Source organism: Lynx canadensis, chromosome B1 (assembly GCF_007474595.2).
Source record: "Lynx canadensis isolate LIC74 chromosome B1, mLynCan4.pri.v2, whole genome shotgun sequence".
NCBI classification, from domain to species: Eukaryota; Metazoa; Chordata; class Mammalia; order Carnivora; family Felidae; genus Lynx; species Lynx canadensis.
The window spans coordinates 144,507,629-144,566,392 of record NC_044306.2 but is presented as its reverse complement, the minus strand read 5'-3'; the positions used below and the strand labels follow the sequence as shown (position 1 = coordinate 144,566,392).

General features: G+C 40.9%; 2 protein-coding genes across 3 annotated transcripts; both read right to left on the bottom strand.

Moving 5' to 3' along the window:
- Positions 1 to 1,090: 1,090 nt before the first annotated feature.
- Positions 1,091 to 25,049, bottom strand: NAAA (N-acylethanolamine acid amidase). Of its 2 annotated transcripts, none has more exons than XM_030313658.1 (11): positions 24,806 to 25,049; positions 23,955 to 24,119; positions 21,621 to 21,747; positions 16,671 to 16,761; positions 13,333 to 13,409; positions 8,570 to 8,742; positions 8,365 to 8,427; positions 7,077 to 7,143; positions 6,158 to 6,186; positions 2,365 to 2,442; positions 1,091 to 1,764 (listed from the first exon to the last, which is right to left on the bottom strand). In XM_030313658.1, exons 1-10 carry the CDS (start codon positions 25,006 to 25,008, stop codon positions 2,367 to 2,369), a joined length of 1,071 nt encoding a protein of 356 aa, XP_030169518.1. In that variant the 5' UTR covers positions 25,009 to 25,049; the 3' UTR covers positions 1,091 to 1,764; positions 2,365 to 2,366. The 2 variants fall into 2 exon arrangements, with proteins under 2 accessions (XP_030169518.1, XP_030169519.1); XM_030313659.1 differs by lacking the exon at positions 24,806 to 25,049 and adding an exon at positions 24,478 to 24,619.
- A 7,057-nt stretch (positions 25,050 to 32,106) lies between these two features.
- On the bottom strand, positions 32,107 to 58,281 carry SDAD1 (SDA1 domain containing 1). The gene is made up of 22 exons (XM_030313652.1): positions 58,040 to 58,281; positions 56,262 to 56,366; positions 55,434 to 55,532; positions 52,665 to 52,775; positions 50,995 to 51,066; positions 50,815 to 50,915; positions 48,857 to 48,914; positions 48,182 to 48,256; positions 46,471 to 46,572; positions 45,846 to 45,915; positions 45,121 to 45,224; positions 43,067 to 43,124; positions 41,926 to 41,984; positions 41,251 to 41,327; positions 40,983 to 41,080; positions 40,592 to 40,668; positions 39,993 to 40,119; positions 38,624 to 38,718; positions 38,298 to 38,488; positions 38,104 to 38,188; positions 37,111 to 37,272; positions 32,107 to 33,254 (listed from the first exon to the last, which is right to left on the bottom strand). The coding sequence occupies exons 1-22, from the start codon at positions 58,127 to 58,129 to the stop codon at positions 33,207 to 33,209; spliced, it is 2,064 nt and encodes a 687-aa protein (XP_030169512.1). The 5' UTR covers positions 58,130 to 58,281; the 3' UTR covers positions 32,107 to 33,206.
- Positions 58,282 to 58,764: the final 483 nt, after the last annotated feature.

Below are 58,764 nucleotides of genomic sequence, written 5' to 3'. Positions count from 1 at the left end.
CTCTTGATCTCGGGGTTGTGAGTTTGAGCCCCACTCTGGGCCTAGAGATTACTAAAAAATAAAATATTTTTAAAGTAAATATATTATCCTTGATATTAAAAGCAACAGATCCACTAAAAAATATTTCTGATTTTACAGAAAAAAATAAAGACATTACCTGGACCATGTCATCAAGAGAGAAATCTGCCACCTCACTCTTCTTCCTTCCCCCACCTGCCCCAAATACCAGAGGGGTGAGACAGAGGGTAGAAGCCATGATAATACACACACTTGGGACTTAAGGAGAGGAGAGAAGATGCAAAACAATGTAGGAGAGCAACAGAGAGCTGGTAACTGAGCACTTTCCAAAACTGAATAAATTTGAAATTTGAAGAGCATAACAAATCCCAAGTAGGCAAAATAAGAAGAAATCTATATCTAGACACGTTGTAGTGAAACCACACGGCACAAGGAACACAGGTCTTAACACGAACCAGACATTTGGATTACTTAAAACACTTTCCTGCTGAAAAGTCCTCTCTGCCTCCATGTTGCCTGGTTAACATTAGGGTATTCGTCAAATTTCCATCCAAAGATCAGAGTCTACAGTTGAGAAAACAAGAACAGAAGTGACTGAGTAGAAATTTGCAGTCTCAATCACAACTTGACATGTCTGGCAAGAAAACTACCCTTGATGTTTGGTTTTAAAAAGGGCACTGGGTGATGGAAATTTAACAACGGTGATGCAACTCTGGCCAAGAGGATACATAAATATTGTGTGCTGCTAACGAGGTGGGCAGTATGGTGACGCAGCGGTGACCCAAGCCTGGCTAACACTTCCCTGCGGCCATTCCATTTTCCTTCGTTCCTGCTGGAACACTAAACAGGAACATCCAATTGATTCATTGTTCATGCATTTTAACCTTTTCTGACTTCATCCTCAGAGAAGTTTCTTTCTTATACATATGAAAAAAAAAAGTCAAATTCTACAACACAGCTACGCACCCCTCTCAGTCCTCGCGCTTAAATAACATCTCCCAGAGCTGCTTCCTCAGGACAGCTGTCCAGAATCACACAACGTCAGGGGTAAGAATGTAGAGAGAACACAATATTCAGTATCTTGGAAGACAATTTTATTCTTCTTGCTGACATCCCTTGCAACATTTTATTAACTAGTGAAAAGTGACAATCAGACATAATTTTGTTTTCAAACTGCTTTCAAAAAGCAGTAAGAAAGTAGCTATTTAGAAAAAGGAGGCCCATCAGTCTGCTTAAAGAAACATTAGACAAATTATGAAAAGTGAGAATCCCATCACATTGGAAATACATGATCAAAGCTCAGGCTAATGAACAAACAGGCTCTCTTCAAACCACATTTCTCCATTTCTTTTCGAATAATCTTTTTTTCTCAGACTCTTCCAGAAGCACTTCATAATAAGCAAAGATGTCTTGCCAGCTCATTTCTTCATAAGCTGAGGTATGACAACATTGCCACATATTGTGCTAAGAAGCTGGAACTAAAGCCCAAGGATAGGGCTTGACCTCTCAGACCAACTATCTTTGAGACAAAGCTTAGAGAGGGTCAAGGCAAATGATGAAGGGAAGTGAATACAAGCCTATTACCCACTTTACCAAAACCAGCTCCAGAGGGGCCTTCCTGCCCCCACTTCACAAGATTGAAAACTTTAATGAGGAAAGAACCCATATTGTTCCTAAAATAATACAATCCTTTTACTTTGTTTTTTAACGTACAGCTCTTCGAGAGTTTCGTTTTTAAAAAATCATCTGTAAGGGAAGAAGAATACATGTACTTAATTCAAACACTGGTTTTTAACACCCCCATGATAAGCAAATGACTAAAACATCAGGCCAGGTTTACAAGCTCCAGACAACCCTTGCATTAGGGAAAACTGGGTTTGGTTTCAGGAACAGCAGAAAGGACTCCTGCTTTCTCATGTCCCTCCCCTCACCTATGGGCTCACCATTGCCTGAAATAAACTCTGCAGGTGTCCTTTGCCTTCATTATCTGTCTTCTCAGGTTGAAAATGTGCTGGGCCTGCCTCACTATCACTCTTCCCAGATACTGTGTAAGTGAAGAGATAACACTTTGCCCTGAGAATAGGTTTTAATAAGGGACAAAGGACACCGGGCAAGAGTAGATTAGCTCTCATACAAACAATTCAAAATAAATACCTAAGAGTGACGCGAGTCTGACACAAATGACAATCATTTGGCGGATGTCTGTCAGAACATATTCCGTACGTACAAATGTTAAAGATGTCACCATGTTCTGTGAGAAATACCAGCACACACCCACAGACGTTGCCAACAACAAACTAGCAAAACTTTCATGGCATGGTGGAATCCACTCTTCTGCTTACTTACTTTTAACCCAGGTTTCTGATCCTCGTCGTGTACTTCTCTGGGTTGGCAGCACTCATTACTGTAGTATAAACTGTGTAGCTGAAAATGATGAGAGGAATTTTTATATACATATCATTTCCTCTAATATTCCAAAGAGGAAAAAAAACACCAAGCCCTTCCCTAATTGTCCCCGTTGTCCTCAGGACCCAAGACAATAATACAAATAGAAGCCCATATATGTCAGAATATTTAAAATTTATAACGCAAGTGATCACACAGTGTCCTTCTTATTTTGACAATACTATGGAAGGCCAAGTTCAAATTTAAAATGCTCAAACTCCTCAGAGTTCCACACTGTGGCAGTGAGGGATGCCAGCTCTTGTGGCCCTCACCCCTTGCTCTGCCCGATCCCACAAGTGGCACGTATGTGGACACCTCAGCCTTTGCATTCAAGCTTCAAGCATGACCCCAGGGAAAAGCCATCCCTTGGCCACCCACCAAGCACAGATATCCACAGTGGCTGCACACTGCCATCAGGAGAACACCACCCAGGACCATGGACCACACAGGCCTGGAGCTCTTTGGGCTGAGAATTCCAGGGTACTAGGTAGTTGGGCCAGACTAGCTAGGCAAATGCTCCTGGCCCAGTGGACTCCTTACATCAAGCGACGGTCAGAGGAAGGCCAGAGTGGAGGCTCTAAATCTCAGGGATCACATCTTACCCAGATCTAAGGATGCAAAGTGCAATGTCATTTACTCAACATACTGCACAGCAAGAGACCTGAACAACATGAGCACACACGCATGCATGCACACACACAATAGGACCCCTTTCCCTGACTCCCTTCATCATCTACCTCTTGTCCCAATCACCAGCTGAGATGCATGCTCAAAGCATTTGGAGCTGGGTTGTTGCAGAACTAGTGGCCCTGGGGCCCACAGATGAATTGTACACCTGGCTGAAGACAGCATTCTGAGTGCATGCAGAGCTAGTCCAAGGGAATTCAGCAGCTTATTTGCTTTGGCCATAATTCTATTCTCCATCGCTACTTTATTTATTTATTTGTTTATTTATTTATATTTATTTATAAGTTTATTTATTTGTTTTGAGAGAGACAGAGATAACACAAGTGGGAGAGGGGCAGAGAGGGAGACAGAGAATCCCAAGCAGGCTCTGCACTGTCAGCACAGAGCCCGACGTGGGGCTCGAACTCATGGAACCGTGAGACCATGACATGAGCTGAAACCAAGAGTCAGATGCTTAACCGGCTGAGCCACCCAGGAACCCCTCCTTCACTACTTTAATATTTTCTCTGCTTACAGCCACCTCAGAGGATGGAGATCTATTGCAAGTGAGTGTGATTTTGTAGCACAGCACAAGGTGGCAGCATAGAGCTAACGGCTTCTGTTCAGACTCTTTCTGTTAACTTCACACAGGGAAGAGCTTCCATTGCCAGGAATCATTCTAAGCAAAGGGCCTGAGAGTCGGTGATCTGTGTTAATTCTGGCTCAATGGTGGTTATTCTTAAAATGCAGGTCCTCTCGGGTTTTCAATTACACAACAGAGAAAAATGTTCCTTGGTTAACTGTTTACAATTTCTAATTCTATTTCGACAAAACATTTCCTAGGCCATTTAAACATCGACAGCCTTTAACTCAGTAACTTTACTCTGAATTCTGGGAATTCAGCCAGGGAAAAGAATCCAAAGGTGGGGCGGTGGGGAAGGGGGATGTACAAATACATGTATTTCAGAATTTTAATAGGGGAAAAACTAACAACTAGAGAATGCTTAACTCAACTACACTATATTCAGTTGGCTATGGGGCACATGTTTAAAATGACCAGGGCTGTTCATGGCATGAGCAATGTTTTTTTAAAAATAAATATAATTTTATTTTTTTTTATTTTAATAGTAATTTTTATTATATTTTATTATCATAATAGTATTTTATTATAATAGTAATTTTTTAAGGATATAGTTATCATTTATATAATTATTTTTAAAACCATAAGAACACCCAAAAAAGAATACCCTATTTTACAAACAAATATTAGAAGGGCAAAATTGTGCCCTACTGGAAGGGATATAGTCAGCTGTATGTTGGAGCTGGCTCCTACAGGCTGGTGAGAGCCAACTGTTAAACATGTAGGAAGTTCAGGAGCCAATCATAAGCTTGAAATACACTATGTGGGAGTATTGACACCAAGAAGTCAATTAATGCTACAATTCATGGGGGTCTTTGGTTTGTTTTTTGGCCCCCCAAACCCGCTCCCACCCAAAAGCTAGTTTACTAGCATAACCCTGGGTATCACCTATTACCCAAATGGTTCATTTACTGGAGTGGTAAATTACTGGCTAATTTGTTTTTCTGTATTGGCTGTTAGAATATTGCTCACAGAATAAATTTTTTAGTGTTAATCTTTTTATCAGGCCCTACTTACAGAAAAAACTTCCAAGGGACTATTTGAAGATATATTCCTATTATGATACAAAATGAACCACCAGTTTTAAAAATATCATCACAGCTAAGGAATCTTAAAAGTACCTGTATACAAAAGTTATTCTAGAGGCCATTGGGAAAACTATTTTGTATTCATGTAAAGGAGGATCATTTCAAAGAAAAAAAAAAATCAATTGGGTATTTGAAACTAAAAATCACTTTATAGGTTTTGCCTGTATTAGGCTATTTCCTGAAGAGGACCATTTTGATATTCTTGCCTTGGAGAAAGCAAATAAAATAACTATGGGAGGGTAGGAAATGCTGGGTTTGGGAATTTATTGAAGTAAAAGGAGATAAAACTATTTTGACTTGCAGATGTTTCCTCTTTCATTTCATTAAATTAACCCCCACCTCACTAAGCAAAAAAAAGTGTCTGCACCCCCATGAGCTAGTCCTGGGTGAGGGTAAGACAATAAAGCATCACCTTGAATGGTGATAAAAAGTAGGCTATTGGTCTAGCCAGCTTTGCTGTGATGGAGACAGTGGACCTTCAGAGTTTCCTGTATAAGTCTTGTGGCTGCCTCTCAGATTTAATGAAGAGCTTCCTGTGACAGTGGCAGCTACGGCCCAGGGTTTCACTTCAAAAGACTATGTGGGTAAAACCCTGGGTTGTTAGACCCAAGAAGCCAGTGCTCACAGGATGCTACTATCAAGGGCACAGGCTAACAAAGAAACAATAGCATAGATGCTAATTTATCTGTGGACTGAGCCATGGTGGTAGCAGAAAGTTTTAGGAAGTTAAAGGGAGGCCAACAGCATCTACAGTTTAGTTTAGTTTAGTTTAGTTTTTTTTTTTAACTTTTAGTTTATTTATTTTGAGAGAGAGAGAATCCCAAGCAAGCTCCGTGCTGTCAGCGCAGAGCCCAAAGCAGGGTTCAATCCCATGAACCATGAGATCATGATCTGAGCAGAGATCAAGAGTCAGATGCTTAACTGACTGACACACCCGGGTGCCCCTAAAGTGTAGTTTTAACAGAGTGAAATTACGGCGCTCGTAACCAGTGAAGGCAGTCCCAACGACCAGACTGACTTAGGATGAACACATCTCTGCCCTCTTCCTTCCGGATCCCTCTATCCTCTTTACCTTTGTTTTTCTTTATGGACTTCTCACCTGACTTATGATATATTTGTTTATCTCCCCCCTGCCCACCTCCTCCCTACTTCTCCCCAGTAAAATGCTAGTTCCATGAGAGCAGACAACTTGTTTGATTCACTGCTGTGTCCACAGCACCTAGAAAGCCTGACTTGTAGAGGCCCCCAGAACCCCCATTCTGGGGTGACGTATGAACAGATGTGTTTAAGTGTCACTTACTTGTTACAAACCGGAAACACTGACAAAACCTGCATAGGAAACAATCATATTACAAAGACTATTAAGAAGGTAGAAGAAATACATGTAGAATATCCCTAGGAAGAATAAAAGCACTTAGCACTCTAGCATGTCTTGGGGTCTACAGAGTTAGACTTTTGAATCCTTTCTCCCTTTAAACAGTGAACATATATACAACTGTGTATTTTTTTAATTTTTATTATTATTTTTTATTAATTAAAAAAAATTTTTTTAACGTTTATTTATTATTGAGAGACAGAGAGAGACAGAGCGTGAGCAGGGGAAGGGCGGAGGGAGAGGGAGACACAGAATCTGAAGCAGGTTCCAGGCTCTGAGCTGTCAGCACAGAGCCCAGTGTGGGGCTTGAACTCACAAGCTGTGAGATCATGACCTGAGCTGAAGTCGGAGGCTCAACCGACTGAGCCACCCAGGCACCCCCAACTGTGTCTTTTTTTAACATGAAGAAACACTTGGGTGAAGATGAATACTTTTTAGTCTATACTGACGCAAGTTCACAAAATGTCATCTTTTTTTTTTTTTTTTTTTAATTCATCTGGCTTTTAAATTTTTTTTTTTTTCAACGTTTATTTATTTTTGGGACAGAGAGAGGCAGAGCATGAACGGGGGAGGGGCAGAGAGAGAGGGAGACACAGAATCGGAAACAGTCTCCAGGCTCTGAGCCATCAGCCCAGAGCCTGACGCGGGGCTCGAACTCACGGACCGCGAGATCGTGACCTGGCTGAAGTCGGACGCTTAACCGACTGCGCCACCCAGGCGCCCCCATCTGGCTTTTAAAAAATGTTTTCAACCAGGTGAAACTGACTCCAACACTTTAATCACTATTAACAAAGACAACAAACATCCAGGGTAAAAGCTGGACATCACGCCCCATGGAAGTTACCTGGAAGAGCGTCTCCAGGCTGAGGTTTTCCTGGCCTGTGGCATTAAGCGCTTTAATGGCAGGCGTCCTGTAAGGAGAATGGTCAGAGGTTACTGGGCACCTCAGGTAACCCTGAATCCCACCAGCTCTCATACCAGGAGGCTCAAGATAAGGCCTGACTGCATGATCTCCTTTCACCAAACAAAGGTTCCAGCCCTCAAACATGCTTCCTGCCTAATCTCAGACCACCATGGCAAAATTAATTCAACAGCCAGGCCTACTGGCACCATCTGCTCAAGGAAGCTGGGATGGTGAAAATGTGTTGCATAAATAGTTGTCCCAAACACGTGGGGCAGTAAAGCCAGGGGGAAATACATAACTACCTGCTCTTTGGGGATGCAATGACTTACAAAACTTTCGAAATGAGAAGGGCCAAAGAAAGCCCCTAACTGGTTTATTTATTTCATTAAGGGACATGTTTTCCTTCCAAAAAAGGCTTACATAGAAAACCACAAACCTTGTTCTGTCCTTTCCTTTTACACATGAGTAGAGAGAGTCTCAAGAGGCAACCCAGTGAGTCATTAACAGAGCTGGTGATGGAACACAGGCCTCCTGACCCTGAGGCCACGGCAAGTCTTACCCTCCAACACCCAACCAACCACTAAGACCCTCCACTACACATTACACTCTCCCATCCCGGCCAAGACACTGGTGAGGGGGCCCAGGTACATGTTCTGGGAGGGGACAGCACCTGCAGTCCTCTCCAGTTCTTGTCATAAAAATGGCACATCTGGGGTGCATGGGTGGCTCAGTCGGTTAAACATCCCACTTCGGCTCAGGTCATGATCTCATGGTTCGTGAGTTCAAACCCCACATTGGGATCTCTGCTGTCAGCAGGGAGCCTGCTGTCCCCCCCACCCCCCACCTCTACCCCTTTCCTGCTCTCTCTCTCTCAAAAATAATAAACTTTTTTTTTTAAAGGACACATTCCGTTAAAAAAAATTAAAAAAAAAGAGGGGGGTGCCGGGGTGGCTCAGTCGGTTAAGCGTCCAACTTCCTCTCAGGTCATGATCTCGCAGTCCGTGTGTTCGAGCCCCGCGTCGGGCTCTGTGCTGACAGCTCAGAGCCTGGAGCCTGTTTCAGATTCTGTGTCTCCCTTTCTCTCTGACCCTCCCCTATTCATGCTCTGTCTTTCTCTGTCTCAAAAATAAATAAACGTTAAAAAAAAAAAAAAAAAAAAAAAAAAAAAAGGACACATTCTCCTGACCCCAAGAAAGCACTGTAAAGCAGAAAGTGTATAGATGCCTACCTTCGGTCATCTTTCTCAGGTGCTGGCTTCCAGTGATCATAATTTGTCTCAACTCGGAACCACCTACAACAAAGCACATCATCTTGTCTTACCCAAGGTCATCTGGCACATAACTGAAGAAGAAATATATGAAAACAAAAAGAATACCTCTAGTTTCATCAATTAAAAAAATTCTTGATACAAAATGAGTTCTCATTCTACTCACGCTCCATTTAAAGGATCTAGAGGCCAAATGTCTGCGGGGCCATTTCTGTTCCTCGTGATGACCACTCCTTCCCGAGGGGACACACCACCAACAATATAATAAACACCAGCAATAAGGGGTGTCTTGGCCAATTTATAAACAGCTGCGTCAAAGTTTTCCGACTCACTCAGGGTCTGAACAAAGAGACAAACCCACATTAGCATCACCACACATGGCAGTTATCTGCCACACCAACTGATGGACAAATGGGCCAAAGCACATTCTCCTGATATATTAAGCCATGGCTACCATCTTAACCCGCTCTGACCTCCTCCTCCTCCTGTCATCAGGGCTCCTGCGATGTCATCAGTGGGCAGCCAACAGCAGCAGGATTTTTTCTCACAATTGGAAAGACCTGCTGACAAGTTCTAGGCCTGGCTCACCAAACATGGGCTGTGTGCTTTCTAGGCAGGTCACCTTCACAAAGGACTCCCCATGTTTCCTCATCCACTTGTTCTTTCAACAGGTACTTCTGAATACCTACTATGTGCTAGGCACAGTGCTGGTGTGGGGAACAGAGCAGTGACTATGACTGACCAAACCTTGTTCACTCCAAACTTCCAAGGATGACAGGAAAGTCAATGGGCAGTGCTGACACAAGGTAAGGAGTGTCAACATAGGAGAAGGAATGGCTACAAAAGCCATAGCAGGGGACCCAGCCTCACCCAGGGCATCAAGGAAGTATTCCAGGGAGGTATTGCACAATCTGAGGCCAAAGGGACAAATGGAAGTCAGGCTGGCGGAAAGTCATAGTTGTGGGGTTGGGCAGCTCTAGCTTGATGGAAGAGTTGGCAAAGTCTTGGAGATGAAAGACAGCATGCTGCATCAGAGCACGGTGTGCTGATACTCCTACCCCCGGGGGTTCGTGAAGACTTCCAAAGGTCTGTGGCATGAACCATTAAGGGGATCACTTTCCATATCTTCAGCTTCCATAGGTGCTCCTTGCTTAAGCCGATCTGCTCAAGAACGGTCCTGTGGTATGGGGCCTGCCCTTCCCACCTGCATCTTCAAAATCACTCTGTACCACTTTTGGAAAGTACGTTTTCTGCTCACCCATCCCGAATATGGCCAAGGCACTGTGTCAGGGGTGGGGGTGGGGGTAAAGTCAAACAAAAGAACTATTCAAAATATTAGTGTCTGCAAAGGTGCCATCATTCAGCACCATAAACCATCAAGTCACGGCAGGGCTTTGTGGACTTTCCCCTGCCGTACACGCATTCCTGCTAGGGTGAGGTATTTAGGCTTGAACTGGTTTGTTCTGAACTCAGCAAAATTCTAGCGAGGCAGTGATGGAACATTGTTTTATGTTGCCTATACCATCCCACGATTACTATCAAGTAATTCGTTGCCTCTAACAGAGTCCTACGAGAAAAAAAGCAAAGAACGTCAGTAAGAAACGCCGGTGGCTGTGGTGACTTACTTCATTCAGGTGGCAAAAGTCAGGATGAAACATGTACCTCATCTGTTTGGTTCAGGAAATGAAGGAAAGGGTCACTGACTGCTAAAGGGTAATGAAAATGTTCTAAAATTGATTGTAGAGATGGTTGCACAACTCTGAATGTACTAAAAACCAGGAAGTTGTATACTTTAAATACTTGAATCATACAGCAGGTGAATCGTATGGCATTGCACCTCAATTAAATACATCTACCTTACAACCCAGCAATTCTACTCTTAAGTACTTACTCAACTGAAATGGACATACGTGTTTACAAAAAGACTTGTACAAGATTTTCTACAGCAGGCTTACTCATAATAGCCCAATACTGGAAACAGCCCAATGCCCATCAACTGGAAAATGAATAAATTGTGTCATATTCACACAACTGAATAATCTTCAGCAATAGAAAGAAATGAGCTAGTGATACAAACAACATGGATGAATTTGAAAAACATTAGGCTGAGTGAAAGAAAGAGTCCTTACTCCAGGATTTCATTTCTATGCGTTCTAGAACAGGCAAACTTGTCTGTGGTGATAGAGGTCAGTGTGTTTTCATTGAGGGAGGGTGTCAGAGGAGGTTAGGAATTGGCTAGAATGGAGCAGGAGGGAAGTTTCCAGGGACTGGGAGATGTTCTGTACCTTGTTTTGTTCGTACTTACATGGATGGATAAATGAGTATGTACAGCTGTCAAAACACATTGAACCAAACCCTTAAGATCTGTGCATTTCACTGTATGTAAATTACATCTAAAACATTTAAAAATCATTTTGGTGTTTGGATTTCACCAGGTGGATGTAAATTCCAGTTTTATTTTTAAATGGCAACATTTACAATACACTGGATTTTTTGCAGCTTTTTAATCTTATGATGAAAAGTTTTAGAGGCCATCTTAAAAATGTGTGAAGGATGCATAGTTTGTCACCATTTTCAGGAAGTATCCAGGTAAGAAGTTGAGGAGCACTGCAAGTCCAGAGGGACTAAGGTTATTTAAAGCAAGGGGAAGAAGTGGGGGCGCCTGGGTGGCTCAGTCAGTTAGGCGTCCGACTTCGGCTCAGGTCACGATCTCACGGTCCGTGAGTTCGAGCCCCGCGTCGGGCTCTGGGCTGATGGCTCAGAGCCTGGAGCCTGTTTCCGATTCTGTGTCTCCCTCTCTCTCTGCCCCTCCCCCGTTCATGCTCTGTCTCTCTCTGTCTCAAAAATAAATAAACGTTAAAAAAAAAATATTAAAGCAAGGGGAAGAAGGGCCAAAAAAGCTAAAGCTGGGCAGGACCAGATCTGTGCACCAGAGATGAGCTCCTGAAAATGTGTTTACTGTAGTGAAATCACAATTTATACGTGGCCTGGAACTTTGCTGCTTAATAGGTCTTGTAAAGCAGACTTTCTGTTGTATGCAGAACTACTTTCTTAATGCCTTTCTTTGCTTTGCTAATTCTGATATTTGCCCTCTAAAAGGAGGGCACATTGTTTTCAGCAGAAAAGCATAATGTCATCTCTTATCTCAATCAGCTATTTAGATAAAACTACAGGCTAAAACTGTGGCCTACAACAAAGATTCTCTCCTTGACCAAACTAGCTAGGATCCTCTGAGCCCCCTTCTTGATAAGGCCTTAACCTTGGCCTATAAGGACTGAACAAACACTAACATAGTTTCTTTTATTTTTTTTCATGGTATTATTCTTGGCTTTATTTTATATTTTTATTATTATGTTTTAAAAATATAATTTATTGTCATATATATATATATATATATATATATATATATATATATATATACAATTTATTGTCAAGTCAGCTAACATACAGTGTATACAGGGTGCTCTTGGTTTTGGGGGTAGATTCCTGTGATTCATCACTTACATACAACACCCAGTGCTCATCCCAACAAGTGCCCTCCTCAATGCCCATCACCCATTTTCCCCTCTCCCCTGCCCCCCCATCAACCCTCAGTTTGTTCTCTGTATTTAAGAGTCTCCTATAGCTTGCATCTCTGTGTGTTTATAACTGGTTTTTTTCCCCTTCCCTTCCCCCATAGTCTTCTGTTCAGTTTCTCAAATTCTACATGAGTGAAGACATGTGATAACTTTCTCTGACTGACTTATTTCACTTAGCATAATACCCTCCAGTTCCATCCACATTGTTGCAAATGGCAAGATTTCATTACTTTTCATTGCTGAGTTGTATATATCCCGTTGTATATATACACTACATCTTATTTATCCACTCATCAGAAAATTAACATAGTTTCTAACAGCTCAAGGCTACATCCCTAAGGTGACCCTAGCCCCTCTTATAGCGCTGCCTGAGAAAATAAGGCTGCCCAAAGAATTTACTATTTGTTCCAGACAACACTTAAAACTGGGGCCCCTGTTTTCCAGTCTCTGCAGGAGGGTAGGAAGCTAACTTTGAAAAGCACCAGTTAGGAATCTCAGATAGGCTTCTCATGGACAACCCCTCTCTTCCACTTTTTGTGTAAAGTTTCACTTCTCTGACTCTACTGAGCCCCTGTTGACACCCCTCTCAATTCCCTCATTTTCCCTTTAAAACACCCAGTCACCTCTGTGTAAGTCAAAGTTGAGTTCAGTTCACATTGGACACTTTTCCCTACTGCAACGGTATAGTATACTACTGATTAAAAATCTATCTTGATCACTTATTTATGTCTTTAACTGACATATAACATTAAATTTTTTTAATGTTTATTCATTTTTTGAGAGAGAGAGAGACACACACAGAGCGCAAGTGGGAGATGTGCAGAGGGAGAGGGAGACACAGAACCCAAAGAAGGCTCCGGGCTCGGAGCTGTCAGCACAGACATATAACATTGTATTTGGTTTCAGGCATACAATGTAATGATTCAATATTTGCATATATTGCAAAATGATCACCACAATAACTAATATCTGTCACTATACATAGTTACCAAATTTTTTTTCCCTTGTATGAGGACTTTTAAGATCTACCCTTAACAACTTTCAACTATTCAATACAGTATTATTAACTATAGTGGCCATGCTGCAGGTTGCATGCCCATGACTTATTTTATAATTGGAAATTTATAATTCATAACTACTCCTTTAATTAGTGTCCAGCCCTGTTTATCTTTGATACTTATTATCACAAAGTTTGATATGATTTTGTAATCCTTTTTATTTGCAAACCTTTATTATTCTTTTTAGGAGCTTTCTACATGAAAAATAATATTGTGAAATAACACAGAGCATTACAACACGCACACAGAGGATGAAGTTAGGGTGTGGTGGGCTCAACAGGGGAAGTACTCACAGTGCGGATAAGCCAGCTGATCAGGGAGTGTCTCTGAAAAAGGGCAGCGATCACATTCTCCCACCACCAGCCTTCATCTGCCGAGTTGAAGAAGGAACAATAAGTATATATATGAATTGTTGCCCACGTGCCACATTTTAAAATTCCTTAAATCTTATTTCTTCCCCATAGTACAAGCTGATGAGAGAGAAAAGTTAGCGGATGAGAGTAATTTTATTGGTATGCAGCTTTCAAAGATAAAGCCCAAATTTCATGACACACATAAAAATATGTAATATATACATTACATATTACACATATTACAAATTTCCAGGAATTTGGAAATGTTCTGTGTGTATGCACATGCATACATGAACATTCTGTATATATATACTTTATATATATATATAATCTTTCATGCCTAGAAACAATGATAATTGTGTTAAAGGAAATAATTCTACTAATTATCCCAAGCAAAACAGAATTACATAGCTATCAAGAGAAGTGGCTCAATAAGGGATTAGAATATATATCTTTCAGAACTTTAAGTTTGATTTGGGCTCACATTTTAAAAAGTATACAAATTTACAATCATTCTCCAAAATTATTTTTTTAACATCTTAAAAAATCATTGAGGATTTATTTCCTAAGAGAGCTCTTCATTCAAGACGTAAGCACTGATCATTTGCTATGTGCCATATTGTGATCTAGTCCAGACCCCTGGAATTTAACAGTGAAATTAGTGTGCTGTTAAGCAAACAAGATTTTGATAACTATTATAAAAGAAATAAAACAGAATAATATAATCATGAGTGATGAGGGAGGATTCTTTGAGGAATGTTAAAGATAGCCTCTCTGTGTTGTAGACATTTGCTCCAAGATGGACAGAACATTCCAGATAGAAGGCTTGGTTGGCTGTCAGGGCCCTAAGGCGAGGACAAGCTTGGGAGATATCAGAAAAAGAAAATTGCTGGTGCCGTGAGGGAGAAGAAGACAGGCACAAAATAAGGTGTAGCAGGTGGCCACATAGAGTTTTGAGGGTAAGAGTCAGGACTCTGGATTTGTTATAAGTGAAATGGAAATTCATTACAGGTTTTGAACAGGGGAACAACCTGATCATGCCCTCTGTTGGAAAGAGAAAGAATTATAGGACAGTGAGAAGCAGTGAGACCACACGAACCTCGACTACAGCAGTTCAGGTGTGAACCTGAATGGCTAGCCGAGCAGTGGAGGTGGAGAAAATGGCCAGGGACAATCTAGTTTTGTTGGTAGAGCTGACAAGACCCAGAGAGTGAGGGATCAAAAAATCCTCCCGGTACAATCAGTGCAGTACAATTGCCATATCCTGAAGCATGGAAAACCAGGGGAGGAAAAGATTTGGGTGCAGCCAGAGTGAGAGCAAGAAAAGGGGAAAAGAAAAAATAAAAGATTGGCTTAGCAAGTCAAGTGTAAGACACCTCGCACCTCACCAAGAAGGCATCTCCAGTCTGGGGCTCAGAGGTCAGACCCAGAGATGTGACAATGACAACAAATGCATCCATGGCCCTTACTTTGTGCCAAGCATCGCTCTGGGTGCTTCACGTACATGAATCATTTCATCCTCACAGCAGCCACCATCATCCCTGGCTTTCCAGGGGAGGAAACTAAAGCACAGACAGGTTAAGCACCTTGGTTGTGGTCACCAAGCTAGCAAGGGACCGCACCAAGACAAACTGGGCAGTCTGGCTCTGGAGTCAGATCTTAACTGCCAGGTGGTTTGTTAAGCCTCCCCAAACTCTATGCCATTTGTTAGCCCCCCTCCTATCCATACCTTTTCCCATTATGGCACTCTCCATAATGTCTAGAAACCTGAGTATCTCACTTCTATTAACCAAGCGATGTTATCTTATTGTTCAGGAATTTTAACTCAATCTTAGTAGATTAAAATGTAACTACTTTTCATTAAAATGATAAAATAAGTTTTGAAAAAGCAGTTTGACAGTATTTAGTTAAACGTACATGTCACAAGAATAACTCAGTTATTTTTAAACTACTTGTACATTAGGTTCTACCAATCAGTTTGTTAAACAATTTGAGTCACAAGATGATGGAAACAAAGCCCAGCTTTTAAATAAATATACACTTGTTTACAGCCATTTTTACTAAGGTTTTACTAAGGTAGAACCTTAGTAAGTGTCATGCTGTGGTTTGAGTACCACTGATTGAGAACCTGTCTCACTCATAAAAGACTTTTGGGAAAATGCTGAAGAAACCCATTAGGATGAAGAACTAACTACTGAGCATTGATAGACTCAACCAGCATCTTCCTGTTAGAGACTTATGTAAAAAGGTAAGAACAGACCTAACTAAAGGAAACAACAACGTGAAGTCAATCAGGGTTTCATCAGATGACCAACACTAAACTTTCTTTCTTCTTAGCTCAGCTGCAAGTTCCTGAGGACGGAGACATGAGTTTGTTGAACTGTGGGTTTCCCAGAGAACTGAATGAGATCCCCCGAGCCTTAGGGAACGGCAGTACAGTCATATAACAAACAGCAACTGGGCAGGACCCAGGCGATCAGTTTGGGAAGCACCTCTCCTGCTTACCAGCTGTCACTTCACGTCACAGCCTGTTTCTTCCTCCGCATAATGAATGGGGCTAATAATATCAGCCCTGCCTATCTAACAGGACGGTTGTGAGGTCTACTGAGAAAACGTACAAGAAAATGCACAGTGAACCACAGAGTGCTTTATAGATGTTGCCTGTACAACACCAACACATACCCTCTGGATTACCATGACAGCTTCCTAACAGTCTTCTGCTTCCATGTTAACCCAACACAATCCAGCTTCTAGATATCTAGCAGCCAAAGTGATAGTTAGAAATATAAATCAGATCTGTTCACGTCCTGGCCTAAAATTCTCCTCGGGCTTCCATTACACTTAAAATCCAAGCTCTTCGTCGTGACCCTCACCGCGGCCTCAGCCTTCATCTCCACCTCCAATGTCAGTCCCCCATGCTGTAACTACACTACCCTCTCTTGTTTCTAGAATCCGCCAGGGATGTTTTGTTTCTAGAATTTCCCCAGCTTCTGCAGACCTGGCTCCTGGATCCCATTACCCGTAGTAACGGCCCAACCCCCTCTTTGTTATCTATTACATCTTCTAGTTTTCCTTGCTTTGTAGCACTTAACACTACCTGAAATCATCTTCATTGCTTTTATGCACACTGTCTCTTTCCCCCAACTAGAACGGAAGTACCGGTTAGGTAGTGTAGTAGGTGTTTGTCCATACTTTCAGGTTGGGGAGCAAATGAAGCATACTTGGATAGAATTGACCAGGACTATGGCTGAAAACGCTCAGGAATTTGTTTTGATTACCTCGTTCATCGCCAGAAATTGTAAACTTGTGTGGACTCTGACCGGTCCATAATCCTACATAGCCAATAAACGTGGTTCCTGTGAATGCAACCTGAAATCAAGAGGTAAGGTATCACTTTGCCAATCCAGCCAAATACACACTGAAATCATCTGTTTTGTCTCACGCATGGATTTTTTTTCTTATAAGTTCCAACATAATAAAATCTCTCAAAGAGCCTTTCGGAAGGTATAACCTTGGGATTCCATGAATACAAGTCAATGGATCTGTGATCTTGAATATGGGAAAAAAAGGTGCAGCTTTATTTTCACCCATTCCTGAGATTTCCCTCCCTCAGTAAGGGATGCATGCCAACAAATCATGAGGTCATAGCAGTGCCTAGGATTCTGCCACCTGTAGACACTGCAGATATTTTCACATATATAATGGTGTCATACCTATCTTGATATAATTACATATCCTGAAATACCACTCATACCTCTCACTACCCTGAAATTATGGTAGTTATTAGATACACTGCTAACATTTACTAATTAATGTGTTGAGAAAAATTTTTAAATGGCTTAAAAAATTTGTTTTAATGTTAAAATGGCTACATTTTAATGTAACTGGTTTTCTTTGTAATCCATGCATTTTATTTTATGTACTATAAGACATTCTGAGAAGGGATCACAGGCTTCACCAAAGGGGATCATACCCCAAAAAGACTGAGAAACTCCAACCCTGAAATGGCAAATAGGCTCTGATTAAAAACTTGTGTTGATTTGATTATAAGAGATAAATATCATGCATCTTGTAAGCTCTGTGAGGTAAAGGGAAGTGAAACTGTTTGTAATAATCATATTTACATTTTAAATATTAAAAAAATTATTTTATATGTATCTCTCATTTAATCCTCATGATTATCCCATGAATTACAGGGATCACTCCCACTTTAAATTTAGGTAATAAGTTCCAATGATTGCAAGATATCACTCTATTACTATAAGGAGAAAAATCAAACTCTAGCAGTTACTACACATACCAGATTTCATTTTTTTAAGTTTATTTATTTATTTTCAGAGAGAGAGAGAGAGAGACAGAAAGCATGCAGGAGAGTGGAGGAGGGGCAGAGAGAGAGGGAGAGAGAGAATCTCAAGCAGGCTCCATGTTGTCACCATGGAGCCTGATGTGAGGCTGGCCTCCATGAACTATGAGATCATAAGCTAAGACAAAATCAAGAGTCAGACATCCAACCAACTGAGCCCCCCATCTGTCCTTAACTTCATTTTTAAAAGAGATAGAATAGTACCCGTTCAATAAAGGTTAACTAATATTTTTATATTTTGAGAAACAAACAGGCCTAGGTTAATATTTTTCCTTAGAAAGGTAAATCTTAAGGGGTGCCCAGTGTGGATCATTTGACTCTTGATCTCAGGATTGTGAGGTCAATCCCCACATTGGGCATGGAGCCTACTTAAAAAAAGAAAAAGAGAAAAGAAAGAAAGCTGAATCTTAAGTCTGTAATTTTTAAAATTTCTTATTTCTATCTCATCTGGTTGGGGTTTTTTGGTTTTGTTTTTATTTTTTAATTATTTTTCAATATTTTACTTTATTTTTGAAACAGAGAGAGACAGAGCATGAACGGGGGAGGGTCAGAGAGAGAGGGAGACACAGAATCTGAAGCAGGCTCCAGGTTTTGAGCTGTCAGCACAGAGCCCGAGGTGGGGCTCGAACTCAAGGACTATGAGATCATGACCTGAGCCGAAGTACGAAGTTCAACCGACTGAGTCACCCAGGCACCCCTATTTTTAAATTTTTTTTTAACATTTATTCATTTTTGAGAGACAGAGCGTGAGCAGGGGAGGGGCAGAGAGAGCAAGGGAGAGACAGAATCCAAGGCAGCTCTAGGCTCTGAGCTGTCAGCACGGGGCCCTGGGGGGAGGGGTGGGGGGGGAGGGGGCTCGAACTCACTGACTGACCTGACCTGAGCCGAAGTCTGACGGTTAACCAACTGAGCCATCCAGGTGCCCCATCTACCGTCATCTGGTTGTAAAATTAATTTATGATAGCTAAATTGCAAGGGAGAAATGCACTGGCCTTTTCCAGACTCATTGAGGGTTTTCCATGAATTCTCCCCATTTCCATTCATGGCAGTAAAAGGGGAATAATCCTACCTCCCCACTAAAAGCCTTTACAAAACATAATTATATGAAGAAAAAAAGTAATTATATTGTCACTTCATTCACATGATACACTGACTCTCACATTAGTGTCATTCTTGAAGGGCTAAGCAAATTAAAGTTTGAAAATTAAAATCACATTGTAGTTTCCAAGGTATTTTATAATGCATGATACACTCGTGTAATTAAATGTAATACATTTTCCACTCATCTGGAAAATGAGGATGAAAATGTTGACTGTGGCTGCTCACAGGGCTGTGGTGAGGATCTAATGAGAAACGGGACGTGAAAATGATTTAAAAATTATGGCTTGGTTGATTAAGTGTCCCATTTCCACTCAGGTCACGATCTCACAGTTCATGAGTTCGAGCCCTGTATCAGGCTCTCCACTCTCAGCACAGAGCCTGCTTCAGATCCTCTGTCCTCCCACCTCTCTCTCTGCCCTTCTCCCACTCTCTCTCTCTCAAAAATAAATAAACATTTTTTTTTTAATTATGAACAGACAAGAATAAGAGATTAATTATTTTGTGGATAACCTGTTCTTAATTTAGCAAAACAATTTCTTGGCCATGAGCCCCTAGCAGAAAGACAATGCTCAAGGGTAAACTGTTTGACTTGGTAATCACATCTTGAGCACTAAGAGTCGAGCCACACCTGCAGGCTAGTTCTCATGGGAGCTCCAGGATACACAGGAACAAACAAAGCAGTAACAGGGTGAATTCTAGAGGGAGCAGTTGGAATAATCTATTTTTGCTGCACTTATTCCTTTGTCTAACTAGAATTTTTGCTCACTGTAAATAATGGAGAGAAGCAGAAAGTAGTCAATGAAAAGAATTATGGTCCCATCATCCAGTATTAACTGCTAACATTTTAGGGGCACTTGTTGGATCAATCGGTTAAGCATCCAACTCTTGATTTTGGCTCAGGTCATGATCTCAAGGTTCATGAATTCAAGCCCCACATCAGGCTCTGCACTGACAGTGCTGAGCCTGCTTGGGATTCTCTCTCTCTCCCTCTCTCTCTCTGCCCCTCTCCTGCTCTCTCTCTCTCTCTCAAAATAAATAAATAAACCTTAGAAAACATCTTAGTAGATTTGGAATTCAGTATGCATGTATATTGTCATTGTTACAACTTAAAAACATTTTTGATGGGGCGCCTGGGTGGCGCAGTCGGTTAAGCGTCCGACTTCAGCCAGGTCACGATCTCGCGGTCCGTGAGTTCGAGCCCCGCGTCAGGCTCTGGGCTGACGGCTCAGAGCCTGGAGCCTGTTTCCGATTCTGTGTCTCCCTCTCTCTTTCTGACCCTCCCCCATTCATGCTCTGTCTCTCTCTGTCTCAAAAATAAATAAACGTTAAAAAAAAAAAAACAAAAAACATTTTTGAAGTAATTCTTCAGCTATAAATCAAATTGTTAACAGTGGTGAAGGGATGAAATGAAAAAATGAGAAACTTTCGCTTGAAGTATTTCTGCATTTTTTTTGCCTTTTTTTCAGTTTATTCATTTATTTTGAGAGAGAGCACGTGTGCGTGCGTGTGCATGCGTGTGCATGCAAGCAGGGAAGGGGCAGAGAGAGAGGGAGACACAGAATCCGAAGCAGGCTCCAGGCTCTGAGCTGTCAGCACAGAGCCTGATGTGGGGCTTGAACTCACAGACAGTGAGATCATGACCTGAGCCGAAGTCAGTCGGTTAACAGACTGAGCCACCCAGGCGCCCTGATCCAAGTATAACTTTTAAAGATCATACTTAACAGAGTGCTGTGGAAGTACTTGTAGAGTGAAGGGCCATTTATTATTTGGCCACTATTTATCAATCATTTTCACATGCTTTGCAGACATTACTTCATGTAACCTTTATAACTACTTCCACAAAGTAATCGTTAACCTCTCTGAGCTGTGTCTGCAAAATGGGTCTAAATAATTTCCTATGTTCTCAAAGGAAGAAGCAGAATTCAAACCAGATTCAAATTCAGACTTCAAAGTTGGCTGTTTCTAGCCATTACATCACAGAGCCCCTCCCTATTCCAGAAGCAGTCTGAACAAAGAAAGGGCTGACTCAGCAGGGTAAGTGGACGAGGGATCATACCCCAAGAGAGATTTCCCTAAGGAAAACTGGTTGACCTCTTTAAGTAGATGCTCAATAATCATGAATGACCCTTCTTCCTAGGAGCATAATTGACACAAACCTCTTGCGGTTTTGTTTTTCCAGGAGTTTGATGTCTTTTGTGTCTTTGTCTTTTCTTCTTCTTCTTTTTTTTAACATTTATTCATGTTTTTATTTATTTTGGGGACAGAGAGAGACAGAGCATGAACGGGGGAGAGGCAGAGAGAGAGGGAGACACAGAATCGGAAACAGGCTCCAGGCTCCGAGCCATCAGCCCAGAGCCCGACGCGGGGCTCGAACTCACGGACCGCGAGATCGTGACCTGGCTGATGTCGGACGCTTAACCGACTGCGCCACTCAGGCGCCCCTCATGTTTTTGAGAGCGAGAGAGAGACAGGGCGCAAGCGGGGGGGTGCAGAGAGAGAGACACACAGAATCTGAAGCAGGCTCCAGGCTCCGAGCTGTCAGCACAGAGCCTGATGCGGAGGCTCTCATGAGGCTCTCATGAACTCATGAGCAGTGAGATCATGACCCAAGGTGAAGTCGGACAGTTAACAGCCAGCCACCCAGATGCCCCTGATGTCTTTTGTGTCTTACACGTTAACCAGCAGGCCATCCTAATGATTGCTGACTTTGGTTAGCAAGTCTCTCTGACTTCTGAATCTGAATCTTATACTGTACGAACTATACCTGCCCATTCTTTAAGAACTGCACATCCACGGTCAACTTGCGTAAGAAATCTCCAAAAGGATAATCTAGATTCCGGCCATGGTAAATGTGGCCTTTGGAGTCTTGAGCCACAATACTGGTGCAGAATCTGAAAAAATAGAAAAGTACAGTATGAATGAATGAGAAAAATAAGACAAAGGAAAATGAATTTTTCATTAAAAAGATAGATCCTTAAAGTAAAACAACTTTTCTCCTTGTAATAGATACACATGATATATGATCCTTATATAAGAATATGGATCCAGAATTCAAGATGAAAAGCACAACTGGCACAATTCATCAGTGTTCATTTGGTGTTACTAGACCTTTGCCTTCAACACAAATGGCATTGAAAACATACTGAAGGAGAATTTCATCCTAAATCTAAATTTGAAACTGACCCATTCTGGGCTCAGCTGGACCCCTGAACTTCGCTTATTCCTCTGCTTGGCAGTGTGTGGTCTATTTAACATACCATTCAAAGCTAGTTCAAACTTACTTCTCTTCTATGAATTTCTCAGAGCAAGTACAATGGTCCTTAAACCATTCTGTGCTTGGTCTTTTTCCTGTCCCCTCGGGGCTCCCAGCACAGAGCTAATAAGAGAAAAGGATCCTTTAAGAACCCCCAGCCAGAGAGAAGTATTCTGAGGAAAAGAGGAAGAGCTTTGTTAAGATATCTAAATGTCCAATTCCTCTGAGAATATGTAATGTACCTTAAATTACATACAGTGGAAAATACTTACACACAGCATGCCCAATTCTGGGAAAAGATACGTATATCCACACAAACAAAACTGAGAGGAAGTACTCTGAAGGGCTTTTGGTCATTTCTAAGTAACAGGATTGTAGTTAATTTTCTTTATACTTTTCTGTATGTACTAATTTTCTATATTGATTACATATTACTTTTATAATAGGAGAAAATAAATGTTACTTAATTTTTTTGTTTGTTTAAAAAAGGAAGTGTGGGGGGGCGCCTAGATGGCTCAGTCAGTTAAGTGTCCAATTTTGGCTCAGGTCGTGATCCCGCGGTTCATGGGTTCAAGACCCATGTCCGGCTCTGTGCTGACAGCTCAGAGCCTGGAGCCTGCGTTGGATTCTGTGTCTCCCTCTCTCTTTGCTTCTCCCCGCTCAGCCTCCGTCTCTTTCTCTCTCTCTCTCTCTCTCTCTCTCTCTCTCTCTCTCAAAAATAAACATTAAAAAAAATTATGGGGTGCCTGAGGGCTCAGTTGGTTGAGCGTCAGACTCGGGCCCAGGTCATGATCTTGTGGTTCACAAGTTCAAGCCCCAAATTGCACTCTGTACTGACGGTTCAGAGCCTGGAACCTGCTTCAGATTCTGTGTCTCCCTCTCTCTCTCTGTCCCTCCTCAGCTCACACTCTGTCTCTCACTCTCTCTCAAATATTAAAAAAAAAAGAAAAAGCAAAAAAGTGTGTGTCTCATCTGTGTGTTTCCTTAAAGAGGGAGGCACTCAGTGCTTCTTAACCTAACCTGCCTAGGTGTTCAGGGAAGATGCCAGAGGGCGGTAAAGCTTGGTTATCCCAAGAATACACTCCTCCCCACCCCCACCCCATCATCTTTTGGCAGTCAGAAGCCATTAAGTATGTTGCTAGATAAGGCTGGTCTGGTGGCAAAACAGTAAATCCTGAAGACAGAAACCAGGTCAATTCCAGGACCTCCTACTAATCCAGGAAAGACTTAAGACTCTCTCTGAACTTGGTCTGGGATCAACCACACACTCTTAAGTGCTTTCACTTCTGTGTGCCATTTTATCATGCCCACCCTGTGAACCAAATATTGGATCTCACTATTAGCCAGAACAGTGTTCCCTATGACCCTGACCCTGGAGGGTCCAGCCTCTGACAGAGGAGTCAGGATCTCTAACCATGACCAAAACGGAGGGATAAATGCAGAGGGACAAATAAGGACTGGGTTGACCCCCTGCATTATAAGGCTGCGGGGTCTCTTGGTTAGACAGTCTGGATGAGAGTGGGGTTAGTTGTAAAAACTTCCTGTTATAGTACCTGTTGAGCAGAGTTTGTAAAGTGGAATAATACCGGTTTGGTGGGGGTAGGAAACAGGGGCTTCAGTTCGAGGAAAAAGTTCAATGCTGATTCAGAGAAGCGGCCTTCCTTCTCGAAGCCCATGATCTGCTGCTCAGATTTATTCAGAGAGGCAAAGAGGAAGCACTGGAGGTTTCAGGACAGCCCAGTCACCACCCTGTTTTTATCGCACTAGAAGTATGTCTCCTCCCGCCCAGATGTGACAGGAGTCCCCGGTGAATCCCAGTTAACCCAGCTAGCGCGGGACACTCACGCGGTGGTCTCGTAAACCAGGTTGAGAAGCAGGCAGTCGGCCAGGTCGGAGTTCAGGACTTCGCACATGCCCCGGATCTCATCTGTGAAGGGCTGGGGCAGGAAGGCAGCCAGCTCCCTGACCACCTTTCCAATCAACGCGTGGACCCACTTCGGGGCCCTATTCCTAAAAACGAAGAACCGCGAGGGTGTTTGACCTGCTCAGAGGCCAAAGGGGTGTCAGTGTGTGTGTATCGGTGGTGGGGTGCTTCCTAAAGCTCTTATCGTTAGGAGTGAATGCTAGGTTCCTCCCTTTCCCAGAGGGGCCGACGGCCCAGGGTCCACATCACCCAACCCGCAGCATCCCGGAGGGAAAAAGAAAACTCGGAAGGGGAGGTAGGGCGAGAGAGCGTGGTCCCCAAAGGGGCGGACTTGGGGGGCGAGCGAGCTTGGTCCCCAAAGGGGCGGACTTGGGGGGCTCGCGAGGCTTGCAAGGAGGGTGTGGGCTGAGCTCTCTACTCTGAGTTGAGCAAACGGGTGACAACCTGAGCACCATCCTGATCCAGAATGCCTGGAGGAAGGGCGTACCACTGGTGACACCAAACTTGAAAGTCAAACCAGCAGCCCCGATCGTCCTCAAGCCTCCTCAAGCCCGACGCCTCCCAGAACAGCAGCAAATGCCAGTTCTCCTCGCCGCTGCCCTTGCACCCTGCTGAGGCCAGTGAGGAGGTTGGGGTAGAGGGCAAGACCGTCACGGAGGGGAGGGGTAAAGCGGCTCGGTTTACAGCCTGGTGGGCAGAGCGCGTGTGGGCTTGCGCAAGCGGACCGGTGTCCCGAGGGTCCCCCCCCCCGCGCCCGCGCGCCCGCGCTCACCCGAGAATGTGTGCCATCGCGGCGCGCACGAAGTCCAGGTCAAAGTGCCGCAGCACCGGCAGCCAGCGCAGCTCGGGCGCCGCGTCCAGGCTCACGTTGAAGAGCGGCGGGGCTGGGGGCGAAGCAGCCGTCAACACCCCGACCCCGGCCAAAAGTAGAGGCAGCGCCAGCCCCGGGAGCGCACCCAGGCCCGCGGCTCGCATGGCTCAGGCTCCGGCGGCCGCCACTAGGACCGCTGCGGCCCGCGTGCCAGGCGCGCCCGGGGAAGAGCTGACGGAGGAGGGGCCGGGGCGGTGCCGAGAGCGCTGGAGGCGGAGTCCGCGCGCGGCCCGGCGGGCCCGGTCCCTCCCGACCGCGAACCGCAAAAGAGCTGTGGGCGCCCCCTAGCATCCGCGCTTCCGGCCCCCCATTCCTCCAGCCGCGGCCCCGAGTCCCGCCGGGCCGGGTGCCAAACGCTGCAGGCTGCAGGCTTCTCACCCCTCTCCCCGACGCATCCCACCCACGTGGGCCCAGGGAGTGTAAACTCCGGCCTGGAGGGGCTGTAACATGATTTTCAGTAGTGAAGAGGTAGCGGGAAATCCTACGGTTGTAAAAAGGGATCTATCCCTCCCTCTCCGCCTTGCTTGCTTATATTTACATTCTTCAAAAGTTTATCTGGATTTAATAAGAGCTAGGAGAATTATTTTATGTTCAACACTCCCACGTCTTTTCAGTTAAAAATGTTTAAAAAAGCTTAAAGTCAGTTGGCATTTATGTGCCAAATGTTTTTGCTGACTCTGTCTGATTTAACCATAACAACAAGCCAGTGATAGGTTCTACTAACTCATCCCCATTTTCCTGATGAGGAATATGAGGCTTGGAGAGGTTAAGTAATTTTTCTGTATGTCACAGCATTGGTGGGCCTCCACTCCAAGCCAAGGTGTCAGACTCCAAACTCCTTACCTTCATAATCATTAATCTCACCTCTCCGTTCCCAATATCTGAGAGACAGAAACCTTGTATTAGGAAAATCACCTGACTCAGCAAGGCTGGGACATCATTATTATTAAATTTTTTTTTATTTTAATGTTTTTATTTATTTTTGAGGAGAGACAGAATGCCAGCAGGGGAGGGGCAGAGAGAGAGGGAGACAGAATCTGAAGCAGGCTCCAGGCTCTGAGCTGTCAGCACAGAGCCCCACGAGGGGCTCAAACTCATGAACGTGAGATCGTGACCTGAGCTGAAGTCAGATGTTTAACCCACTGAGCCACCCAGGGACTCAACTTCATGTCACTTTAAGGTTGATATTAAAAAGATAAAAATTATTAAGAAATACAAGACTTGTAGGGATGCCTGGGTGGCTCAGTCGGTTAAGCATGACTCTTGATTTCTGCCCAGGGTCATGGGACCCAGTCCCGAGTCTGGCTCTGCTCTGAGTGTGGGACCTGCTTGAGATTCTCTCTCTCTCTCTCTCTCTCTCTCTCTCTCTCTCTCTCTCTCTCAAAATAAACATATTAACCCTCTTTCTGCTGCTTCTGTACTGTGCAGATTCCAGAGATGGTACACACTGATTTCATGGTTTATCTATGGATCAGAACCTACAGTTTAAAAAATACTTCTGTAGAGAATGAATGAAGGTAAATGATTATATCAGAAACATGAAGTATGATGTCTTTTATAGCTGGCATCTCGTTTTGTTCAGTTTAAAAGCAGTGTGGTAGTTTTCAAAAATAGCCACTTATTCTTCAGTACTCCTCCCTTCTAATGGTGGAGCCTATTTTCCCTCCTGGACTATGGGCTATACTTAATGACTTGCTTCTAATGAATACAGTACAGCTTTAGTGATGGTGTCGGACTCCAAAACTAGATCACAAAACACACTGCTGCTCCTCCTTGCACTGTTAGATTGCTCATTTTGTAGGAAGCCAGCTATCACGCCCTGAGAACACTAAAGCAACTCTGTAAAAGATTCCTATCTTGAGGAACTGAGACCTTTACCAAGAGCCAGAGAGGAACTGAGTCTTCTTACTAATAACTATGAAAGTGCTATCTTAGAAGTGGATCCTCTAGCCCCCAGCTAAGCCACCCCCACACTCCTAATCCACAGAAACTATGGAACAATGTTCCTTGCTTTAGCTATTAAGTTTTGTGACAAATTGTTATGCAGCAGTAGATAACTAAAACAGAGTTGGGTAACACAAGCAGAATGCCACCACCCTAACAACACCTTAAGATGTAGGCATGGCTTTGGAAGTGAGCAGTAGGTGGAAGCTGGAAGGACTGTGAGCAGTGTTAGCGAAAGCCTAAAGTTCCTGCAGTAGGCTATTAGAAGTCTGCTGGCCTTGAAGGAGACTGCCAGTAGTAGTTTCCGGGCAAGTGAGGAACATGTTACTGGCAACCAGAGAAAAGTGGTTGTTATACAGTGGCAGAACATTTAACAACACTGTCACCTACAGTGATGTGCAAGGTAGAACATGTAACTAAAGAACTGAGTAACCTAGCTAGATTTCTGGTCGGAATGTTGAAGTTGCCACCTACCTTCTTCTTGCTGGTTATAGTAAAATGCGAGAGGAGAGATGCTAGAAGGACTGTTACAGAGGATCCGGCAAAATGGTGCAGCCACTTTGGCAGTTTCTTACAAAACTAAACATACTCCTACCATATGACCCAGCGATTGTTCTCCTTGGTATTTATCCAAAGGAACTGAAAACATATCCATACAAAAACATGCATATAGATGTTTATAGCAGCTTTATTCATAATTGCCTAAACCTAGAAGCAATAAAGATGTCCTTCAGTAGGTAAATGGATAAACTCCCAGAAAATGGAATATTATTTTGCACTAAAAAGAAATGAACTATTGAAACCATGAAAAAACATGGAGGAAACATAAATACATATTACTAAATGAAAGAGGCCAATCTGAAAAAGGTATATACTGTTATGACTCCAGCTCTGTGTTCTGGAAAAGGCACACTCTAGTAAAAAAATCAGTGGTTGCCAGGGTTAGGAGGAAGAAGGGAATGAATAGGCAGAGATGATTTGGAAGGCAGTGAAACTACCCTCTATAGTACTGTAATGGTGGATAAATGTCATTATACATTTGTCCAAACCCACAGAATATATAAAACTAAGAGCGAACCCTAATGTAAGCTATGGCTTGTGGGGATAATGATGCAGGTTCATTAACTGTAACAAATGTATAACTCTGGTGTACTCAGTTTTGTTGTGAACCTAAAACTGCTCTTAAAAATAGCCTATTTTCAAAAAAGGATCCAGGGGGTGCCTGGGTGGCTCAGTGAGTTAAGCATCGGAATTTAGCTCAGGTCATGATCTCACTGTTTGTGAGTTCAAGCCCCACATCAGGTGAGCTTAAGGACTCACCGCTTCTCTCTCTCCCTCTCTGCCCCCTCGCTCACTTGTGCCCTCTCTCAAAGAAAAAAAAAAATGGTGCTGGAACAACTAGATAATCACATGCAAAAAGAAAAAAAAGAAAAAAGAAAAGAGGATCCACGACTGGTTTTGAAAATTCCCAGACCCAAGGTATATATGGGAACTTAGTTTATCACAAAGATGGCACTGCCTATCTGTGGAGATATGTGTAGCATAAGTAACTGACAAAGGATTGATATCCAGAATATATAAAGATCTCCTGCAAATCAATAATAAAAAACCCAAAAAGTGGGACACCTGGGTGGCTCAGTTGGTTAAGTGTCTGACTTTGGTTCAGGTCATGATCTCATGGTTCATGGGTTCGAGCCCCGTGTAGGGCTCTATGCTGACAGCTCGGAGCCTGGAGCCTGGAGCCTGCTTCAGATTCTGTGTCTCCCTCTCTCTGCTCCTCCCCTGCTTGCTCTCTCTCTCTCCCTCAAAAACAAATAAACATTAATAATAATAATAATAATAATAATAACCAAAGAGCTATAAAAAGAAAGAACCAAATAGCAAAAATCTACATGAAGCAATCTCAACCTCTCTGGTAATCACTGAAATCTAAATTAAAACAATACCGTTTTATAAACAAGAGTATTTCCTCTTGGGCTTTTATTATTAATTTTCTTACATGTGTCGTTTGATTATGCTATAAATACTTTCGTATTTTGTTCTTTGCATTTATAATAAGCGTTTCCTATTATAAACATTTTTATAGCTTCAAAATATTTCATCATGTGGATAAATCAGTTTAACCATTTCCACACTGAGATTGGATTAACAAAACGAAAGCCAAATTTGCAGGGTAAGATTACCATATAAGTAGTGCCTTATACAAATGTTTGGTATTTAAATAGTACAGTATTAGATGTGCCCTATTCTTATCTACATTTTTTATTTTTAAACTTTATTTCTTTAGAGAGAGACAGAGCACAAGCAGGAGAGGGGCAGAGAGAGAGGAGACAGAGGATCCAAAGCAGGCTCTGTGCTGACAGCAGAGAGACTGATGTGGGGCTTGAACTCATGAATGGTGAGATAATCCCCTGAGCTGAAGTCTGACACTCAATTGACTGATCCCCCCAGGCACCCCATCTACATTTTTAAATAAGTACTGACCAAAGACTGTACTAGGAGAGAAAACTTTATTTCCTTATAAAAGAGAAAAGGCTGCATGTCAGTGCCTTACTTTTCTATTCATTTTCAAGATCTTTAAAAAAAATCTCATAAAAACATTCTAAAAAAAAAATTATTTTTATTTTTATACAATGAAAGAATCACTTGGTAGAACTTTATTATCCTTGGCAACACAGTTTAAATATGCTTAGCTAAAATAGTTTGAAGAACAGAATAGTCTAATTAAACATTCTGATTAATTCTGAGTCACCATGTGACACTTTAAGTAGATTATAAATTCTCAAAGAATTAAAATATGAGGTAATGAAAACAAAGTTCATGTTAACTATAACCTTCAAGAAATTATATACCACTTTTTTTTAATCTTTATTTTTGAGAGAGAGAGAGATACAGAGTGTGAGTGGGGAAGGGGCAGAGAGAGGAGGAGACACAGAATTCGAAGCAGCCTCCAGCTGAGCTGTCAGCACAGAGCCTGACATGGGGCTCAAACCCACGAATCACAAGATCATGACCTGAGCCGAAGTCGGATGCTTAACCAACTGAGCCACCCAGGCACCCCTATACCACCTTTTAAACTGTAACTTTTCCTTTATGATTCAGTAATTTATTTCCTACTGCTTTCCTGTTCATCATAAGCATCAGTTTGTTAGCAAATAGCCTTTCACCCTCCTGCCACCTGAACTTCCCCCTTTTTAGGATGCCCTCAGCCCTATGCTGTGCCTTTTTTGATAGTTCCATAAGCAGCTTGCATTAGTCATTTTGTAAGCCTATTTCCTTAATCGGATCAAAGGTTTCTATATGGCACAAACATTGTGTTTGCCACCCATACCTCATGCATTTTACATTTTTTATATTTCAAACAAACTCTCCCCAAAATGGATGAATGGTAAAATAAATATTTATAGCAACTGTAATTGTTGTTTCATTTCAAGATTAAGCCAAAAATAAAAATAAAAACTTAATATCTTTGATGAGAAATTTACCAAATGCTTATTTTGTGGCAAATATGCTAAGTGCTTGTAACATTCTCAAAATTGTCAAAACAATGAGGTGGGTGGTATTATACTTAGAGAAAACTGACAGGGAATAAATCACGCATTCAAATATTTGCTTGAGCACCTAACATACTGTGCACTGAACCAGCACTGGGATATGGCAGAGAACAGATTCTGCCTTTCATGGAACTTGCTGAGATCACATGCAAAATATATCAGTATTCTAGATTTATACATCACTTTATATATATAGTATGAGCTTGGAAATGGGAGTTCATCCCTGAAATGGATCCATTCTTAGTACTGACATTGAAAAGTTGAGGCTCAGACTCTGATGACCTCTTCAAGGTCAAAATGACCCTGCAAGGTCACTCTGCCTTCATGGACAGCATCGAACCTTGTAAGAATCTGATCTTCAGGTTCACAGAAAATATTCTCAAGGTAAAATTCACAAAATAAAAGGAATCAGATAGAATTAAGATACTTTGGGATTAGAGAAATAAGATTTTCACCTTTTTTTTTTTTAATGTTTATTTATTTTTGAGAGAGACAGAGCACCAGCAGGGGAGGGGCAGAGAGAGGGAGACACAGAATCCGAAGCAGGCTCCAGGCTCTGAGCTGTCAGCACAGAGCCCAATGCGGGGCTCGAACCCACAAACCATGAGATCATGACCTGAGCTGAAGTTGGACGCTTAACCGACTGAGCCACCCAGGCGCCCCAAGACTTGCACATTTTTAAACCAGGTATTTTTCTGTCTTGCATATAAACCTCAGTTAAGAGCAGGGTGAAGACAAGAAGTCAGAGCACAGAATGGATGTTTTGGCCTCCTGGCCTCTACGTTGGGTAGGAAAATCCAGAAGGATGAAACTTCCAGGCACAATCACAAGTCATGCAGCAAAGCTGTGAACCCTAACTGTTATGACAGTTTGAATTTTTTTTTTTTAAGTTTATTTATTTGAGAGAGACAGAGAGAGAGAGAATCTCTGCTGACAGCGCAGAGCCTGGGATAGAGCTCAAACTCACAAACCACGAGGCCATGACCTGAGCTGACATCTAGAGTCAGACACTTAACCGACTAAACCACCCAGGTGACCCAGCCATTTTGAATTTTATTTACCTCTCTCTGGAGCTAGACACATGAGGAGACACCCAGTTCAAAAGTGCAAAGAAAAAGAAGGAAGGAAGGAAGGAAGGAAGGAAGGAAGGAAGGAAGGAAGGAAGGAAGGAAAGGAGGGAGGACGGAAGGAAGGGAGGGAGGAAGGAAGGAGAGTTAGAGATAGAAAAAAAGAGAAAGAAAGAGAAAGAGAAAAAGTGAGAAAGAGAGCAGTTTCAGGTCTGATATATTCAAATTTGGTCTGGACACTTCCTGTCAAACACTGAAGCTGCCAAAGTTGACTCCGAGAGCCCCCCTCACCAGGCCAGTACAATTTGATCATTAAACTTCAAGATTTTCACAACTATCTCCAGTGACCTGGGGCATCTTTGGGGAAGGTCACGGAATTTCTTCCAAATAAAACCAAAGCGGGGGCGCCTGGGTGGCGCAGTCGGTTAAGCGTCCGACTTCAGCCAGGTCACGATCTCGCGGTCCGTGAGTTCGAGCCCCGCGTCAGGCTCTGGGCTGATGGCTCGGAGCCTGGAGCCTGTTTCTGATTCTGTGTCTCCCTCTCTCTCTGCCCCTCCCCCGTTCATGCTCTGTCTCTCTCTGTCCCAAAAATAAATAAACGTTGAAAAAAAAAATTTAAAAAATATATATTTAAAAACCAAATAAAACCAAAGCGAACTCAGAAAGTGAACAAGAGAAGTGGTTTTAGAAGCTACTTTCTAATTCTGGGTGGGCAGAAAATTGTCTTTTATTCTAAAGTAACATGGAACAATTTTCTCATCTACCACATCTTCCTATCTAAGAAATCTGAGGCAAAGGCACCAAACTATTTCCAAATGCAACAACTTGCAGAGAGAGACTGACCAGGGCTCTGTGTCCCCTGAAATCTATTCAAACATGCCCAGGGAAGGGAGACCAACACAGCACTCAACACACACAACGGAACCTATCTGACATTAGGAACCTTTTGCTGAGACAAAGCACAGTAGGCTGAAAATATTACAGCATGATGGCAGGCTGAAGAAACCAATCTGATTTCTTTTTCCTCTGTGGCGGCTCAAATGACAAACTAAAAAAACACTCCAAGATTACTATTTAGACTTAAGGCAATTTAAAAAGCGAGGTCTTAACCAAAAAGCCTATACCTGGCATTCAAAAAAATACTTAACAGTTTTTTGGATGGACTAAAAGAGCTAAATTGTCTACATAAAATCTGTACAGCAAGGACCTGTTTTCAGCAGGTAAGCCTATATACAAGTAAGAATCTCTTACTCTTGTAACATTGTCCTGTTTTAAGAGAAAATGTAACTCCCATGCCCTGCAGAGTCCTCTATGACCCCAGAGAAGCAGGGACCTATCTCTACTAGAGAACTATTTACACTGCGCTATAAATACACATACAACACACATCGGCCCCCTCCTATGTCCCAAATAGGCTGTGAATGCCTTCTGTGAGGGGTTATGGCTCATTCATTTTTATATCTACAATGACAATTAGTAGGCACAAAACATTTTTTTTTTTTTTGCATGAATGCCAAATGGAAATGAGTTTACAACACCACCACTACTGTTTACATTTCAAACATTCCCACCATTCCCTATCTCCAAAACAATAATGCCAAGTTGCTACCAAGTTTACTGTGTTCTTCACAATACAGTACTTTGGGACTTTTTAATGTAAACAATCATTCTTGATTAATTTTCAAAACAACGATACAAATGTAGCATTTTTCTTGGAATGGAAAACTTGCTTGGAGGTTACTTCATTCTTTTTCTCTTTTTCAAAAGTGCATCTCGTAGTGCCAGCTGGAACATAAGAAAAAATATCTAAACATGGGAACTCTTGGGTACCCCATTATACTAATTTGGTTATATGGAGATGTACAACAATGGACTCCTGTCAACAAATCCTCCTGAGATGATTAAGTGTGTGTGTGTCTTGGGTGTGTGACAGATACTATTTCACAAACTCTCAAGCACTATTCTTTGGTTCCTAGAAATTTTTAACCGACTGCGCCACCCAGGCGCCCCTCCTAGAAATTTTTAAGATGTCTTTTGGATTTCAACAAGGTATGTGTTTTTGTTTGTTTGCTTTGTTAAAGCATGTTTGGGGCGTGGAAGTTACTCTACGTCTTAAATGTTCAAGCTTTTTGGATTTTATGATTTTAAGGTATTGACTCCTTGCCTTTATTTATATCTGGGTCTTGGAATGTCTTTGTAGATAGAAGAGATCGAGGATAGATACTGAAGGTAGAAAAATTAACAAGTTCATTTTAGCCTAACTTTCATGGCTGAGGAGGTATTTCTCAGACTCATCTGTCCTACAGTCTCATCTGTAAAATATAAAATATAAGATCACAGTACCTGCTCATATTGTTGCACACTGACTAACAGAGTTAAAAAATGGAAAGCTCTACAGTAAGAACTGTACATTAGCTAATGATGTTGTTGTAACCCAAGGTTACACGGACTTAATTCTGCTCATTAAACTTTGTAATAAAGCACAGGCTACTCGCTATTCTCACACATATCTCAGTTTCCTTCTCCCTTCAAATGCCATCATTTGAAAAGTATATTCTTCCTCCTCTTCCTTTACCTTTCCTAAGGCTTTACTGGAAGATCCAACATCCCCTCTTTTTCTGCCATGTGCTTCACCTGCCTTTTCTAGTCTCACCTCTTTTTTACATATTCTATGAGAATATTCTAAAAATTTACAGGAAGACCTCATGTACACTTTCAAGCCATGTAAGACCCTTTTATTTAGAATAAAATATCACCAAGGGACAGAAGGGGTATGAAATGTGATGCTCCGTTCCCAGAGGAAGCTTGAGTGTGTAAGATAATAGAATATACATATTGGTCGCTGCCCCTGGTTCCTGGCATAGAGCTGTTCAAACTTTGGTAATTCCCTAAGTGATAAGAGCATATCATTTTAATATTTGTTTTTGACCCTCTCCCTGACACAGAGCTCCCCAAACCCCTGTAAATTCCTAAGTGATAAGAGCCCTAGGAGCATCTTTTGTTCTAATGAGGCAACTAGGTGGGCTCTTGGATGGGGGCTGGTCCAAGAAAGACCAAGCCATGATTAGAAACTTGGAATTTTTAGGGCTCCTGGGTGGCTCAGTCAGGTAAGCAGCCAACTGCAGCTTGGGTCACGGTCTTGTAGTTTCGTGAGTTCGAGTCCCGCATCGGGCTCTGTGCTGACAGCCCAGAGCCTGGAGCCTGCTTGGATTCTGTGTCTCCCTCTCTCTCTGCCCCTTTCCCACTAATGCTCTGTCTTCTTTCAAAAATAAATAAACATTAAAAAAAAAAATACCTTGGCATTTTCAGCAATCCTTGCCCCCCAACATACAAACTTCTCCAGAGAAGAGAAAGAGGCTAGGTACAGAATGAATAATCGATCATACTTATGTGGTGAAGCCTTCAAAAAAAAACCCTGTAGTGTGAGGTTCTGACAGCTTCCAGGCTGGCGAACACATTCACACCAGGAGGGAGATGTACCCTAACTCCACAGGGACAGAAGCTTCTGCATTTGGGGCCCTCCCAGACCCTGCCCTATGTATCTCTTCATCTGGCTATTCATCTGTATCCTTTATCATATACTTTAATAAACTGGTAAACTTAAGTAACGGTTTTCCTGAGTCCTGAAAGCAGCTGTAGCAAATTAATCAAACCAAGGAGGAGGTGACTAGTCAGAAACACTGGGCTTGAGACTGGTTTCTGAAGTACGTGGGGGGGTGGGGGAGGAACACTTGGGGAGGTGGCGAGTATAGTCTCATGGGGCTGAGCCCTTAACCTGTGGGATCTGACACTATTTCTAGGAAAACAATGTCAGAATTGAGTTAAATTGTAGGACACTAGCCAGTACTGCAGAGAACTGCTTGTGTGGGGGAAAAAAATCACCACATATTTGGTGACCATAAATGTTAGAAGTGTTCTGTGTGAGTAGAAAAAAAACACACACAAAAGGTAAACTGAACTGAGCTTTTCTATTTTAGGGTCACAGGTCAGTTTTGGGGATGCTCTAAAGTTGCACTGCCCAATACAGTAACCCCTAACTGCATGTGGCTTTTGAACATTTCAAAAATAGCCAGTCCAAACTGAGATGTGCCACAAGTGTAAAACACACACTGGATATCAATTAGTTCAAAAACAAGAAGGTATAGTATCTCACTCATAATTTTCATATTGATTACATACTGAAATGATACTATTTCAGATATATTAGGTTAAATAAGATCTATTTCTAAAATTAATTTCACCTTTTTCTTTTTACTTTTTTATTTTAAAATTATACATGTGGTCTGTATTGAATTTCTATTGGGCAGTGCTGGTCTAGAGTGAAGGAGAGAATAAGAAAATTAGGAACCTAGAGTTAAGTTTTGTAACAGAGATACCTTGAAGAAAATATAGAGCAAGGACACATAAACAGAAATTCAGATTAATTTTTGGTTCCAAATGGCAAGAAAACGGGAGAACAAGGAAAAAACATTCTTGAACCAACAAGTGCATATGTCCAACGAACTCTTAAATAAAAATTCTTTAGTCTTTGAGAGAGGAGCTTCATGACTCAAGAGGTGCTGGCAAGGAACAAAACAAGGCTTCCAAATCAAGGCTTCCAAATCATGCCAAAAAAGGCTCAGTAAAACAACAGAGGAAGTAAGAAGCAGGGGAACACTGTCACAAAATGTAGCAAGGTCACAAAAACTGCATAATGAAAGAAGGAACAAACCATGGTGCAACTCAGTGATTCTATTTCCTCCACCCTCAAATCTTACAAAGGTCTGCTGAAGGATAAGCTAATGGACTGAATCAATTCAACCATGAATTTAAATTGAATTGGCAAAATTCAGGTATTTATAATCTGAAACTGCACCTTTCTTTTCACCTTGATTTCAACAACGTCTATTCAAAATGCTGCCACTTTGTTATTTACATGATGTTGTTGGACATAGTTTAGAACTAGAAAGATTAAATAAGCAGATAGGTAGATTTTAAATGGCACCTTAATTCAGTTACTACTGCCTGGGTGGCCGCACAAATGAAACACTGCCCTGGAAAGCTGGCCATTAACATGTCTGTCTGGCACACTCATCTTTGGCTAGCAACTTAGGAACACTTGTTTCGTCCTAACTTGATTTCCTGGTGATCCTTCAGAATATATTTAAAATATACTCTGGTACACCCTCCGTAGAGAAAGAGACGAAAACATGAATTTGTTTTATTATAGCAAATAAAATAAGCAAGGCAACTGAGTCACACAGGACTACATATAAAAGACCACAAATGGATAAAATGAAATCCCCAAAACCTGTAAACATAAAAGTTTTGCAAAAGGGCACATTAGGAAGGATCTTGATATTTTGTTTCACAGATGCAATGTCAAGAATTTTAGCATAGGGATGATATTACCGGCCATCTAGCTTCCACTCCTGCAGTTATAGAGGAGGAAAAGAGACTCTCCTTTGGTCACACAGCTGAATCTCAGTCAAGTCAGGTGTAGGATTTACATGCCCTGACCACTTGTTACCTCTCCATGTTCTCTAATAATGCTCCCCATTAATCCTAACACAAGGTCCTAAAAGGCACAACTCTGTTTTGAGTAAAGAAGTGTTAAAATGACAACAGTATTCTAACCAATCAAGCTTCAAGTTGAACTCACCTGCTTTTCTCGGAAGGAACGCTTGTTCTTTGACCGGACATTATGGCTATACCGCATCATCATGAAGTTCTTCTGTTTTTTCTTCTCTTTATTTGTGGAACTAGAAAATGGGTTCATTTTGGTTTTCTTCCTCACAAATTCTTTTCGGTCTGTCTTCCCAGCCTATTAGCATACACAAAAAAACACTTCAAGAGTTATCTAATCCACATATGTGTCTCCTCTGTGCCAGGCACAATCCTGGGTGCCAAGGACAAAAAAGATTGATGTAACTCAGTCCTTGCTCTCCAGTGACTCAGTCCAGGGGAGAAATGACCATTATATATTGTAATGGGGCAAGGGAAGCTCAGTAGAAGAAAAGGTCATAATTCAGCTGGTCAGGTCAGAGAAGCTTCCTAGAAAGGGAGATGGGTAAACTGTTTATTATAGGATCAAGGCATTCATGGTGGGAGAAAGGAGGGGAAGGGTAGAGCATTTCAGGAAGGAGGGATAGAATACGAAAAGGTGGGGAAGAAAGAACATGGATTTTTAAACTTATCTAATCAGGTTTCAGTACAAATGGGATGAATGCACAGGGTGACGTGGAACCAGTATGGGATGGTGCCTAAAACAAATGTATAGAAAAGAAAGCGGAAATAGTAGGCAGTAGGAAATGTTGGAAATGTGCAATCATACCACAGCACTTGCCGGAGGCTTTTCATTAGTGACTATTAAACATTCCCCTGCTTTCCTAATAGCTTGGATGCCTCCCAGATACCAGAACACGTACTATTGCCTTTCTGTGTTCTACATCTTGTTTTTGATGGTGGTTGCATGGTTATCTAGTTGTTAAAACTCATCTAACATAACACCAAATATCTGTGCATTTTACTCTACGTTAATTATACCTTTATTTAAAACATCAAAATAAAACACTGCCGTTCTATGGCTATTCACTTTATTTAATTTTTCAGCTTATTTGCTTTTTGTTTGAAGGGAACGATATGCCTCACTTACCATTGCCGTTGCTAGTCTTGTCTCCTTGTCAGACTTTGGTTTTTTATGAAGGCGTTCAATGTCCCGAAGAGAAAGTAACTCACCCCTGAGGTGAAGAACAAATACAATATGAAACAAGGGTGGAACTCCTTTCCGTAACACTTTCATCATCACATGAGCTGACTGAAGAAGACTTGGTATATGTGTCGTTTTACCTGGGCTCCTCATCACTATCTATTTCAATGTGTTTCCTCTTTTGGGCCTTCCCTGGTGCAGCGTCAAGTTCTTTCCTCATTTGGGCCATGCGGATTTTCTGGAAGTCTTCCTGAGTTAAAACTCGGCTAGTGCTAACGGCCGCAGCTTTGGCTCTCCGCTCATCCATGGGCATGCTGTTGAGCTTCTTGGACTTGAAAACACACAACAAAGGTTTAAAGAGCTACTAGCTCAAGTGAGAGCTTAGAACCCCAACAAGGCCCACCATGAATTAGGTGTTAATAAACACCCAAGTGACGTACTTGCACAAGGTAATTTTAGGACTTACGATTTCTTGCTGTTCTTCATCAGAAGAGTGGTGCACATCAACCCACTCACCATCGGCATCTGCCTCCTCACTGAGACTGGTGGTCTCCCACCCATCTGTGTGAGAAGCAGCACACTGTTAGTACTCAGGGGGAGTTGAAATAAATCAAGCAAAAGTAAGGTAATCAAAGTCAGTGGAGCTCTACTGACCAAGAATCAAGCAATATTTATTGTTAAATAAGCCACATCAATTTAATTACTTTATGGAATGCATAATAAACATTGACCATGATCTACCATGAGCTAAAATCTTATAATCATTTACCTCTCACAACTCAACAGAAGAGGAACAGACCATACAAGTTACCTGCCCCGAGCCACATTGCTAGAAAACACAGTCTACGATGAAATGAAAATCATGTCTAACTGTAGAGTCCATGATCTTTCCACCAAACCATGTCCATCAAAATTGCACCTGTACATTTATCTTGGCCACACAGCAAGTATCTGACAACTCATCTAAGCATATTTATACATGTTTTTAGAAACTAGTGAGCAACAATCATTCAGACAACTGAAGTCATAGATTCTGGATGTGAAGGAACCTGGTAGATACCTCAATGAAGAGATATTAGTTCTTAATGGAGTCACAGTAAGCTTTCAAAATCACAGACACTTGCAATTTTTCAGTTGTTCCCCATTAGAGTGTCTCAGCTCTTTGGTATAGCATATATACAACCACACCCGATAAGACCCCAATTCTATGTCCAGTCTGGTATCTTGCTATATCCCACCCTGTATCCTACATTAATAATAGTTTCCTAAATACTTCAGGGCTTTGCTCATGCAGAGCTATTTATGAAAAGGCTTCAAGAGCAGGGACCATATCATTCTTCTTCATATTGACAGTGGCTAGCTCACAAGTAACGCTTTAAAAAGTTTTGTTAATATAACAAATGAACTAACAGGAAGAAGATAGGACTCTAGCAACCAAGGTAATAAACACTAACTCTGGAAATTAAGTATTCTTCAAAAAGTTCACCAAGTGTTCTCCTTCACCAAGGAGTCTTGGAGGACTGTTTATGACTAACCTTCATTATTTTTTTCTAGGCAAAAACCCAAAAGCCATTATCGTTCCCAAGTGCCCCGTATGATCTTGATAAGGAGCAGCTTCCCTGGAGGATATGAACAGACATCTACACTACAATGTAAGTTTCCTAAGTGTAGGAACGATGGATGCCCTTTGATCCCCAATGCTTGTAACAATGCTTAGCACACAGTCCTTGCTCAATAAATATCTGCTGAATGAGTGTTCAATCAACATAAAGATTTCAAGGTCAATACAGTACAGGAGTGATTTTATCCTGGAAAATGGTAAAATGAAAATGAACCTTCATCATTTTCAGCATTCTCTTCTTTTTCAACTTCTAGAACTTCTGCTCCTGGAATGTAATCTTTAGCATCTAATTCTCCATATTCTTGCAGTCTTGCTTCTATGGAAGCCTCTGTAGGCTTACCCTAAAGGAAAGGAAATTGTTTTTAATAAGGTTCTTAGAAGGGCACTCAGGTGGCTTAATCATTTAAGTGTCTGACTCTTAATTTCCGCTCAGGTCATGATCTCACGGTTGTCAGATTGAGTTCCATGTTGGATTCTACACTGACTGCACAGGGCCTGCTTGGGCTTCTCTCTCTCTCTCTCTCTCTCTCTCTCTCTCTCTCTGCCCTTCTACGCATACACGCTCTCTCTCAAAATAAATAAATAAACTTAAAAATATATATATTTAAAAAAAGAGTCAGCATCAAAGAGCACATACCAACTACAAAATATTTGAGACAATGGTATTCAATCAATTGTATTCTGAGCTTAAAGAATACAATTAACCAATACTCATAGCCGAAGCATCACAAACACTAAAACTCATCCTGTGGGAAATTGTTCTCCCCTTCTAAGACCCTGACCTTTAGATCAACATATGCATATTTCACCTACCCGGAATTTCTTTTGCAACATTTGAGGATTCAGTGTTCGGAAGAGCTGAATCAAAGTTCTAGCAGACATCATCACATCTGTAAAATAACACCTTTAATTAGAAACTCCAGAGCGGGGTGGCTCAGTTGGTTAAGCATCCGACTCTTAATTTAGGCTTAGGTCATGATCTCATGACTCACAGATTGAGTCCTATGTCAGTGCAGACCCTGCTTGAGATTCTCTCTCCCTCTCTCTCTGCCCTCCCCCACTCACGTGTGAGCGCATGTGCTCTCTCTCAAAAATAAATAATCATTTTTTAAAAAAGAAAAGAAAAGAAACTCCAGAGCAAAGAGGCTACTGAGAAAAAAGAGTCACTCGATATTTGATCTACAGAGAATAACATGCAACTTACTCTTATTTTTGTGTGTTTTATACTGAGCCAGGTCTTGGAGAAGTTCTTCAGTCATGGCTAGAGGACATCGAGCTGTTATCTCTTTTATAGCATTGATTCTAGAAAAGGAAAATGAATTTTAAAAACCCAAACAGCAATCACAGATGGGTCAGTCTAAGGTTTCCTAAAAAAGACCAAATCAAAGGTACAGAAGTTGGGTTTTATAGGGTTTCTAGGGCCAACCGTACATTGAAAACATACCCACTTCCTGCAGGCACGTTCTACATACCCTACTGTCATGACCTCCCCAGAGTTCTTGTCGGTGACAAAATTGTTGGCCACAGTCATTAGCAATGACTGAATGATCTGAATCGGGAAAAAAAGGAAAGATGAGAGCTGATAAAATGTCTCCACCAACTCAAACACTTGAGGATTAAGGGACAACAGACGATTCACAGTGAAAAACCAGCCATCCATCTTCGTTTTGGGAGAAGGAAGGAATCAAGACTGAGGAAGACAGATAAAAGTATGTTGGGTTTCAGGCTTCTTGGTTATCCTCAGATTAAATTTTCCTCCCCTTCAATATTATTTTCCAATATGGATTTAAAAAATTGTTTTGACCCAGGACAATTCAATGCTATTTTAATCAAAGAAAGGAATGATCAGCTTTGAAAAATATTCACTATAAATTTACCGATAACTCTTGATCTCCCAAGATTTGGCAATTAAAGTGAGAATTCTCAACAACTTCTCTAAAACAAACTTTGCTTTTCTATAGTAAAAATTTTTTTTTCAGTTTCTATAACTAAACCTCTGTATCTATCTCCTTAAGAGTTAGTGTCTCTTCTTCTCACTTTGAAGAAAAGTGACACAGGGGAGCAGTAATCTCTGTGGGAATAGCCACCATGATATACTTAATAGTGGCACTGCTATGCAGACAGAAATAAGGTTTAAGAGTTCTCACCTCTGGGGGTACTAAGTGATGAGATGCTTGGGCAGCAAACAGAAGAATCTTTGTTACCTCTAAAAATGTAAGAGATCAGAAAGATCATAGTCAGTTTATTGCTCTGCCTCTCAGGACTAAGAGCAAACATGGGAAGCATATTCTGGCCCTTAATCCTATTGCTAAATCTAGCTGGAACGCCCAACCCTCAGGTGTCTGCATGGCTCACTCTTTCACTTCCGTCAGGTCCCTGCTCAACTGCTGCCTTATCAAAATGTCTTTCCTGACATAATCTAACTAGAATCTACCCCAGTGCTCCCTATCACCTTAACTCTGCTTTCTTTTTACTCAAAAGACTTATCTTCACTTGGACACTGGACACATAGTACTCTCTGGATCTCCCTCTAGAATGCAAGCTCTACAAAGGTGAGGGCACTCTTTCATGCTCACTGTGAAATTCTGAGTGTCTAACTCAGTGCCCAGATTAGAAAGCACTAAATGAATGAATGACTACGAACATAAATACATACACACATTCTCTTTGAAAGGGGCAGGCAGTATAAATTAGGCAAAAGAAAGAAGTGAGGTGAATCCTAATTTGCCATTTATTTGCCTGGTCTTTTTTATTTCTATACCTTGCAGGATTGAAGTGAGGATCTGATGAGATGCTGTATGTAAAGCACTTTGCACAGTGCGTGGCATAGCACTGAGCTTGGCTCAGGTTAGATGTTTAACAAATGCTGGCTTCCTTCTTATCTTGGTTTAAGTTTAAAGGCAAAACAACCATCTCTTCTTTCCTGCTCTTATGTTGTTTTTATGTGCAAATACACGAGGGCAATGATAACAATAAGATAAAATCCTGATATCTATTACAAAGTTACAGTAGAAGGTCAGATTTCTTTTTTCACAATTTTCTACCTGAGTATTCATGGTATTACAAAAAGACTTGCTTTAAGAATCCAGTTTTTTGTTTTCCAAAAATAACCTTGTTAACTTGATGAGAACAATGAACCCACAGCAGATTGTGGGAAAGAAAACATAAGGGTTTCTCTCTCCTTCTCTGAAACACACTCCTAATTCTTTAATAATTACAGAACAAAAGACTGGGATGGCTACTCTAAACCCAAGGCCACCAAAGGAAAATGGCAAGTGGGAGGCTTACCTCTTTGGTGGGGCTGCAGAAATCTTTGCACAAAGGGATAGAAGTTGAAGAGAAAAAGCTGCAGAAAGAATGCACTGACTTTAATATTTACATAACTGCAGCTGTAGAGTTTCATTTCTCCCTAACACAATTTTATCATCACGTTCAACTAACTGGGGATCATTTTTTACTTTTGATTTTTCTCAACAAGCATTCATGCCCCAAGACGATTTGATGTGCTGTATTACCCAAGGAAAGGGAGCCTATGCTGCTATCCTCATTATATCAAGAAAGAAGAAAGTATATGCAGAATAAACCAGAGGAGGGGAAAAGTCAACCCAATGTAACATTCTTCTACTTTTAAAACTGGTGTGGCTGCAGAACGATTTTTTTTTAAGTCTTCAAAGATAAAAAGGATTACCAGAAGGAAAAGCAATGATATTAAGGCTTCAAAGTAAGGGATAAAAGAGTAATTCAAATCTGAATAGCGCCTGGTATAATTTCATCACCCAAACCCTACAGTTCTCATTTTATTACTGGACACCAGTCCAATCACACTGGAGGAATTACTCTGAGATCTATATTTTAGGGAGAAAGCACTAGCACTCTGGAGTCTACCTAAATAAAAGTGACAGGATCTAGTTATTAAAGCAACTGTATTCTTTTTTTAAAAACAGCAGTACAGTTCACAAGCAATATTATATTAGTTTCAGGTGTACAACATAGTGATTTGACATTTAAATATATGACAACATGTTCACCAAACCAGCTGTAATCTTGAACTTCAGGAAGAGAAACTATGGAGATGGACTGCTCTTTCTCAAAGTTCATCATATCAGAACAAATTAATTAATTTTTTCTATTTAGCCACAGAGCAAAACGAAGACCGGACAAGTAACAAGGAAGATTTACGTTCAATATAAAAATGGACGCTCAATTACAGTCAGTTGTGAAACTCTAGTTATCATTTCTAACAAACACCATGCTTAAGTAACACATCACTTCTGCTTTCCGATCAAGCTCAAATTCAGGTCTGACAGGAAATTTCTGCACAAACATAACATAAATTGACCTGGTAATCCTGCTGTTGGACTACAGCTCATGGAGAAAAAGCATTCTATTCACTAAAATGTTAAGTCTTAGGAAAAGGGAACAAATGCTTTCATTCATGGGTACTTTCATCTTTAACAATGTATGTCGACACTGCTAGATTTTCAGTAAACCTGTTTTACTTTTTTTTCCTTAAAAAAAAAAAAAACTTTTTGAAGAGAGTAACACATCCCATGATGTAGAGAGCAGTACATCTCAAGAGCAAAATGATAGGCAACAACCTCAATGGCCATTTCTTCAGTGGTCTAACTTTTTGGAAATCTCTCCTTTTCTACAACAGCAGTCTATGAGTATGTGTGAAGTTTCCATGTGTATACCATATGTATGTATGTATGTATGTGTGTGTGTGTATATATATATATAATGTGTGTGTACACATATATGTGTGCATATGTATATATGTGTGTACGTATGTGTGTGTGTATAGATCTACACACACAATATATATGTGTATGTGTGTGTGTGTGTGTGTGTGTGTATAGATACACACACACAATACCACCAAGGAGCTCCTGTAATTTAATTCAGTATGAAATAAATGACAAGAGAATTCAACTCTGCAAACATGACAACCTCCTTACCAGAGTGGTCTGAAAGTCAGGAAAGCTATAAAGAGGTAAACAAACTGCAAAATGTAGTAATAATCAATAAAAATATCCAGTTTACGTTGGCTCAGAAAAACGTATATGCAAAACAAATAAACAGTAGAAACACAGAACACAAAACAGTCTGTCCATAAACTGAATATATGTACAATTTAACATCCATACTTACTGATAAGAAAACAAAATTATAAAAACAGCTATTTTCAGAGTGAGAGATTTTATTCTTCTGTAAATTATATGGGTTTAAGTGGTTTTAAGAGATAAAAGTAAGCCACAGTTCTACCTTAATGGCTTTCCTTTTACCATGAATGATTCTACTTCTAATATTCACCAAAATGAGAAACATAATGGAATGCAAACCTCGTGAATTCCCACCAATCTGGAGATGAGGTTCATGAGCATCATTTTCACCTCAAACCTCTCCTTAGAGCTCTCTAGCTGCTTTAGTAGTTTTTCTGCAAAATCTGGAAAGGAGGGTATCAGAGAAGTCCACTGTAAGTCCACAGTCTATACAACATTGTCTAACAGGTGTAGAGAAAGGTAGCGGTTAGATCAGTGACTGGTACAGTTGAACCTGAGAACACTCTGCTAAACCAGGATGGTAAGAACAGCAGCATGACGGAAGGTGAAGAGATTCACACACAGGTGAATATACTGTCAATGGTGCTCAAAGTCAAGTCTTAAGTCCCCCAAATTTTAGCATCAACATCTTGAATGACTGTTTGGAGCTCCACTTAACAGTTCGCTAGAGCGTGCCTCCCAAAGCGTGGTCTGCAGACCAGCAGTAGTGGGTCCACCTGGTAGCTTGCTAGAAACACAGAATCTCAGGCCCCACCCTAGACCTACTAAATCAGAATCTGCACCAACAAAAGACTATCAATTTTTCATTTAGTCAAGTACAATGTCCTAGCGCTATGTTGTTGTTAAAGACATGAAGCAAAGAGCTATTCTTCCACATTGGTTATACCCAACCAGTAACAACTAAACAATTACTGATTGTCTAGTAAGTGCCAGGGATCTTATATTCCCTGGTAACAGGCAGAGATAAGGCCAAAAAGGAACTTGGGAAGTCATAATTATAATACCTTGGGGATCATGAATCAAATGAATAGCTGAAAAGTTAAACACCTCTGGTTTTTTCTTCTTTTTTTGTTTCTGCAATAAAGTGAGAGGAAAAACATTTACATTACATCAGACTATTGGGGGCGGGGAACCCACAACAAATCTGTTCCAAAAACCTTTCTTTCAACTAGAACAAAAGGTGGTTTTTATCTTTTAACATTAAACCTCAGGAATGTTCCAGCAAATAGCACCTGTTAAGACTTAAAGGAATTTAGAAATATAAACAAAAAAACACAGAAGGGCCAAATTAATGAGTTTTCAGAATAACCAAATATAACAAAATTTAAAATGTATTTTATTTGTGTACTCTCCTGAGAAGGTAAGTTTAGCAAAAATACCCTAATATAGGTCATCTTGCTTAGGACAAGTGAAAAGTGAATTTAAGCAAATTAATTTATTCAAGGTATAGATTTTGCTAGAGTTGAAAACATTTAGTCACCTAAAAAACTAGTACTTAAAAATTCATCACACATTTCTAAGTCTTTCAGAAATGCTATTTCTTCATTTCAAATTCTTAACAGCTTCCACTAAAACCCCATATTCTATAGTCTAATCACTCCTACAACATTTTCCAGGTATGAGTCTCACCTTGAGCACTTTCATAGCCTTTTCCAACCTTTTCTTGTTTTTGGAACTTTTTTTCCCTGTGGCATATTGCACTAGCAGGTCTCTTGCTGTTGGTCCTTCATCCTGAAGAAGAGACTACTTTGTAAACAAGGAAAATCTGCACAGAAGCAAATGGTAAACCTTTCAAAGACTTCTGTGTACTTATGCTCTGCAACCACTATAAAAAATGAGCATGACTTAAAATTCAATAAAAAGTATCTGCTCATGTGTACAAACAGGTACACACAAAGATTTTCACTGCAACACTTATTTTTGCTTTTATATTTTGCTTTCAATTTTATCAAAGTATAGAATACAACTTTGTTTTTAATTGAAAGAAATTGGAAATAATATCATGAGGAAAATGCTTAAGCTATAATACATTCATATTCTGAAATATGTGAAGGTTAAAACAATGAGGTAGATCTGTATGTACTTAGAAGATCTAAATTTTTTTTTTTTTTTTTTTTCAACGTTTATTTATTTTTGGGACAGAGAGAGACAGAGCATGAACGGGGGAGGGGTAGAGAGAGAGAGGGAGACACAGAATCGGAAACAGGCTCCAGGCTCTGAGCCATCAGCCCAGAGCCCGACGCGGGGCTCGAACTCACGGACCGCGAGATCGTGACCTGGCTGAAGTCGGACGCTTAACCGACTGCGCCACCCAGGCGCCCCTGTACTTAGAAGATCTAAATGCATCAGTATATCTATATATATGACACAAAGAAAGCAGTTGCAGAGTAATATATATGTTATTTATGTATATTTCAAAGACCTAATATATACATAAGACAATACACACACATCCGTATATAAATACACAGGAAACAGGATGGTTATCTGTGAAGATGGAACTAGGAAGTGGAAATAAGACAAGGTTAAGAAAACTTTTATTGTATCTAGAATATCTGAAATCTTTTACAATAAGAATATATTGTTCATACATTACTTAATAAAATGAATTAAAAGATCTTATTATAAATTCTAGTATTCTTATTACCAAAATGCTAAAATGGGAAAGGGTATTTTTTCTTAGAATTTCTCCATTTTGATTTTAATAAAAAAATATTAAGTTTATTTATTCATTTTGAGAGAGCGAATGAGTGCGCAACCAAGTGAAGGAGGGACAGAGAGGGAGAGAGAGAATCTTAAGCAGCCTCCACTCTGTTAATACAGAGCCCAATGTGGGGCTGGAACTCACGAACCGTGAGATCATGATCTGAGCAAAAATCAAGAGTTGGACACTTAACCGACTGCACCACTCAGGCACCCCTAAAAAATATTTTTTAATAAAAAAATTTCATGACATCATAAATCTTGATTTTGCCTTTTAAAGATGCCATGATATTATTCCTCTCCTCTGAATTCTCTATAATGTTGACATAATCTCAAAAAATATGCTGGCAGCAATTTCCATTCTAAGTTTATATAGTGAGATAAAGGTTAGCTTTGGAACTAAGAACAAGGCTGAATGAGTTTAACTTTTATTAGTTCTTTAGCCAATCTTAGTGAATGTAAGTGACAAATTCTAAACGATAAAATCTCAGCATGGCAGAACACAATAAAAGATAAAGGCGACATGTAAGTTTCTTTCTAACTTGAGCAGTCATGGATTTTACAATCTGTACTGAGAGCAAAAATGAAATCTGATAGACTGTAAACCTAAGAAAGCATCTACTGTTGAACGTATAACCTCAGACTCTGAGTCGCTGTCCTGTTTCTCCTCTTCATCTTTCCCAAGGAAAAATGTCAAAGCAGCAACTAATATCTAAAGACCAATCAGAACAAAAGTCAGTGACTCACCCCAGCTTACAACAAAGAATAAATACTTTTGTTTACACATTATTCATGCACAGAACTAGGATCTGAAGGAACAAAATCAGACTGGTGGGATATGGGCTCATTTTTCTCAATTAAAACAATGTTTTAATAATGCTATTTATCCTAAAAATATAAATAATTTTAAAAAATCCAGGCTCTACATAGTTGTTATCTTTCAAGTAGATTGCCAAGAATTTATTTCTATATCCAGCCACCAACCCACCCCCCACCACCAAAAAAGTGACATTGTAGCCCTTCTAACAGAAAGTCCAACATATTCTTAAATTTCTTTCAGCTGTGCTTTGGCCCAACAAAAGAACAGTCAAGAATTATAGGATGAAACAAAATAAACACTAAGGCATCATTTAGTACAAAGCATTTAAAGAACTCCTAACTTTATTTGCCGCCTCTAAAGCACAGATGAACCAGGGAAGCAGCCCAAGCACAAAGAGAGCATTACTAAACACGAACTGCATGCCCTACGCTACCTCTTCCCCACACAGCCATCTCCTCCACTTTCCATCTGGAAATGACTACAGACACATACCTTAGTGACCTTAGAGAAACACGCGGTTGTTATCACATTGACAGTTTTGGCATCATTCCTGGGGTAAGACAAATGAAGGTTTTCAAAGTGAATTTTCATTCTACTGCATTTCATAGCATTGACAATGGCACAAAATAAACAATATGTATTTCTTTTGTTTTTGAGAGAGAGAGAGATCATGTGTGCAAACGCACGTAAGTGGGACAGGGACAGAGGGAAAGAGAGGGAGAATCTTAAGCCAGGGTCCACGCTCAACCCAGAGAATGATGGGTTCAATCCCGTGACCCTGGGATCATGACCTGAGACAAAATCAAGAGCTGGATGCATAACTGAGCCACTCAGGTGCCCCTAAACAATAAAATATATTTCTGACAGGTTAGAATACACAGTTTAAATAGTCATGGGTTACAAAGGAAGAAAAAAAAAAAGTCATAGATTGCTAAATGCTAAATAGTCAACCACAGGTGAACATTTAAACTTTAGCCCAGTCTTCTGTCAGAAAATTATGCAGCCATTTTTAAGATAGATTTTTTTTTTTGAAGAATTTTTAATGACATAGGAACCTATTTAAGTGAAATAAAAAAATGAATACAGGGGCGCTTTGGTGGCTCAGTCGGTTAAGTGTCCAACTTCGGCTCAGGTCATGATCTCATGGTTCATAAGTTCGAGCCCTGCGTCAGGCTCTGTGCTGACAGCTCAGAGCCTGGAGCCTGCTTCAGATTCTGTGTCTTTCCCGCTCTCTGCCTCTCCCCTGCTTGCACTCTAAGAAATAAAATGAAAACATTTAAAAAAAAAAAAAATGAATAAAAACTTATTAGTGTAGCAAAATTCCAACCATATTTAAAAATTCACATTAAAGAAAAGACAGGAGACAGTATCATAAACTGTTAACAGTGATCATCTCTGGGTGGTGAAACTATCAAAAAATTTAAAAAAAAAACCTTTCTAGCTTCTCCAATTTTTTTTGTTGCAATGAATATTACTTTTACAGTAAAATAAAAATTAGCAAATAAGAAAAGCAAAAAACATGAATCAGGAGTAATGTATCAATAAACCAAAGTTTACAGAACATGGTATTTCATACAGAGGATAAAGTGACTTAAAAATTTTCAGAGTGGCAGAGTAGAAATAGCACAGATTTGAGAGTCTGACATCCAAGTTTTTTTTTTTTAATGTTTATTTATTTTGTGTGAGAGAGAGCAAGTGAGTGAGTACGGGGAAGGGGCAGAGAGAGGGAGAGCGAGAATCCCAAGCAGGCTCTGTGCTGTCAGTGCAGGGCCCAACATGGGGTTTGATCTCACAAACCATGAGATCATGACCTGAGCAGAAATCAAAAGTCAGACACTTAACTGACTGAGCCACCCAGGCACCCCCGATATCCAGGTTTTAATTTCAGCTCTGTCCTTGGCTAGCTACTAAGCTTAAACTCTATGAACTTTAGTTTTGTTACCTATAAAATGGGGATAATTCCAGATAAGCTGAATTATGTTATTCTTTTTTTTTTTTTTTTAATTTTTTTTTTCAACGTTTATTTATTTTTTTTGGGACAGAGAGAAACAGAGCATGAATGGGGGAGGGGCAGAGAGAGAGGGAGACACAGAATCGGAAACAGGCTCCAGGCTCTGAGCCATCAGCCCAGAGCCGGACGCGGGGCTTGAACTCACGGACCGCGAGATCGTGACCTGGCTGAAGTCGGACGCTTAACCGACTGCGCCACCCAGGCGCCCCTGAATTATGTTATTCTAAAGGTTGAACAAGGTAACATGAGATATAGGTGCTCAAGAAATGGCAGCCAATGTTACTAGTTATTTGGATTGCTCTATATTTTTATTTCCAACTTAATTTATGACAGATATATTAAAGAGCTCAAGATCAAGAAAAATATTGGTGTATGTGCTCTGTAGTAATTCTAAATGAATATGAGTCTATTTCTCAAGAGACAATTACGTATATATTACCAGATGTTTCTTCTGTAGAGTTCAATCATCACATCCAAAGATATCTTGGCTGCAGTTGCATTGCTATCTCTTAACATGGTATACATGAAATTCTGCAACACCTAAAGAAAATGAGGAGAAGGAAGACTCAATACACTGCTGGTACAATGCTGCAAACATGGGAAACAAAAGGGTACTTACTATGTTCACTTTATTGTTCTTGTGTTTTGCATTTATATTCTTGATATCAGTGACAATATGTGTGTATAAAGTCTGAGGAAAACAAAAACACATACACGTTAACCAACGTTTCTAGTCTTGCTCATGAGTAATTTGGAAAAAAGTACAAATGTAGGGGAAAGTTTAATTTTATTCACTTTTCATTCTATAACAAGACACCATAAACAAAACAAAAGGCAACAGCTAAAATGTAAAAGAAAGTTGCCCTGAAAAGTAAACATGGAGTTACCATATAACCCAACAATTACACTCCTAGTTATATATCCAAGAAAAAATGAAAATATATTTCCACACCTATGTCCACACAAATATTCACAGCAGCAGCATCCACAATAACCAAAAAGTGGAAACAACCCAATAGTCCATTAACTGATGAATGGACAAACAGAATGTGGTATACTCACATAATGGAATAAATTTGGTAACAAAAAGGAATGAAGTACCGATAAATGCAACAGCACAGATGAACCTTGAAAGCATTATGCTGAGTGAAAGAAGCCATACACATATACTACATATTGTGTGATTCCATTCATATGAAATACCCAGAGTAGGTAAATCTGTAGAGACCGAAAGTAGACTGGTGGCTGCCTAGGCCTGACAGAGATGAGGAAATGGGAAGCTACTGCTAATGGGAGGAGTGTTTCTTTTTGAGGGGGGATAAAAATATTCTAAAATTGATTGTGTGATGGTTGCAAACTCTGCCAATATACTAAAAATCATTGAACTGTACACTTTCAATAGATGAATTGTACGTGAATTATATCACAATAAAATTGTTATTTAAAAAAAGGAAAGTTGCTCCACTTACTTAGCCCCTAATGCATGCAAGATGATACTGGCAATACAAATATCACCGACACTTGGAAAAAATTTATTTATTTGAGAGAGCAAACAGCACAACCAGGAGAGAGGGGCAGAGGTAGAGACAGAATCTTAAGCAGGCTCCAAGCCCAGTGCAGAGTGCGCCACGGGGCTCAGGGTGCGCCTGGGATCATGACCTGAGCCGAAATCAAGAGTCATTTGCTCGACCTACTGAGTCACCTAAGGGGCCCTCCAGTTAATAAAATGTAAACTTAAATTTTTCTTTCGTAAATTTCTTTCACAAGCCTTCAGCTTCTAGGCTGGTTTATACAAGCAAATACTAGTCATAGGGAAATATTTATAACAAAAAAAAGTAGTGTTTTGGGAGATCCGTTGGGGGTTGTTACAGCTATGAGTGTCCAGTCCATGCTCTGATTTAGCTAGTCAGTATAGTACAGTGGGAAAAGGCTTGGGTTCTGGAGCCATATTGCCTGGGTTTATACTCCTGCTTCCCCACTAATATGTCCCATGAGTCTAGGATGTTACTCTCTCTTTGTGCATTAGCCTTTTCATCTGTAAAATAACAGTAATAATGAACCTTCTCTCATTTTGTAAGTAAACAAATATATAAGAAGCTCTGAATGGTAGCTGGCAAAAAGCAAGCACTCATTAAATGTTAGCTATTACCACCATATTGTATGCACACAAGCATCAATTTTTTTCCTGTTAAAATTATTAACTATACCAAGAATTCACTCTATAAGTTTAATGTTACTGCAAGGGAAAATGTGGAGATATAAGGGGGGGGAAGCAATTTTGCCCTTTACCTTTCGAAGAAGCTTATCATGGCAACGCAGAAGTTCAAAGAAGAGTTCTAGCAAACTTGATGGATTGATGAGATTCTTGTTTCTCAGCAAGATCAAAGCTTTGCAAAATGTCTAAGGAGGGAAAAGAAAACATACTATAAAATAATGATGATGAAATTAAAATGAGAAAATGGAGTACATATATCCCAAGAAAGTGTGATATCTTCTACTAACTAGGCACCATTTTGGGCATCAGAATAGTACAGTCAATAGTACAGTCTTTGCCCTCGCGCACCTTACACTGGGAGTGGGACAGACAAGCAAGGAAGCACCTAAACAGTTGTATCTCAGATAATGATACGTGTCATGAATAAAGTAAAACAGGGTAATATAACTGATACAGTGACTGACGGAGGGCTACTTAAGGAAGTGTCAAGATATGACAAACCCCTACGTGATCAATGAATGCACAGAAGTAAGAAAGGTGTGGTAACAAGAACAGAATAATCTGGAATCATCAACCTGATTTGTGACCTTACAAGGCGTTCCTTGGAAGTATCATTAGTACCAAGAATTGCCCAACAGCACTTGCAGCACAGCTGCTTACCACCGACTTTCACGAGTACCCTTATCGCCCAAGGTTTGGTTTCTACCAACTGTTCTCCATTAATGGAACGGGTAATCCTTGGAGAATTGTTGATTCCAAGTCTTGGGGCAGGAAAAGCAGTAAAAAGGGGTTTGGAACTATTTCCGCCAGAATGTAAGGATGCTTTCAAAAATATCAGGGGCTTTGGTAAAAGGACTGAGAAGCTCCCACTGGCCAGGTGATAACAATTTGGACTAAAAATAATTAAGGCTTAAAAAAAAGAAATGAACAAAAGGCATAAAAAGGTTACAGTGTCAAAGAAAGATAAAAAAAATCATTTTACTGATTTTATTAAGTGAAAGTTAATATACATAGATATTTTGTTTCTTCCATTAAGAAACACAGTCAGTTCTAGCTGTGTAAGCGGGAAAGAGTGAACAAAAACTTGGGAATGACTCAAAAAGTCCTGGGGAAGAAACAAACACACTAGGTAGTAAGTCCAGTAATTGATAAGGACTGGTGGTTATCACCATCACCAATTAAAATGAGGATCCACCAGTTTGTTCCAAATGATTCCTTTAAAGAGGAATGCTAATTACACAGACTCAATCCTTTGTGTCCTAGCAAAGGAAATCTCTATTATTTTTTAAGCCTATTAATCATCATAAGAAATGACAAAGAAACATACATACATTACTTATTTAACAACGCCTGCAGACCAGTTTAGTTGGTACTGTTAGACACACAAAACTTAAAGAAAATCTAATTATAGTACTTGGAAAGACACTAGGTCTCTATACTCAAAATCTCAAATCTGTATCATCTATAGGGATTCGAAAAGTTTCATGACATAAGTAAAAGTCTTTTGACTAATAGTTTGAGTTTGAAGTCTCTTGGGCTGTGCTGCCAGGTCCCACATCCCAAGTGAGAGTCATTCAGTTGGCAACCCAGAGCCTGAAACCTTGGCTTGTCTGAGATGGTATTCTTTTTCTGTTGGGCCTAATCAAATTAATAAAATCCTAAAGAATTATAAAAATGGTAGAATTAGAAAAATCCTGGGAAAATGTAAGAGTAAGAAACAAAGCTGAATCTCTAGACTTAGCATTGTACAAGTTTTGGCAAAGGATATTAATATGTTTTGTGATCATAATATTTGTGTTAAGTTCTACCTGCTGTAGAGGTATCTGAAAAGCAGATGTATGAAATCTGAAAATGCCTTAGGCTGAGTTCCCTAGCAGCAGAGCCAGATTCATTGCAGTGATTTGTCCAGGGTATGCTCTCTTCTAGAAGGGAAGTAAAGGAAGCAGGACAGGGCAGAGAAAAGAAAAGCGGAGGAAGGATATGTCCTTGGCTGGAGACCAGCTTTAGTCCAATCACAGAGAACCCCTGGAGCACAAACTGCAACATGAAGTTGGACCCACGCTGAGGGAAGAGCCGGGCTTTTGTATCTCTGGGTTAGTCAGGTACAACCTGTAGGCTGGGAGGGCAACCTCCCAGGTGCTAGGGTTCTCATCTAGCTGAAGACAAGACACCAGAGAGAGGGCAGCTGGGGGCCATCAGCAGCCAACATTCACCACCAGTGACGGAAATGGGAGCACTAGGCTGGTAAGGGGGAATCTCAGCCAGGACCCAATAACAACCACTACAGTGACAATGGCTTGAATGCTCCAACTGGCCAGTTAATGAATAAATTTATTAAATTCAGCATTACGGGAGTGCTCCTAATCAATTCCAGCTTGGCATTGCCCAGTTGGAACTGAATTTTACTCAAACTCTTCAAATTAAAAAATAAGTGAATCAATAAAGCATTGTAAAAAAGTTATAATTAGGGCTTTTAATGCATTTGAGATTTGAATGACTAGAAGGAATGAACCATGTATTCAGAAGAGGGAAAAGAGCTTCCTGGCAGGGTTAGCATGCTGGAAGAACAGAAAGATCAGAGAGGAGAGCAGCATTCTGCTACAGGAGACGAGGTCAAAAACACTGGCAAGAAGCAGATCATGTAGGGACTTATAGGCCATGTTAATAAGTTTGAGTTTTACTCTAAGTATAAATGAGAAGCCACAGAAAGATTTTAAGGAATTCGTGACGCATTCTGATTTATGTTTTAAGAAGATGTTTAGCTGAGGCTGTTCTCATTTGAACACATAATACATGCACATATAAACACAACACAATTTATCAAATCCAAATACTAGACCCACCATTCGAAGATCTGGATCCAAGACAGTGTGATTGTAGGAAAGAAGATCTTTCAGCTCTTGAGGAAAGTTACTTAAATGTTCTGGATAGCAGTGACCAATCTGTAACAAAGCAAAGGCTCTTCTGAAGTTTCTTTTTCTCTCCTACAATTCATATGCACATATTTATGATGTTCTGAAAAAGGAGAGTAAAAGGCTATGTTTCATAGAAGTAGCTAGTTCCAAATCATTTCTTTTTTATTCTACATGCTAATCTCTCTGACCTCTTTCATTGTTCTTGCAGTATTAGTAAAATATGTGTGATGTTGTTTAAAATCTGCTCTTATGATGAATTTAAAAAAAAAAAAAAAACAGTCTGAAAGTTTTGCTTTGGTTGGTTCTGCAAAAAGCTCTAGTGAAATCTTCTTTTTTTTTTTTTCAACGTTTATTTATTTTTGGGACAGAGAGAGACAGAGCATGAACGGGGGAGGGGCAGAGAGAGAGGGAGACACAGAATCGGAAACAGGCTCCAGGCTCTGAGCCATCAGCCCAGAGCCTGACGCGGCTCGAACTCACTGACCGCGAGATCGTGACCTGGCTGAAGTCGGACACTTAACCGACTGCGCCACCCAGGCGCCCCAAAATCTTCTAATTCAACTCAGGAAGAAAATAACATTTGTAAGAAACGGAAACAAAAAAATATTTTTTTACAATAAGTTTCCATTCCTGAATGGAATAAGGTTGGGTACTACTGGAAAGATATTCTGCAAACTGTGAAACAACTGGTCTTTGTTTTAGAAATTGTTTGTTTTCAGAATTATTATTATTTGTTTTCAGAAATTATTATCTTACCTGTGCCATAAACATCACCAGCTCTGCCAGTTCTTTGCTGGGTTTATTTGGTTGTAATTTGAAAATCTCCACATTGGATTTGTAGTGATTATACTGCTGTAGAAACTGTAGGAAAATAAGATATAAGTTAGTCACCTCCTATTATATGACTTTTTCAGTAAAAAATGAGTAATTACTTAGTACTAAGACATCTCTGATAGTGGCAAGGAGAAAAAGACATGGCAAAGGTGTCCAGAAACATCTTTTCCTTATCTGCATTCTTCAAAATAAGATTCCAAAAAAACTGATACATCAAATTTTTCTAAAGACCCTTTCCCTTATCATTAGAAATTTAGGTGGTATGGTGTAAAGAACATTAAAGCAAGAGTCAAAAACTCAGATTCTGGATCTATTCTGCCATTTATTATCCAAATGACCCTTACTACATTTTCTGTGTATATGAGCACTCGCAGCAGCAGAAAAATATTGGGTCAGAAAGTGTAAATTATATCACAACTATACAACTCTGCCGTCAAAATTACCATCTTCTTTTAAGGCACAAAAATAATGATAATAGCTTCCACTTACTCAGCAATTGCAATATGCCAAAGTCATTATGTGCATTTTCTCATTTAATTATGTTTAATTCTAACAACAACACAATCTAATGTTGGAACTTACCAGGCCTCAGTTCCATGCCCTACATCTACTCATCATTCCTAGACCATAGCTTTAAATTGTGAGTGTATGAGAGCGACACTATGAATATTTCTTTATATTAGCAGTCCTTACTAGTCCAGTGAACTCCAAATCCATAACTCCAACTGCCTGACATCTGTTGTCTTGATATCTAATAGACATCTTAAACCTAGCATGGTCAAAAAACATAACTCTTGATTTCCCCAAACAAAACTCTTAGGTCCCCAGCTTTCTCCAAGAGCAGGAATCAAGAAAAGGAACTACCGCCCCTCCATGCTTCAGATAAGACCCTACTCTCTTGACTCCATACCGCCGTTGTGACAGGAGTATGGAAAGAGCCCCAGAACTCGGTGTGCTGCTGCTAAGATCTTTATCTCACTTCTCCCCCCTTCCTACCCGTGGCTCAGCCACTAATATATGCCTTAAGATGATGAGAACTAATATCATTACACCCTTTATGTTCATCAGTCACCACAAATATACAAGGCTCCCAGGACATCCCTCATTCCCCTCTAGTCCCCAGACCAAGAACTCTTCGGTGGGGTCAGGGCATTATATTTTTTAAAGTAGCCCAGTCATTCTGATGCTCTATTGAAACCTGTTTCTCTCCTAACACACTGCTACCTCGTTTTCTTCCGCCCAACATTGCTGAGCCAGTAGGTGTCCTCTCTGCTCCTCGGTGCTACTTTCAGATCACTGGCATCCCTCCAGACCAGTACCCTTTTCTGCACTTAACTGTCCCCACTGCCAGCTTTGAATCCTATGTCTGGAGGTCCATTTCCGGCTCTCAGAAACAGATGTTCGACCCAAGGCATTCTAACATACAATTCATCAAGTGTTACAGACTTCCTCAACTTAGGGGTTTCTGAAAGGAAAAGGCTGATAAATCTGCATGGAAGTTGGAGGTTGGGGGGCGGGGCTGTCTCTCCACCTCTGTGAGGTTGGGAGATAAACCCCTTTTCTTTCCTCCCGAGGGACTCCTGTACCTAGCAGGAGAACTTTGGGCGAACCAGGATCCCAGCTCCACTCCACTCCTTCCCCCTGCTACTGTCTAAACCAGTCACACCCCGGTCTGTAGCGGCGCCGCGTCGCACTCCCACCTCCTCGATGTAGGCCGGCGGATCCCGCTTGATCAGATTCTGTAACTGCGGCAAGTTGCTGGGCAGCTTGTTATTGTTTCTGTTAGACATGCTGGCTACTGGCTGGATCCGCCAGGAGCAGTGTTAAGAAACCTCACACCGCCTGCCACCACCAACCGAATCAGCTACAGGTGGGAATCCTGCTTCCGAGTACGACCGGAAATAGCACATGGGACACTCGGTAGGCAGCGCCATCTTGGTTCTTAAAAAAAAAAAAAAGCCAGACTACGGGAGCCTCCGAGTGTCAAATTTACTCCCAGTCCCGAAATGCGCTGCAGTGGTTTACGCGAGGTTTTTGGGGGGCGTGGAGAGGGGGCTGGGGGGGACGTTTTCCACCCTTAGCCAAACACTCCTACTTAACGTTTTGAAATAATATGAAATGCAAAGTTTTTTTTTTTGCCACACATATTAGTTTATCTCGTCATTCTGACACTCCTATGAGACTGACACATGAGGATTAATCGTTTTTTAAATCCCACAGCCTAAAAAGCTTTTTCCTTTGGGAGTAGATAGCACTGTCCTATTTTAGAGTTGCGGGGGTGGTGGGAAGGAGGGATGAGGAGAGACGCCTGGGTGGCTCAGTCGGTTGAGCCTCCGACTTTGGCTCAAGTCAGGATCCAAAGGTCGGTGAGTTACAGCCCCGCGTGGGGCTTTGTGCTGACAGCTCAGAGCCTGAAGCCTGCTTC

Excerpts from the sequence above, each read along its gene's own strand:
- NAAA (XM_030313658.1), bottom strand. The coding sequence starts at position 25,008 with ATGCGAGCCGCGGGCCTGGGTGCGCTCCCGGGGCTGGCGCTGCCTCTA. Across the intron at positions 24,120-24,805 it reads GCGATGGCACACATTCTCGG|GAATAGGGCCCCGAAGTGGG; the intron begins GTGAGCGCGGGC and ends CTTCGTTTTTAG. Across the intron at positions 8,428-8,569 it reads CTAGATCCTTTAAATGGAGC|GTGGTTCCGAGTTGAGACAA; the intron begins GTGAGTAGAATG and ends GCTTTGTTGTAG.
- SDAD1 (XM_030313652.1), bottom strand. The coding sequence starts at position 58,129 with ATGTCTAACAGAAACAATAACAAGCTGCCCAGCAACTTGCCGCAGTTA. Across the intron at positions 40,120-40,591 it reads TGTTGCAAAAGAAATTCCGG|GGTAAGCCTACAGAGGCTTC; the intron begins GTAGGTGAAATA and ends CCTTTCCTTTAG. Across the intron at positions 38,489-38,623 it reads ATGAAGAACAGCAAGAAATC|TCCAAGAAGCTCAACAGCAT; the intron begins GTAAGTCCTAAA and ends TGTGTTTTCAAG.